The 72,089-nt window shown below is 38.7% G+C and overlaps 2 protein-coding genes across 2 annotated transcripts; both read left to right on the forward strand.

The window, feature by feature from the left end:
* The first annotated feature begins 3,947 nt into the window (after positions 1-3,947).
* On the forward strand, positions 3,948-50,232 carry ERCC6 (ERCC excision repair 6, chromatin remodeling factor). The gene is made up of 21 exons (XM_054382191.1): positions 3,948-3,980; positions 4,498-4,925; positions 7,915-8,035; positions 9,964-10,072; positions 11,908-12,631; positions 21,003-21,128; positions 24,814-24,972; positions 29,125-29,260; positions 37,129-37,299; positions 37,771-37,947; positions 39,269-39,385; positions 40,796-40,891; positions 42,616-42,834; positions 43,568-43,678; positions 44,132-44,251; positions 45,312-45,406; positions 47,183-47,328; positions 47,412-48,140; positions 48,755-48,956; positions 49,289-49,367; positions 49,804-50,232. The coding sequence occupies exons 2-21, from the start codon at positions 4,501-4,503 to the stop codon at positions 50,230-50,232; spliced, it is 4,491 nt and encodes a 1,496-aa protein (XP_054238166.1). The 5' UTR covers positions 3,948-3,980; positions 4,498-4,500.
* Positions 50,233-57,864: 7,632 nt separating this feature from the next.
* Positions 57,865-62,731, forward strand: LOC128968276 (bone morphogenetic protein 7-like). The gene is made up of 5 exons (XM_054382689.1): positions 57,865-58,153; positions 58,403-58,542; positions 59,235-59,351; positions 60,537-60,738; positions 62,298-62,731. The coding sequence occupies exons 1-5, from the start codon at positions 57,865-57,867 to the stop codon at positions 62,729-62,731; spliced, it is 1,182 nt and encodes a 393-aa protein (XP_054238664.1).
* Positions 62,732-72,089: the final 9,358 nt, after the last annotated feature.

A 72,089-nucleotide genomic window follows, 5' to 3' on the forward strand; every position in this document is an offset into this window, starting at 1 on the left:
AATATGTATGCATGCATGTTATGTGAAAAGATCAGAAGCCCAATGTGTGCATAGCTAACAGCAGAATGGAACTTTCAGTTAATTAGAGGTTAATTTTCTGTGTGAAAACATAACTTTCAAGTCATTCTGGTTTGTAATGCAGTTTCTGTACTTTTTACAGCCTTTGTAATGGACAGTTCCAGGCAGTAACTGAGGCTGAGAACTGATCAAAACCATAGATCTCACCTGCTTAGGCAAAACTATGTGTTGAGATAGAAGAAGTGAAGAAAGACTTAGTTTTGCAAATGCATCAGGAACAGACCACCACAGAATGAGCTTTAAAGACTTATAGAATCTATTCCTGATATGACTTTAATGGAGCCACACTGATTTTCAAATACTAGGAGACCTGGCTTCAGCATACTTGAGTCAAACAGTTTTCATTCACACCACCTTGGAGCCTGACCCAGTTTGCAACAGACTGCTCATACAATGTATTTATTATTTATATATCATTCTCAGTGTATATGGTGTTTCACAGATGTTGGTTGTCTCTGATTGAAGGGCTTGCCACATTTTCATGTCACAGGTTAAGAACAATTCTACAAAGATCATCTTCAGTCCCATATATCTCCTCATATAAAAAGCACAATAATGAACTTTATGAGCAAGCTCTATCAGGAATCTTTGGAGTCACAGTCAGGTTACCAGTGTAACTGCTTTGTTCTGTAAGTACTTGCCTTGAAGCAATATTATTTAACGTTGGAATATAGCCTCTTCTGGACTTAGTACTACTGATCATCTCCCATATTAGTAATCTCTTAACCCACAGAAGTCTGTTAACATATGGGAAAATCTTGACTCATTTTCCCCTTAAACTTGGGAAAGAAGCAGCCTTTGATTTGAAAACTTTTCTTCTAACAAATAATACAAAGCTTTTTTCTTTTTCCAGAACAACTTCCCTTTCCCCCCTCATTAATCAGCTTCTGGAAAACTGGGCCTATCCCTCCATACAGCAGTTTAGTTTTGACAACAGCTTGATGTTGTTCTGTCCTTAAACGCCCCCTTGTTGCTGCCTTTCTCATTCTGCTGATAGACTTTGCACTCCACATTTTCAATTGCTTCAGCAATTACAAAACATCATTCCTTGTGCTTAGAACATGGGAACCAAGGTTAAAAATAAGCCTCCTCATTCTAGTCATTAAATATTAAGTAAAAGGTATTTGTAATAATAGCATATTTCAGAGCAAAGGGAACAAACAAGAGCATATCAACTAAACACTGTTTTATTTGCCCACTGACCTTTCAGATGTTGGCCTTACAGACCTTAGAGAACCCATTCTGTATTTTCTTACGATTTCTAGACACTGGGGGAAGAAAGGAGTATGGGAATGAAAGAAAAGGAACAACTTCTGGCAAGCACCTGAAATTGTAATTCAGAATAAACCCGGAATAAAGGAATCAACAATTTTTAGAGTTATTCATTACTATTCACACCAGTAGGTATTAAAGGAAGTGGTACATTGAGAGCTGGCAACATGGTAGGATACAGTATTTTATGAAAATTCTCAGTGGTTATGATTTATGAGAAAAAGTAACAGAACTCCTACTCTCGGAGCAAACGTAGGGACTCTGTGAAGGTGTTAAGTACGACAAAAAACTGGCAAAAGAAAAATTTAACGATGTTTGAAATCCTGGAATCGCTGAGTACTTCATTTCCCAACAGGGCTTTACTACAGGAATCATCATTGATGGGCCCCATCAATGAACTGTAGGAATACAGTTGAGAAAATGTCAGACAATCGATATCTAAAGAGACTAGAACTTTCCTAGTACAAGAGAGATATGAGGCTACTAGAGAGAGTCCAGCAAAGGGTCACTAAGATGAGTCAGGACTGGAGCACCTCCCCTCTGAGGAAAGACTAAAGAGATGGGACTGTATAACCTAAAGAAGGGAAATCACATCAATGTGTACAAATATTTAAAGGCAGGCTGTAAAGACAAAGCCCCAAATCAGTTACAAGTTATCTTCTCTCCCCATACACACTAACCCATATCCTTAAACTTTCACAATTAAACACTACACCTAGTTACCTCTGCTATTCCTTTGTTAAAAAACGATGACATTCCTGCATAGCTACAATCACAGTCTTCTACATCCAGGGTGACTAATCAGTAGTATGTGGGATTTCTTCAAATCAAAGGTGCACTATAAATGTATTGCTGGTCAGTAGTGGTTGGTTGTTTGTTTGTTTTTTTTTTGAAATTAAGAGTGAGAAGCATGAGGTATCATGCCTTTGTTGCTTACCTAAATATGCTTTGGCTCCAACCCTACATTATTTACAAATGATTAATATGGGGTTTTTTTAGTCTGCATCTTGTTTCAAGACATTCACTAAAAATTACAGCAGTAAGAATACACAGAGTAGGACAACTGAAAGGCAATTGAAGAAAGCAGCTCTGTGGTCAAACTGAATCACAATTTATCCCCCAAAGCAAAGAGTTAAACCCCATTTGCCTCAGCATTTAATTAACATATTTTCAAATGTATTCTGCTATGCATTTAACCTTTTGCATTTGGCTCAAGGCTGTCAGCCAATAAATTCAGTTCTGCTGCTCAGATGTGTTCTGTGACTCTCCTGCCACTAGAAGGATAGGGAAGAAAAGGCAGAGAAAGCAAAAGGACAAAAAGCTAACACCTAGTTTTCTGGGTTTGGCACTATCACAGAATTAGGGACAAAACAGAAAGGAATGCAGAAAAATGTAAAGTGCTGCTATAGATCCCAGCAGGCAGAAGACCTGTAGTCCTTAACAGACTGCTTGTCCGAATTACTGCCTATAATGCAGCCCTGCTGCTAAATCTCAAGCTGCAGAGCACCTTTTTTCCCTTGAAGAAACCTTGGTGCAACCAAGTTTTTTGCCCGATGACACTTGCAACCACTACATCATGCTTTCTTTCCCCAGCCTTTCAAAGGACAGTCACTTGGTGTTGAAGTATGGCAGGACAGAAAACCGAACTTTTGAAGTGTCCCCTTGTAAGCAGTTCCTCTGATTTCCAGGCATTTGTCCCACAAGCATCGACTCTCTGCAAGGTGGCCACCCCGGGGTGACCAGCGTGCTACAGTAACCATCCACAGGTGACCTGTGCATCTTAGCAACCAGCCCCCAGAGGGTCCAAACGCCGGGTTTACGTCAGGTAAAAACGCATTCATGGGGCAGCCTGACAAACTGACGGCAAAAGCCAGCGGCTGCCGGCCGTCTCGGAACAACCGGGCGCAGCTCCTCTCTGCACAGGCGTGGGACGACGCACGAAAACGCTTCACGGAACGCCACCTCCCCGCCACGCTTGCGCAACGCTGATTGCCACCGACCCTAAGGAAGTGACGCTTTGCAGGGGGGCGGTGAGGTGCGCCGCGGCCTTCCGGGAGCCGGGCAGCGAGGTGAGTTCTGTGTCGGGGACCGCTCTGCGGCCTCTCCCACCCCCCCTCGATTCTAACCCGGGGGCGCCAGGCAGAGGCCGGGGGTAGACGGCGCCCCTCGGAGCCCTCGCGTTTCTGTCCCGGCCGGGCCGGGCCTTGCTGCCATCCTCGAGGGACAGCCTTTGGCTACGGTTCTGACTTGGCCGTGCAGGCTCCGGCTTGCTCGCAGAGAGAGGTGGTGAAGCACGGGAATTTGGGGGCTGGCGTAGGTGGGGGCTGAATGAGGTCCGAGTCCCTCAAGGTGAACTGTCCGGTGCGGGGTTGTCATAGTAAACGTTGCCTGAATACGGGGCCAAACCCATTGCGTGGGGTCGGAGCTGATGGAAGAAACGCTTGAGTTGGAATTGAGAACTACGGGCTGCCATAGCCGGAGAGGTTGCTGTTGAAGCCCACCTGCCTTCTTAATGTCTTCTTGCAATTTAATAACCCTTGTTTCTCCCTGAAACTGATAAAAAATACGTCCTTTCACAAGACAGTCCCGTCCTGAGAGCTCCAAGCAATACCAGCGCTAGGCTTGCCGTGGTAAGTCAGTCCAGTGTTTATTTCCTGGTTAAGAGGCTTTGTGCACCATGTCAAAGCTGAGCTAACGATCAGCCAACTATTCTCATCAGTGCATTCACCAGTAAAGCAATCCCTGTTTCAAACATGTCTATTTTTGATGTTTGGATATGTTATGCTGCATATAGTTTTGTTATGTTGTAGTCTTCTGTAGCATGACCACACAAGATTAAGTTTATGCTTTGGCAAAAAGAGGTTGTTTTATTTCTCTTGATATCACTATCTTCCACGAGTATTCCATATAGTTCCTTTTGGAAGTTTTGGCACTTTCTCCTTTTGATTGTGTGAAGAGTTAGTGTGGAGAAGCCTTTTGGGGGAGGACTCATAGAGAAGCAGACTACTAGGGGTTTGGAAACAAGACTTTCTTGTAAAGAAACATGTTTGTTGTTTTGATTACTTTTATTTGGGCACATTCTTTATGAGGAACTTTGTGTATGTGAATGTTCTTAGGATGATGTGGTTCTCTGTTGCCTTTGAGCAGAGGATGCCAACAGACAACAGCCACCTGCCAGACAATATCCAAGAACAAGATCCTCTTACTCCTTCAAGCAGTAATTGCCTGCATAATGCTGAGGAATTGGAAAATGGACAAGAAAATGATATTTGTAACAGTGACTTGGATAATAGAGTTCCCAGCTCTACCAGCCAGTCATCCGCTTTCATGGCTGTCCCTTCGGAGATGCCCAGAAGAGGACAACCCCTTTTACAGATCAACAGACAACAGATTCAGTCCATCTCACATAGTGCACAGGCTGCTGAACTGAAGGGTTTGGGAGTTGATGTCTATGACCAGGATGTATTAGAGCAAGGAGTTCTTCAGCAAGTAGATAATGCAATTAACGAAGCTCATAAGGCAGCAAAAACAGCAGATGCAGAGAAAGAATATCAGTCAGTGTTGGATGACTTAAGGTAAATTGTGTCCTTTTTTCCTGTGCCTTTCTGTTACTTGGCTATCTAAAGAGGGTCAGTGACTCCTGTTTTTAGAAGCTGGAAGATGAAAGGATGTTTTGAAAGCACTGGATGGTGTGTACTCTTCCGAGTCACTCACCTTTCTAAAACGGAAAAAAATATTTTTCACATCAGAGCATTGCTTCATTGCTCTTATTTGGTTAGTCCAGTCATGCATCAAGGCAGTAGAGAACAGTGCCTCTCCTTTTTCTGCTTTGTCTCCTACCTTGCCAAGATGCATGTCTGGTTTATGGGCAGTGGAGAACTGCATCATACTCTCTATTATTCAAAGTTACAGTCAGAAGTAGCGCTGCTTCAATTCTGTATGCTTCATGGGGTTATCTGCTTCTGGTTATGTGCATTCTGTAACTTGATGGCCCCATATCGTGAGTGTACTACAACCAAAACAACCTTGTTAGAAGCACTTTTATGAAGTACTTAATGACACCATAAAAAAATTAAATGCTTAATCAACATGGTATATTGACAGTAGAAGTCTTTGAGGAGCATGTCCAGAGAAGGGCAACGAGGCTGGTGAGAGGCCTTGAGCACAAGCCCTATGAGGAGAGGCTGAGGGAGCTGGGACTGTTTAGCCTGGAGAAGAGGAGGCTCAGGGGTGACCTCATTGCTGTCTACAACTACCTGAAGGGAGGTTGTAGCCAGGAGGGGGTTGGTCTCTTCTCCCAGGCAACCAGCACCAGAACAAGAGGACACAGTCTCAAGCTGCGCCAGGGGAGGTTTAGGCTGGAGGTGAGGAGAAAGTTCTTCACAGAGAGAGTGGTTGGCCATTGGAATGTGCTGCCCAGGGAGGTGGTGGAGTCACCATCCCTGGAGGTGTTCAAGAGGGGATTGGACGTGGCACTTGGTGCCATGGTTTAGATAGTCATGAAGTTTAGGGTGACAGGTTGGACTCGATGATCTTTGAGGTCTCTTCCAGCCTTCTTGATTCTATGATTAGTAGCCACTAGTCTTTTGAATTTTGGTCTTAGGTCTCCCTTTCTGTTTCTAGTCTCATTGTAGAGTTAAGGTGTGAACTACTGCAGATAAATGTTTCTACCTGTGCCTCTTTCACTGTATTGCAGTAATGCTGGTTTTTAGTACTCAAGTGCTGTGGGCCTCCATTACCCATGGGAACTCCTGCATAGCTTTCTCGTTATGCATATGCTGAAATTTATGCATTTTGTGATCTTTTCAGTTTGGGTGTGGAGAAGTGAAATTATCGAAGTTTCCACAACTATAAGTTAATTGCAGCTGTTACGCAGCAGAAGGACATGATGAGTAAGATGGTCATTGTGAGGAAGAATGGAGCAGTGTACCCATTGCAATTAGATTATGTGGCTACCAAAAGAGTGGTGCACAGCCCTGGCAATTAGTTGATATTTTCGTGGTTTTCTTTAAGAAGCATCCTATGATTTTTTTATTCCCTTGTATTTTCACCTTCCACTTAAAGTTGTAAAATGAGATTTGCCTGAGGGGATCCAAATGGCAATCTGTGTGAGATGTAATGTGCAAGTCTGAAAGCTGGCTTTTGGAAAAATTAGCAGAGATACAGCTGGGTTGTTGAGCAGAGGGACTAACAATAGTAAAGATATGAGTAGAGTTGGTATTAGAGTAACTTGAAGTTTTGTTACAGTGAATATATGACTAGAGGTAAAATCAGGCAAGAAGTGGGATTTTTTTTGACATGGAGTTCATAGTAGAAGCTGCATGATTCTGTAATAGGCACACAAACTTAAGCGGAAGGAGAATAAAAACCGTTTCAGATTAAATTGTGTTTTAAGTTACACTGTTGTGTTAAACAATGCATTGTAGAAAGAGGAAGTAGCAATTTGTGTCAAAAACCCCTAAGACCAAGGAAATAAGAGCTGAAAGGTAGGAGACATGCAAGAAGAAATGCTTCAAGGTAACAAAACAGAGGACTAAGAAAGTTGGAACAGATAGTTCAAAAGCATTGAAACAGAATGAATGTGGCAGTGATGACTGGAGAGCTGGTAGAATAAGTCTTGTAGAGGAACAGTGATAGAATCCAGATTAGAGCTGGAGGGAAACATATCCTGATTTCCTCCCTGACAACTGAGGATGCTTACATAGTGCATGTCTTTGCATAGGAGGGGAATAATGGCTGCTTTGCAGGTGTTATAAAAGAGTTTTCTTTGTCGTTTTTTGTAATGCTTTTGAGATACTTATTTGCATATCCTTGTGAAATCAGAATCAACAAATCTAGACCTGTTGCTTCTGGTGGTGGGGCAGCACCTTCATCCTTGCAAACAAATCCCACAGCAGAAACAGATTATATTATGTTACAGTATGTGTTTCAACCTGAATTTCATATTGTATATGGAAACAGGAAAAATGGTAGTACATGAGTAAGGAAAGTTTAATGTTGATGCTCCATCAATTCTTTCAGTTTATCTAGTCTGTCTTCCTGGAACTGTATTCATATCTTGTAGTCTGTTCTTTTTGTAAAAGACATTATAAAGCTAAAAGGAATAAGCCTCCTTATATAATGGCATCAAACAGCTTTAGAAAATGAAAACTTTTCATTTGTGTGTGTTTTGTCTGTCTTGAAAACTTTTTCATTTGTGTGTGTTTTGTCTGTCTTGAAAACTTTTTCATTTGTGTGTGTTTTGTCTGTCTTGAGTAATAACAGCAACCACTATCACTTGCTTATTACAACCATCAGACTTGTAAGTTCAGTGCTGAACATTGCAGTGGTTTGTTCAGTTTCCTTGCCTTTGGAAGTTTAGTATCAGCAACACTTTGTTTACAAATATTTTATGATGTACAACTTTTTAAAGTCTTTAGTATTTCAGTGTTGTTTAAATATAAGTTGCTTATTTAAAAACTTACTTTAGACCTTTTTTAATCTTAAATCTCTTGGAATTTCTAAATTGTCAAGAATGTGTTATTTTGCTTTCTAGAGTTGACTAGTATCTTCTTGTTTTTTCAGATCGTGTACAACTTCTCTGAAACAAATAAACAAAATTATTGAGCAACTTTCACCTCAAGCTGCCAACAACAAAGACATAAACAGAAAACTAGATTCTGTAAAACGGCAAAAATATAACAAGGTGATTATACTGATTTTCTGCTGACACTAGGTAGTTTGTACCTTGTCTTAAGGTTCGGATTCTTGTTTAATTACATAGTTCAGAGTCAGTCTACAATTGTTGTTTCTTCCCTTTTAAATGGTTTCATTTTCTGACAAAAAATTCTAAATAACTTATTTAAAGATATGGAAGTGAGATTTTTTTTTTCTATTCTAAGTTTCATAAGCTGTAAAACAGAAGTTCTAGAACCTACTCAGAAGATTGATTTGCATTAATTTAATTCAATCCCTCCCAGTAGTATTGGGAGAATTAGCAAGCATTGTTAGCATATGATTCAATAGCTGACCTAAATCTCAGCTCTCATGATCTTCATTCCCTATCTTCCTTTCCTTCATCTTCTTTCTTGTATCTTGTGCCAGTACATGTAATTTCTTCCTATGAGCCATTTTAACTCACTGATTTGTCAGAAACTGTTCTAGCTTTTTGGGTGTTTTTCTGCCTTAGTAGTAAGTTAAAGGTGCAGAGCACTCTGGCAGGCATCAGGGTAATGTGAGCGATAGGCCTATACAGCTGTGAATAGGACAGAGGAGACGGGAGAAAAGGAAAACTTCTGCTGGTCCAGATGGTAGTACATTGATCAGCTCACTGTCTGATAGGAGTTCACCTGAATACTTAATGATAAACCTGACTGAAAATTTACTGCACTTTCCCCTCAGACACTTCTTACCAGTCTCAGGCCATTTGCCTCTGACTCATTCAGTTGTTTTTTAACCATGAGGTGTAAGAATAAATCCCTGTATAAAAACCATAACCTGTAAAAGCGGTCCTAATAACCTCAAGAGTGTTTTGGAGGCTGTTTGGAGAAAGACAGTCTTAGACTTGAGCTGCTTTCTATGTGGAGAAGTGCCTTTAGGTATTCTTTGTTTTGTAGTATTTTTAAAAGTGGTCAAAGAGAGAATCATAGAATCAGTCAGGGTTGGAAGGGACCACAAGGATCATGTAGTTCTAACCCCCCTGCCATGGGCAGGGATGATAGAATTCTTCCATTATTGAGACAGATGGGCAATTAATGACTGGTACAAGACCAGTATTTTCTTAGAGCTGCAATACAGGGAGTGTTGTATGATGAACAATTCTCTGTGAGCAAGGATAATAGTGCATACCTGGGAAATAATGTATCACACCATACATGAATATGGTGCCTTTTGTGGTTTGAAAAGTGCTACATGAAGACATTGGCAGGCTAATGAAACCTTCTTCACCAAAAACATTTTTTAAAAAATTGCACATTTTGGCATAAACTTGATTTTTACCAAAGTGCTTGCCTTTCTAGGTAAGCAAGACTTTTCAAAGAACAGAGTTACAAATGTGGAAAGTTACATTGCCTATGTCTTTGTTTTACTGTTTGGAATTTTTCATTACATAAATGAAAGTTAGTGATACCAATGAATCACAACATCACCAATAAATACACAGTTGAGGATATACCAGTCAGATAAAAGATGTAACAGAAGATCCATAGCATAGCATTTTCATAGCAGTAATTTACTATACTTATTAGACCATCTGTAACATTGATTTTTTTTTTTTTTTTTTTTACTTTTAAGTCATTCCACTTTGTAGTTTTTGCTGTTAAACTAGCTGTGACCACTCTTGAATTAACAGTGTACTAGGATAAAGGACTGATTTGCAATTTCAGTTTCTTTCTAACAAAAAATATTCCAAAACTAGCATTGTGGTGACGTTTTTTGTACTTTTCTTACAACAGTTGTGGTTGGAAAAGACCTTTAAGATCATCAAGTCCACCAATTTCTTGTTTCAAGTGCAATGATGTGAACATTTGAATATAAGATACCTGGTAAAAGATACTGTAGTAATTTAAGTCTTTTTTTTAAGAGGATGGCAAGTTTACAAACCATATTAAATTATGTATCTATTTGTCATTCAAGGAGCAACAACTAAGGAAGATCAAAGCAAAACAAAAGCGTCTCCAGTCATTTCTTGGTGGAACAGAGATTCTTGACAAAGTAAATGAGATTGAATTTGAGGAAGATGAAGGTATGGGAGAAGGCTGAAAGTTCTATTATACTTTGATGTAATGCCCTTTTTGTTCAAAGCTAGTTTGCAAGATCTTTGCTAATAAGGAAATTATTTTCAGTGGTTTGTTTTAAAAAAGAGAGCTAAGAACATTTATTCTCTGCACCTGCAGAATTGCAGCTCTCGGCATATTCACGTGGGAAGTTTTAGAAAATGGATATTAATTCCATGTTCAGCTCAGCAGGGAATAGCTGAGGCATGTTAGAGTGTTGGGCTTAATAAATTGGAATCCTAACATTTTTTCACAGCTAATTTGATAAAGATTGCTAACATCTGATTGAATTACATTTTATATGCTGGATATTATCAATCAGCATTAACAAAATTGTTTTTCTTACTGTTGGGAAGTATCACTAGAAATGGAAGGGGGAACTGCTTCTCTTTTTCAGGCTGCAATGGAATTGAAAAAAAAATAGTAAGGCTTCTTCCAAAACAGGGTATTTGTTCTTTCAGTGTTTCACTAGATGTTCTTTCTCACTGCTGCCTGCAGACTGCGATTGGATTTTGTAGCTCCAGCTTGGCTGTCTCAGCTGCAGTCACTATTTGTGGTATTCTGCAGGGCAAATTTGGACCTCATTGACATCTACACATCACTTTTGGGTTATATTGTTTGCAGAGGTGTAAACTCCTTGTGCTATTTATCCACTGCAGGTGTGGCTGGAGTACATTCCAGATCTCACAGAGCTCATGCTTCTGTCCTAATTCAACAAAATTTACAGGAGTCAAAATCTCAGTAGACTTCTCTTAGTGGAAAAGTACCTTGCAACTCATGTACCCAGGGTGATGAAATCTAACTGAGGTGAATGGAGCCCAAGACAGAAGAACTAGTGTTGAATAGTTTCAGTAGTTTGAGAAACTGAGGGGGTGGAGAGGGAGGAGTTTTGTGCCTGATACATCATCAATACTCATTAAACATGTTTTGGTGATAAATACATTGTTTTAAATAGGACCATACACAATTGTGTGCCGTGCTGGCAATTCTAGTACAGCTACTGTGAAATTTTGGACCTTAATAATTAATTTCAGGTTGAAACTCACCTCTAGCTTCCTGAATTCAAGAGCTTTTATCCCCCCTCTTTGGTTTAAATACCAATTATAATTTGTATTAAGAGGCATAGTAACTGTGTGTACAGTTTAGCCAAAGTGTGCTTTTAGGAGAAGGTGCTGTGCAGCTAATCTGGCTTTTAAAGTAATAATCCTAATTAGAATTTTAGAGTAGGAAGATGGCTTTTGTTTGTTTTGTTGTTTGGGGGAGGGAAGGGGGGTGTGAAACATGGAAAGACAGTCTTTTATGTGTTCTATAATATTTGTCTGTCCTAGTACTGAAAATGTCAAATTTCATGCTTATGAGTAGGATTAAAAAAATCAGAAATGGACAATGTTGCTGCACATGGGAATGCAGTAGTTTCTTGCACTGAACATGCTGATATGGCTTGAATTGACAACATAGGGGGCACATTAGAGTTCATGTGCCATGGGGATATGTGTCGTTTCGTAGTTGTTATTGCTACTTTGTGTTGTTTCAAAAGTATTTGCATTTTAATAGTATGTGTAAAGTTTCGTGTATGAAGTCTGAGGAGTAGTTAGAAGACCAAAAAAGTCAGGCTGCAACTTTGACCTCAGTTTTGCCTTTTTTGAACTTCAAGTATCATGCATAATGCTTTTAAATTGTATGTACAGACTGAACTGAATGCATATAAATATTAGAAGGGGGACTCCAACACACCCTTGTTGCTGTGTTTTGAGTTACTCTGAAGGTTTTAAAGTCATGCTGGATGTTCTGATTTTTGTTGTAGAACCTGGTCCATCATGTCTTGGCAGCATGCTTATGCCTGTTCAGGAGACAGAGTGGGAAGAGCTTATTCGCACTGGCCAGATGACACCATTTGGAACTAAAATACCTCAGAAGCCAGAGAGGAAGGTGCGACAATTAATGCTAAATGAAGCATCTGATTTTGAGAAGTACTTAGCAGACCAAGCTAAGCTGTCATCTGAAAGAAAAAAGTTATCCCTTCGCAAAGGAGCAAAGAAGAAAGCACAAGCTAAAAATGCTAAGTGTGTAGCTCCTGCATCTACTGAAAAGGAAAAAGGAGGTAAAGTTTTGTCAAAAACAGATAAGCGCCTGAAAAAACACATGAGAAGACTTCAGAAGCATGCCCTTCAGATTAAAGCAAAGGCAGAGATTCCAAAAGAAAAGAAATACTTTGAGGTCAGGAAGTTCAAGTGTCGACAGGAGGATGATAGTGAAGAGTCTGAGTATGTACCTGATGAGGAGCTCTTTGATCCAGAAGCAGCAGAAGAGGAGGAACAAGCATCTTCTCATGCTGAGAATGATTCCGATTATGAACTTGGGAATTTGTCAAGAAAAAGAAAATACTCAACGAAGAGAGATTTTGAAGAGGCTGAAGATGATGCTGACTTCTTTCCAAGCTCTGAGGAGGAAGAGCATGCATTGGGGAAGCGCAAAGTAAAGAGATGGAGAGATGATGGAGACGAAAGCTATTATAAACAGAGACTAAGGTTAGTCCTAGACATTATTAGAAACATGAACAAATAATGTTGAAAATGCAAAGGGCAATGTCTGTAATACACTGCTAGGAACTGAAGTAAGGAAAAGGAGACAATCAGAAGGATCATAGCCTGGCATACCTGCTAATTACAAGGAATGTGCTGTTAGATTTTTCTGATTGTTGTAGGTCCTTCAGTAATAAGTTATGTGTGTATCAGTAGGTGTTGTTTTTAGAACTGTGAATATGCCCAAAATGTGTGTGTATAAAGCAACATATTACTTGGCAACATTATACTTAAGTTGTTGCCTTTGTCTGTAGATCATACATCTACCTTTCAAAAAATAAAAAGATGATGTGTTTTGTTTGATAGGCAAAACTACAATGCAGGCAGACAATGCCCTCTGTCTTCAGAGGAATGGCAATTTTCCACTGAGAGAGAAATCTTAGGTTTGGAATGGGGTGAGGTGCTGAGTTTTTTGCTTTAAGTAATTAACTGCTAGTCAAGAGGAAATAATTTGAGTAAACTATAGTTACATAGTGTTTTTGCATAATCTGTTAGTTTATTGAAATACAAGGTAATTACATATAATTTATATAGCTAACAGGTTTATTTGAAAATCATTATTAAAAAGATCTTTTGAATTTAAACTTGTTACTAGTTTATACGGGAAACGACGATATCTAGATTATTAGAATGTAGTCTCTCTTGCCTAACTTCTAACAGAAAACATAAATAATGAAGTTTGGCCACTTATATTGCTGTTATTCAGGTTTAAGAAGAACTGCTCTGTTTGACAGTGATTTTTCTCTCTGTTCATGATGAAAGTGAGGGATAAAAACATTGTTATCTATAGTGACAGTGGTGGTGGTAGTGGTATTTTCTGTTACGATGATTACCTAACGTCATAAACTGAGGTTTCTATGGAAAATCTGGTGTTAAGTGAGAAAATGAAGTTAAGAACACAGGTTGGTTGTTTGGTTGTTGTTTGTTTGGTTGTGTTTTTTTAATGGCAGCTGAAACACGTTATGCTAATCCGTTTATGAAATTTGTATAACCCGTGTGTGGATGATCTCTCTCTAGCTGCAGTGTGCTGTTGAGAGAGTTCAGCTTGGTTTTGGCTTGGGTTTATGGGCTTTTTCCTACTGGTAGTGTAGCTGTTGAACTCTCTAAACTGAGCAATGTCTCCATTTTCACACGTGCCTGGTAAAACATTTTGAAGCAGCAAAAGTGGCATGTAACTTGTGTAGTTAGCATTTTAACAGTTTAACATGCCAGTGAAGAAGAAACATTTCTGCACGTACTGGGAGGCAAAAGATCAAGATCACTGAAATGGTTGTTTAGTTTTAATCATTCTCTAACCACTGGCATGTTTTCTTTCGTCTAGTATAAGGACTGAGATTTGGATAATGAACTTCAGCTTGCTGATAGCATGCTTGCTTTTTAGCTACCTTCAAGTAGTTCTATAGTCCTCTAGAAAATCATGGATGCTAACTTGAAAACAGTGCTCTAGAATGGAAGGAAGAATGTATATGAGGGCAGTCAGTGAAGTATGATTGATGTAGTGATGAATCCTAGCACAGGAACTTGATTAATACACGGGAGAGTAAAATTTTACACTTCTATAGAAGTACAAAATCTTACGGATTTAAATGAATCTGTATCAGAGAAAGGCTCAGGTAGAGGCATAAACACGGTCTTACCCTGTGGTGAGAGTCTGAGTTGCTGTGAATGAAGAGATACCTCCTGATAGCAGAGATTCTCGCATTTGTAAGATTACTGGTAACAAAAGCTTAGGTAGGAAGAGTCCAGCTTCACTTTCACATCCCAGATTACAAAGGCAGATGAGCAACCAGTATGAGGCAATAGGTTTGCAGTCCCAGGATGATGCTTTTCAGAGTTAAAACATAGGTTTTTGTGCTTGAATAGAAGAGCTCAGCAAGAAGCTAATCTGAGTAATGTCCGAAGGGTCAAAAAGAAATATGTTTTTTATTGGTTGCATTAACAAAAATTAATTGTACTTAAAGGGTAAAATATTTACTGTTTTATTGAATAAAACTATTGCTTTTCACATTTAAATTAGATCAATATTAAATCATTTTTAATTCAGTGTTTTCATCAAGAGTAATTTATTTTGATTGAAAGTTTTAATATGACTCACAGTTTAAATTCATTCAAACACGTTTTTTAATAATGTTAAGATTGTGACAATTTATCCTTAGCAAAGTCATATCATAGACTACATTTCTTTTGGTTACTAAAGTTACAATAAAAGCCTAAATGAATTTTAGAAATATCAGTAACTGTAATTGCTACCAAAACACTACATCTCTTAAAAATTTCATAGCTACAGTTATTGTGACTCTTAAGCTGCAGCTGTCCACATTGACGTTTTTATACTGCTACCCCCAGGTAATCTTCATTATGGGAAATGCCATAAGAAAATAAAATGTGGTGAATTAAGAAACATATTAAGAATGCTATAGAAGTGCTATCATTTGCTTACATTTATATCTTGTTTCATGTCAGTTTTACTTGTGAATGCAAACAAATGGGTGAGATTATAGTATATTTTACCTCAGAGAAGCAGGGGAAAATCCTTTAGGATTACTTTAATCTTCTGAACATCTAGTCTTGTGCTTGGCACCAAGTGCAGTTCTATATTCTTAAAGACTGAAAATTAGTTTCCTTAACATTAAAACTTTTCAGAGATGGGACTTGGAGAGATTGGTCTGTGTCAAGGGGAACCTACAATGGTGCTGTTAAAGCATGATAATTTAGCTAACTGCAGGGCTGCAAAGCATCTTTGGAACAAGAAACTGTTTTTAGAACAGGAGTTGGTGTTATCTGCAGTAAACAAAGCAGGCAGGAGGGCACCTGACTCTGTCCTTCTGAGGACGATTTTCAGTGGTCAGCCGGTCACTCAAAGCAAGATATGATCAGCAGAACATGAAAAAAAGTAGCAGTTGGGTATATGGAATTCAGGTCATGCTCTCAGTATCTTCAGTTCTTTCTCCCTTGCATGGGTTTTTGCTTTCTTAGGTCATGGCTGAGCCAGTTTCTTTGAGGTCTGTGGAATGACTGAAAATGCACCCATTTTCAGCTTCTTTTATGTAAGAGTAAACACGCATGCAGATTAAATGCATAGGAAATAAACCTTTTTCTTTGTTCTCAACAAGAAAACTGCTGCATGGTTCTCTTGTATTATTCTCAAGACTTTGCAGATGTGGAAACTGCAGTTTATCAGGACTAATTTTGTTTTGCATGTTCATGAAAGTTTTTGGTTTCATGTGTTAAAATGCAATGCAAAGGTATATCGAAGTAATTTTTACTGCTTGTAATATACGTACTTAATGTGTTACATTATTATCATCACCAAAAAAAATAGCAGTCTTAAAAGGTCACTATTCCCATAGCAGTTGTCAGTATGCATCTGCTTGCTGCTTCAAGGAAGGAATTACATGTCATGCTGTAGAAGGTAAGTGCCGTATCTGTGTTCTCTTGTGTGTTCTGCATAGTTTGTGGAGTACGGTTGTTTGAGTTCTTCAATTGTTGTCAAGTGCTCAGAGGGGAGGCTAGGCAAGTTGCTTCTGTCCATGTCTCCCAAGTGACATCCAAGCAGCTGAGTGGCTGGAAATCATGGTTATCAGTGCACAAAGCAGTTGGTACAAAGAATCAAACAAAAATTTTGCTTACAAATAAGTTCGTTTGCTCAGATCAGATTTCATGCACTAGCTCTGTTTGAAGTATCTGTCACTGAATCTCTTGATGTTTCAGAGTTATAAATTAAAAAAGGATTAAATACTACCTTTCCTGAAAGATACTTTCTTAGAGCATCCTAACTGCTCTTTAAAATGACAAAGCCAAGACGCAAATGAAGATATATTTTGGCTCTCTCACTGAGTACACCTTTCATTCTAAACTCAAGTGTGTCATTATCTACATCACTCTTAATTTTCTTATGGAGACTTGCAGTACTAACTGCATGTATTTCATCTGTTAGGATGTACCAATTAAATTCACCCATATAGACCATAAAAAGTTAAATCAGAAAAGTAATGCTGAGTGCTTCAATTTAGCAAATTAGAATAATCTGTAAGGGATTCTTAGCTATATAAAACAGAAAACATATTGTGCTTCTCAAGTGCAAACTATATTAAACATTCAGCTTGGCTCATGACTGGTTTTGTTGGTTGGATTTTTTTTGTTTGTTTGTTTTAAATCAAATTGTGCTCATTACAGTTTTGGATGCAGAATTTCTTTCTAGGGTATGGCAGTAAGTGGGAAATGGGCTTAGTATCTGAATGCATCCTTATATTATGGAAGATTTAATTGTATGATATATGGCTTCCATACTGCAATTTCAGGATAAAATTGTATTCATGTCAGTGACCGTGAACGACATTAAAGAGAATTCTCAAAGGTCAGATGCTTTCAAGATGCTTTGCTGATATTATAAAACCTGTATCTTCTGATTGTTTGAGCACATAATGATGTTCAACTGAAATGGATAAGAAATATATTGACCAAAGGGTTAATATGTTACTGTGTGGTTTAGTCAAATATTAACATGCTACTGTTTCTCCTTCCAAAGTTTGACTTCTGGGGAAAGGTACAAGACCAAACTGACAACTGGCAGATCTGGTGTAGCAGATAGTGAATGTCCTCCTATTGCTTCAGCTATGTACATCTTTACACTTTTTAAAAGAAAAGAATGAAGTTTTAGTGTAGAATATCTTAATGCAATATCTCAGAGTCTTTCAGAAACTAAATACCTTCACACTCTGAAAGTTGGTAGTGGTAACCAAAAATTGCTACTTTTCCTTTAAACTTGTAAGTGAGGGGAAAAGAATGTCCAGATCTTTGAAAGAGATGTAGTTCCAGAGCTTTTTGTAATTATACACTTCAGTAAAGGAACAGATACTGTGTTTATAAAAATAAACTTTTCTTTAAGAAAATTAAGCATGAGATTTATTAGTTCGAATTCTAGATATATATCTAGGTATCTAATCACTTAATTTTCTTGCAGAAAATACAGTAGTTACATTAGGGTGAATGTCTAAATTCCTGGGCAGCTACAAGCTGGTTGTTTTTGGATCACTTTTTCTCATGTACACTAGAGGGCAATCTGTTTCTTCCCAGGGGAGCCTGAAGCTCCAGTGTTGGCTGCTGTCAATTGATGTTGGAATATCGAATTAGAAGCAGACTACTACGCAAATAGTTGCCCTGCTCAAATTTAATATGGACTTTTTACCAAGCTGCCGGTTCAGAGGCTTTGTAATGTACAATTGTTTTTATTTTAGTGTGGCAAGTAGGAGATTTCTTCCTTGGTTTGAGTCTTCTCATAATCCAGTCAGATAAAATAATGAAGTTCTGACATGTCACAGTTCCAGTAATGACAGTCTGAAGCAATGACTGTCAGCATTTGTCAGTTTGAATTGTTGATCTTTTTCTGGAACTCAGAAGAAAAATTTGCCATCTGTGGCAGATAGCTCAACACTGTAGTACTGAACAAAAATAAATGCATTTTTATGCTGTGCCTCTAGAATGTATCGTATCTGCCTGCTAGACTCCAGTCCATGAATGGTGTTTTCCAAAATCAAACATTTAACAAGACTATAGGCTAAAACAGAAATTTCCATTCCTCTGTTAGGAGAGAGATATAAAAATATCTGTGGAGAAAACTTTGGCACTTAATATATTTTTAGTAAGTTCTCTTTACTGCTTAAGGAGTACTATGTCCAGATCTGGTGCCCCCAATATAGGAAAGAACTGATGGATTGGGTCCAGAGAGGGCTATGAAAATTATCAGGGGCTTGGAGCACCTCTGCTATGAAGACAGGCTTGAGGGAGCTGGGATTGTTCAGCCTGGAGAAGAGGAGGCTCCGAGGAGAGACCTAATAGCAGCCTTCCAGTACCTGAAGGGGACCTACAAGAAGGATGGAGAGAGTCTGTTTACAAAAGCCTGTAGTGACAGGATGAGGGGCAGTGGCTTCAAACTAGAGAAGAGCAGATTTGGATTGGATATCAAGAACAGGCTCTTTGCTATGAGGTTAGTGGAACACTGGAACAGGTTGCCCAAGGAGCTGGGGCTCGACAGGGCTCTGGGCAGTCTGATCTAGTTGAGGATGTCCCTGCTTGCTGCAGAGGGGAGTTGGACTGGATGACCTTCGGAGGTCCCTTCCAACCCAGACCATTCTATGATAATTTCATATGATGGTGTAAGAACAGTCCAATAATAAACATTAGCAACACATCAGTTTTTAATCAGAAAACTATCTTTCTCCTTCTTGGGTTTTTTCCCCTGCATAATGCTGCTTTTTCTCTTCATCATCATTTTTGCTTCTGAAGACTTCCTGTTGTAACAGGTCAGAATATATCAGTGAATATATTCTAAACCTATCCAGCATTGTATTATCTTAGTCAGTTTTTCAGTTCCATCATTTTTGGAAGCTATTGTAACTTGTGTATATTAGAGATGGTGGTGTTCATTTTCACTTAATAAAACAGTACCAAATTTTAAGTTTGTGACTAGTTCCATAAAGGCAGACTGCATTTTCTCAAAAAAAATACTACTGAAAAGCTGATCTAGAAACCTGCCATAATTACCTTTGTCTTGTGAGAAAGGTTACATGGTTGGATGAATAGGTATGAACTATATAAAGTGTTGAATTTCTTCCCTGTAGTTCCTAACCAAACTTTTATTAAACCAGCTTTTCAGAGACCAAGAAACCGTCAAGTCTGAGTTCCTACAAGTTTCACTGAAATCAGTAGTCAGGAAGACCAGAGAAACTCTTATTAATGCTGCCACTAGAGAAAATTAGCTTGAGCTTGAGTCATGAGTTTGCAGATCCCATGGAAGATGATTTTTGAATGACCTAACAGCAAGAAGAGTCTCTTTTAAGTGTTCCCACTTTATTTCATGCCAGAGAATGCAAAATAGTGCCTTTAGGAAGGTAGGCATCATTGGTTTAATTGCCCCCAGAACTGCTTATGTAATTAAAACATACAAGGGGAACACAGGAACTTCATTGCCTGTTGTTTGTTTGTTGGGTTTTTTTTCATTCACTAGTGTGTTTGAGATAGAAAATTTGAATTACATTTGATTTTTCAATGGTTTCTGCCAAAAGCATTTTTCTCTGCTGGAGAAGTCTCTTCTTATATCAGGCTGGAAAGAGGTACGTTGTCAGCCATGTCTACCCTTAACATGATTAAGCTAGATGGCAGCATGGCTGAAGTCCTAAAGACCTTTGAGCAGCACTTCTGATGTTTTACAGTGTTCTCTGGTTTGCTTGCCAGGTTGGAAGTGCACAATGTCAGGGATAGTTGGGCAGTTGTTTGAGGAAAAATGTATTTCTAACTCACTCTATTTGGCTGATGTAAATCAAGATAATGAAACATTTTATGTTTCCGTAGCTGACGTTGTCAACTTTGGGCCAGATTTAAATAACATTTTTATGATTATGCTTCTTTTTCCTGATCTGGATAAAATTGGGCTAGTAGTTTTGAAAAAATAAGGCACTCGGCACATAAATTTAAACCACACCAGATTTGGCATAGCAAGGCTGGAAATATTAAAATGTGTATTTTCTCCCTTTTTAAATAGTTCAGTAATCTTTTTTTTCTCAGAATATGTGGTGTTAAGCCATTATCCTGCCCTTTGGTTTTGTTTTGGTGGTTTTTTTGGTTTTGTTTTGTGTGCTGCTACAAAGGCAACCTAAGAATGGGTAAATGACTATTAACTCACCTGTGATCTTTTTCGAAAATTCAGAAAATGAAAGCATACTGGAAAACTATTGTGTCCCGTTGATTTTTCCTCCATCCAGGACTGTTCTAGAGTTTCTTCAATGTAAAACTAAAAGACTGGACAGATGAGTTTTCCAGCATCTCATTCAAGAGATTCAAGTTTGTTACTTAATACAGTGGATTGCAGTGCTAGGGGTTTAACTTACTTTATATTGGCCTGAATATTCTGCTTTTCCTTCCATCATATATATTTATGATTACATTAATAAAATAGCTTTGGAATACCTAAATATTATTTATATTTTTGTTATTTTTAATGGAGATTTAGAAATTTAAGTTAACTTCTTTTTGTGCTGTTAACTGTTGATTCCATTATATTTTTTTCTACAGAAAATTGTAACTAGCTATGAATTCTGAAGGCTTGTAACTAGATAATTGTCAGGAGTGCATATACCCTTCAATATGTCAGGTATTTTGAGTATTTACCTGCATAAGTTTCTCCTCCAAACGATTACTATTTAAATCCTGATGTCAGAGAATGCATTGTTGTTGGGTTTTTACCGGATCACAAATTCAGTGTAGTTTGTGTTCTCTTTTCTATGCAGTAACTGAATGTTGACTCCTTTTGTTACTCTAGGAGGTGGCAAAAAGAACGTTTGAAGGACAAAGAACGTCAAACAGCTGAGGAACTTTCTGAAGAAAGTGACACTGAATTTGAAGAGGGTTTCAAAGTGCCAGGATTTCTCTTCAAAAAGCTTTTTAAGTACGTATTGTGTACTCAATTTTAACATTATGATGTTGTATGCTGTTAATATTAGTAGTAACAGTCATGGTGATTTCTGGATGCCCTTTGCTGTGACTCTTATTTCAGTGAATGTTGCCTCAGCTTCTACTTCAGTTGTTTCTGTAAGATTGTTTTCTCAAAAAGAAAAGCTCCAGGATCAAACTTTAAATAAACTAATTTATTACAAATACAAAAGGCAGTTACATGAAAATATAGATGACAACCGGCTGATGTGAATATTGTGAATGCCTGTTTACCTAACCTACAAATTAAAAAGTTCTGCTTATCTATTTTTATAAATGCTTTCTTTTATTAATCAGTGCTTGCTTATAATGCACATATGGAGTGGTTGAATAACTGTATTTTGAAGAAGTTGTATTGGAAAGTTGTGATAAATGAGCACAAGAAACGTGGGTGTTTCTGTGATTGGGTGAAGTGAGATTTTCTGACAATAAAAATAAGATGACTTTTTATTGAAATTACTACTCGGTCTGCTCAAAGTAACTACTTGTAATACATGTTATAAAATAATATTAAACATTTTGCACAGTAGAGTTTTAAAATACAGAGAGTTCTTCATTCCTTTAGTAGGTGAAAAACACTTTACAACTCATGGTTTAGCTATTTAGTGCTGCATTGCAGACTTGGACATGACTGCTTTCTATTTTTTTTTTTTTTTTTTTTTTTTTTAGACTATGGCTCCCAGTCACATTTTAAATTTCATCTCAAAAAGCTATTCACAAAAGACAGACAAAACAAGCTAGCAGCTAAGTTATCTTCACACCTAATCTCTCCCTTAAGTTCCATGCATAACAGGCCTGAGTTTTTGTCAGCAGCATTTCATGCAGCAGGAAAAATGTCTACTCTTTAAATGATAGCTCTACAAAATCTTATGATTAGTGTGTAGGAAGCCTTGGTAGGTAATGGACGTGCGTGGTATCCCTTCCAACTCAACCACTTAGTCTTAACCTCAAAGAAATTATTAGTGTTGTCCTGCAGTTCCTCAGAAGGAAAACACTAGCTCTAAAATGGAATTCAATTAATGACTTGGTTGCCAGGACAATACACAGCCAATATGTGGTCTCCAGTTGTTTATGCAAAGGTACTGCAGAAGTAATCATCCAGAGGACGGATGTGTGGTCTGAGCAACTTGAAGAGAATTGAAATAAAGCAGATGACTAAAAATTAATCTTAAGAGATACCTCACTAATGAAGGGTATCCCTGCAAGCATGAGTCAGTTGACAAAACTTAAGTGGTTAGAAAGATCAATTGACTTGAATGATTCATCTTGTAATTTAAATGCTGAAATCTCCAATGCAGGAAAGCCCATAGTCAATAGGCATTAAACTTTGAGCTCTGAGCAAGTTTAGTGCAAAACATGGAAGTGTATTGACCCAAGGTGTATACCAGTATGCTATAAGTGATCTTCCTGTGTGGTTGAATTGAATTCCAAGGAAGTCAGCTCATACTAGTAGACCCTTATGTAGTAGACCCTCAGTAAGCTTGCTTAAGTGTTTCTTCCCTATATACTTGTTTGCTTTGAGGAACATTAAGTAAGAACACCACTGGTGCTTCCATGGAACAAAACCAAACACAGTGAGAAAGACTGACTTTCAAACATTGCATTAAGCTGTATGCACTTAGCCTGAGAGAACACTGTCTGTATAAACAAGGAACCATGTTCCTTTCTTGTTTGTTTTCAGTCTGTGACTTCTCTGATACATCCAAATGTGATGTTTTCTCAGCAACAATGCAGGTGAACTTTGGTGAATTTTGAGGGGTAGGTCACAGAATGATTGTTCATGTGAAATACAATCCAAACATAACTATTCTGGAAGACCAAACAAAATGTAAAAATCAGTGCAATAAAAGGATAAGATAGATTATCTTTAATTATCTCTCCATATACCCATATAAAAATTATTGACGGGGGATTTTTTTTTTTTTCTTTAACCTTTTCATAATTGCAATCATTTCATGTTTGTATGATTATACAAAGAAAGCACCTGCATGTTTCCCATTTTTAGATAACCTTGGAGTAGAATATTTCACATTTTATTCTCTACCACAAAGCTTGCTCAGGAGAAGGGGGGAAATGGAGAAAAAGATGCTTATAAATGCCACTACCTTTTAAGCACTGGATGTAATCCCAAGAAGTAACAAAAAACAATACCATGAAGTTCTTGAATGGTTGTCTTCTGAAGAGACACACTGGACATTAGGCTGGGGGAGCCACTTCTGACTGGAACTAGGGTATCTCCAATTCTTTAATATTTCCATCAGAATGTTTTGTCGTCATAAAATGTAGTAATGGGAGCATCTTAATCCAATTATAACTAATCCTGCAAGCCATGTCATAGTTGGTTTTATATTGCTGCATTTTTAAGGTGAATTAATTTCTAATAAAAGGGGGTTTTAAGGGCTTCTTGATGTAATGTGTTTGAGACACCAGCAGATAATCTCTGAACCATTAGACATGTTCTTTAATCATCTTTTTCTAACTACTCAAGTGATTTGTTTGTCTCCATTTAGCATTTTCAGTAGCTTGTCATAGTACTAGTACCAGTGCCATTAGCTGTCAGTAGTCCTAAATATTATTTGTTCAAAGAATGTTTTTGGAATGCACACAAGATAACACCCTAAAATGCCCAATCCTTGTTCTACCAAAAAACAGTACTTCTGGTTTGCTCTTATCTGTGCTCTGCACTCCAGGAACATGTGCCATCCAGAAGATTATACTGGCTAAGTTACAAGGCACAAAAGTGCTGAAGCATGTGTTGTATGTTTTTGTAATAGTTGAAATACACTGTTTCATCATTTATTTCTGTACTGTTTTCAATTTAACCCACACAGATGGCATATTATTCCTAATGATCTCACTATTTGATATCGTTATAAAGTAACACATCCTAAAGCCATTCAAAAGTCCAGCATCTTATCTCCACCTTTTTAGCTTGTCATTGCAAATCTTGCTTTCTAGTCTACTCTTTTCAACTGGAATGTATTTTGCATTGTAGCTTTTAAAATTTCCTCTGAATGACTGGAGTAGAAACTGCCCTGATACAACCATGTAATAATGCTGTGCTGCATCCCATTCACTGGAATAGTTTCTATTGTTTTGCCTTCCAAAACGTTTTGCCTTGGTTGGCTTTTTTTCCTTGCTGGAAGAGACTGAATGTTATTAAACGAATTTATGTAAAAAGAAAGCATGCTCTGGCAGATGTGATCAGTTTTCACAGTGGAGTATAAAGGTTGTACCCCTTACAAGTCTAGCTTTTCCTTCAGTTCAAGGCATATATTCTAAATAATACGATTTACTACATGTAGTCTACTTTCAAAAGATGATGCCTCATTAGAGCAGCCTTCCAAGTTGCTTTTAACACTTAAAATATACATTAAATAAAATACTCGCTAATTACTATGACTGTCAATTTAATTAGAAATGTTTTAGTGTTTCATAAAGAACGAAAGTCACATGTAATGTGTGAGTGCATCAAAAATGTATGACATAGAAAATACAGCACTCATGTAAAACACACATCCAGCATGTTCTGTAACTAGTATAATGTCCTGGTTTGTCCTTGCCAAATGATTAATTCATGAGTACTTTCTGTTATGATCTGTATTATCAAACATTTGCCATCTTCTTTTTCCTTGTTTTAGGTACCAGCAGACAGGTGTTAGGTGGCTCTGGGAATTGCATTGCCAGCAGGCAGGAGGAATTCTGGGAGATGAGATGGGATTGGGCAAGACCATCCAGATAATTGCCTTCTTGGCAGGTCTGAGCTACAGCAAGATCAGGACTCGTGGTTCAAATTACAGGCAAGTGCTCCTCTGCAGACTGTCAGTCTGTGGAGCTCAATTAATATTTCATCAGATGTATTGCTGGTGGAGGAGGGTCCTGTGAATTATTAATGACATTTCAATTACAATATTCCTTTAATTCTTTTAGTGGGGGACATCAAAGGAAAAATTTTACGAGACAATGGAGCTGTAGGGCAGGAAAAATTAAACATGTAACACTTTTAATGAATTCCAGGCATTGATGCCTCATTTTGCAGATGAGCCACACTAGATATTTTGGGTCAATACAGTGTCTAAGGTTAGCTTCCACAAATGGATTGTTTACAAACTCAATTACGTTAATATCAATAGTTTACACAATATGGAATTTTAAATTGGATGCAATACCTTCAGTTCCATTTATTAAATTTTACATTAAAATATTTGTTCTGGCAAGCCACCAGGTAAATGCTTTACAGAAAGTAGCAAGCTGATTTGCAATGAAAGGTAGAGTTTCTGATCAGCAGGGGAATTACCCATGCCAAAAAAATAGTAGTAACTTACACAGAGGCATTCCCATCTGCCTTTTTTCATTGCTGTTGTTGCTTTTCAAAACTGTCCGAGTTACTGGCCTTTCTTACAAGATCTTTTGTGCTTTGTTGTTACTGAACAATGCTTTAAAATTCGTTTTTCATAGGTGAAATTCCTGGAAAGGGTATTTTTTTGGTGTCCTTGGATTTACAAATGAATGCGTGAATACTATCTGATTTTTCTATTTCTGTTGGCCTGTTTAACTGATGTAAAATTCTACATTCAATTAAGTAAATATCATAGTACTGTACTAAACAAAAATCATGACCTTTATATAGAGACATATTTAAATTCTGTTCAGCCTGTACATGAATAATGTTTAAAGGAGAGAATATGAATATCTCTTCTCCAGTTGCTTTCTACTGTAGCATTTATGTAAAAAACTTCAGGTCCTCCATCACTGAGAGCAGTTGATTGACTTTGGTATGGCTGCCTGATTTAAGGGTGCTACCGTACATCTATATTTAGTGTAGGTATATTCCCTGCCCCTGCTGGAGGGCCACTGAGTTGATGGAAATCCTCCGTGATCATCTCTTGACATTATTGCACAGTTACAGCTTAAGACCTAAGATACTGTGGTGAACCTACAATAAAACTTTGAAAAGGTCAAAATACAATTGCATGCCTAAGTCGCAGTGTTCTTTATGTATATAAAATTATTTGCTCAGTTTCTCTTTTTTTTGGCTGTCATTAAGTCCATCATTATAGTAATTCCATGGAAGGAAACAATTTCTATTCACCTTATTTTAAAGAATACTTTTGCAGAAAATTCCAGTGATAGAAAATAAAGCTAAATATTTTGAGTATCAACAAAATAGAAATTTCCTTCTGTTTCGCTTTTGATTCCAGTGTTCTGCTGTGTATAAAAGAGCCTGAAGACTAGCTAAAGAACTACTTGTTACATAGAGGGTAGCTAGTAAAAAAAACATTAAAATGCCTCATTTCTAACAGTGACTTAGCCATACAGCTGGGGAAAACCAAATGTCATGCTGAGATGTCAGAAATGTTGCATGTAAGGTTATAATGTTGATGTAGGGATATAAGAGAAACTAGATTTATGGAAAGGAGAAGTTAGACAAGCTGAAATAGTTGGAACAAACACCAGCTTTCAAACCAATGGTTCCTTCACAAGAAAAGAAACATAGCAACAGCAAACATCAAGTAACCCATTTGTAATCTAGACTGTATCTAGGTTGAAATCTGTTGACCTTTTCCTTTGAGAGTTGACAAGTTTTTCTTGTCTCCAGATGCATAATTTTGCATAACAAAGATGTTACCTTTTACTACAGGCTTTGTTCATCTGAGAGATCAGATGAGAAGCTGCGCCATAAAGTTTATACAGTGATTATTTACTCATCCATGCTCTTCAAGATGCTGAGATATGATCATACACATTAAACATGGAGGATCAGTCTCTACTGTGACTGACAGTGAGATTCATTTCCATGGTGTTTACATAGGTAAAAGTTCATTGCCCCAGAAAATCTGTGTTGCTCTTGCTACCGTATTCTTTTATTTTCACTAGGATTTAGTTTCATTTTGAAGGCATAATTTGTCAGGTCTTGGGAATAGAGTTGGTTTTAATCCAACACACTTTCCTCTGCTAATTTTTTGAGTACTTGAAGATTATAAATACAGTATGACTACAGCTTCCTTGGTAGTAAGTTGCAGGAATAGATCTTATTTGCAATTCTAATCACGTCGAATTAAATACGAACTAATAAAGGATACCTGCTGTGAATTTGGGTTTTATAAACCAGAAGCACAGAAGAAGAAAGAGATTTGGGCATATTGATCATGTATGATATTAGTAAGCTATAAGCTATTAGTATAATGCAACTGTGAAAAAGGGATAGAAGACACTATGACAATATACTTGGTGTAGGAAGTAGGGCAGTACTAATATCCTGGTACAAGGCACCAGTAAGTCTTTGGTTTGGAATACTATTTGTGTCACCTTTTTTCAAGGAAAACAAATATAGATTGGATGGGCAGCAGAGCAAATCTATTGCAGTGATCTGGAGAATGAAGGATGCCTCATAAGTGCAGAAACCAGAAGCGTGTGATTTGTCTAGTTTTGTGAAACACCACAACACAGACTGGAAGAAGTTAGATTACTCTTTTATATAAATAAATAAAAACTCTCAAGAGAAGAATAAAATGTTGGCTAGTGGACAGTGGATAGACACAGAAGAGACTTCACACAACTGAGTTTTGGGGGAGTGGATTTTCTGGCAACTGATGAAAGGAAGTGTGAACTCTCTGTGCAAACTCAGAGGGGGGAAAAACCAAACAGGATAAACCTCATATGTTATCTTGTTTGATACAGACTAGGAGAATAAACAGGTAATTTATCACTACCCATGAAGAATGAGAAACGTGTTCTGGGAAAGTTGACATTCTTTCTATAGATATTTTTAAGAGCAGTAGCAATGGTTATTTTGCTTTCTAGCATAGTTGAAGCTATTTTTTTTCATCTCCGACTTATTGCTTCCCTTTGGGTTGCTGGGAGCTTTTTAAATGGCTTATGCAAGGTTGTTACATAATACATTTTCACAATGAAAGAGACAAGCACCATCCAGGTTGTTATTCTATGTGTATGTAAGTTTTTAATAAAGAATATTAATTCTTAATGTCAGAAAGAAGGGTATTGCTCGTGTCTGGGAAATCCTTTATTGCTATATGCATATGTGATCTTGAAAGTCTACTGTGATCTTTTGAATTGTTTTATTTACTACCACTTGAATAGTGCACAATCAACCAGACACAGGTGACTGTGTGAAAACTATAGTTACTGCTTTTCTTTGCAAAGTCATTTTGCTCTGTTTTTTTAGAGAGGAAATATATTAGAAAAATACCTACTAGTAACTGCTACTTAGTGTATTTCCCATATGATTGTGTGTGTTTTTGATGGTAATATTTCTTGTTTGACTGTTGTGCCAGAGATTTTTTTTTCCCCCCTGTTCTTAACCTTAAGAGGTTAAGAGATACAGAAGACATCCTCAGTAATTCTCAGAAATAATCATATGATTAAGAAACTTATGAGACAGTTTAAGACCAGCTCAGACCTTAACTTGCATGGCTGATATATTCTGCTGCTTTAGAGCCCTTGTTTTATCTGTAAATTATGGTGGTAATTGTGCAGTATATTACCAACAAGAAGCAGAACACCTGTGTGCAAATCCATTTGTGAGACTCTAGCTACACATTCTTTTTAATAGAAGTAATAAAATAGTTGTTGGTTAATGATTTCTGTTCTCTTATAGAAGTAGCAGTCACCCAAACCTGATTTGTATTACTACAGGAGGAAGTTCCCTTATGCCTTATTGTTTGCAGCTTTTCTATTTTTGTGTTTGTCTTGATAGATGCATCCATTAACAGTTCAGTTGATAGGTTCTCATAGCAGTACCTTTTTCCTCTTCCTTTATAAAACAGATTTCCAGAAAAACAAAGTTCCAATTAATTTGCATAGCTCTCATAATCCACTTGAACTATAAAGTGTTTCATTTAAGTATGTGTAATTTAATGAGCCACTTTATAGAGAGTACTTATTTCATGTTAAAGGTTGTTGGGGTTTTTTTCTGGAATTTTTCATTTTAGGTACCAGGGATTGGGTCCAACAGTGATTGTTTGTCCAACTACTGTGATGCATCAGTGGGTAAAAGAGTTCCATACTTGGTGGCCTCCGTTTAGAGTCGCCATTCTCCACGAAACTGGTTCTTATACCAACAAGAAGGTAATGGTTGATATCCATTTTGTAATTCTAGAAGCTTCTCTTTTTTCTTTTTTATTTCCCCCCTTTTTTTTTTCTTCTCTTTTTTGGTGTCCTAGCTAAAAATAATAATCCTCTGTTACTGAATGTTTCTGTGCAAGATTGTGCTCTTTTTGTGATTGTTTTAAAAGAACAAAAAGTTCAGTGTCTTCTGTAGATGTGTAAGAAAACTAGACATAAAAAGGGGATGACAAGGATTAAATTTGTATTATGATGATATAGTCTAAAACTGCCTGAACACATTAAACATAGTAACATGCCTCTTGCTTGAGCTTTGCTTGTATTGTAGCCCATGCTAGAAGTTCATGACTAGATTGCTTGTACATCTGATAATATGCTTCTAGTACATTGCATTCTTTCCTTACACTTCCATGCATCAGTGTCATTGGTGTCATGTTAAATATGTTTTGTTTGCACGGGCAATTTCTCTTCAGTTGGTCAGTGTGTCAGTTCATACCACCTTCAATGACAGTGTTACTTTGTTAATTTTCTTTTTTTCCAAGCAGTGCCTTTTCTGACTTAATGTTCTTGGCCATTCTCTTAATATGTGTGTTCTTATTCCGTTTCTTAAGTTGACAAGTCTGACATCTGAAGTTTCCATCCTTGGTACCTTGCAGGAAGAAAGCAAGGAAAACTTCAGGTTTTGTTTTCCCTTAGTTTAAATGGATTTTCAGGATTCAGCCAAGCATTTTTAAACTTCTCTTTAAATATTTGTTGAATTTCTTGTAATAACATTACAATAATACGGTGCTTAATTGCACTTGATTAAATGTATTCAGAGGTAATTGACGCAGTCGCCGTATATGGCAAAAAACACATGGCAGGCTCTAATGTGCTAATAGCTTCCTGTTGTTCAATTAACTCGGTATGTTTTCAACCCCTAAAAGTCTATTGCCCTCAATAACATGTTCTCATGTCTTCCTAAATTAAATCGCGTGTGCTTATTTTGGGGTATTTGTTAATTAATGCACTTGACAGACTGGCTGAAATTTTTCCATCTGCAGGAATAGTCAGGCTTTCAGGACATCACCTTTCTATTGTCCTCCCACAAATGCCTACCCAACAACTTAAAATTAAGCAATTTGGATACCATATGATCACTTTAGGTAGGTTCAGTACTCTAATTCTGCCATAATGCCTCATTGTTGTGAGAGGTGTAACAGGATTCTTTAAACATGTCGCTGCTGATGTAGTCTTCACCTCATGCACATTTTTCCCCAGATACCTCTTAATTAGAGAATAGCATGCTTATGATTGAAGAAAAAACAACAATAACAAAACAAATGCAAAAACTTTCCATTCTTCTTGTTCTTACACCTGCAAGAAAAGTTTACTACTACTTATTCAGAAAGTTCCCTGGGTAACAGCCCTTAAGAACAAAGGGGTCCAGGATGGTTGGACCTACTTCAAACAGGAGCTCTTAAAGGCACAGGAACTGGCAGTTCCCACATGCCGTAAGACGAGCCGGCGGGGAAGACGACCGGCCTGGATGAGCAAGCAGCTCCTGAAGGATTTAAGGGAAAAAAAGAGGGTTTATCACCTTTGGAAAGGGGGGGAGGCAACTAGTGATATGTTTAAGGATGTTGTTAGATCATGTAGAAGAAAAATTAGAGAGGCAAAAGCACAGTTAGAAATTAAACTGGCTGCTTCTGTGAAAGACAACAAAAAGCATTTTTATAAATATATTAATGCTAAAAAGAGGGGCAAGAGGAGCCTCCACTCTTTACTGGACGTGGAGGGTAACATTGTAACTAAGGATGAGGAGAAGGCTGAGATTCTAAATACCTTCTTTGCCTCCATTTTCAACAGTAAGGCAGGAGGACTTCAGGATAACTGGCCTCCTGAGCTGGTTGATGGGGTCAAGGAGCAGTGTTGTACTCCTGAAATCCATGTGGAATTAGTTCGAGACTTGTTGAGTCACTTGGATATTCACAAGTCCATGGGACCTGATGGGATTCATCCTAGGGTGCTGAAAGAGCTGGCAGATGAGCTGGCCAAGCCTCTGTCCATCATTTTCCACCAGTCCTGGCTCACTGGAGAGGTCCCAGAAGACTGGAAACTGGCTAATGTGACACCCATCCACAAGAAGGGACAAACAGAAGAACCTGGGAACTACAGGCCTGTCAGCCTGACCTCAGTGCCAGGGAAAATCATGGAGCAGATTGTCTTGGGGGCAATCACTGCATACCTGAAGGATAGCCAAGGAATCAGGCCCAGCCAACATGGATTTAGGAAGGGCAGGTCCTGCCTGACCAACCTGATCTCCTTCTATGATCAGGTGACCAGCCTGGTGGATGTGGGGCAGGCTGTTGATGTAGTCTACCTGGACTTCAGCAAGGCCTTTGACACTGTCCCCCACAGCACACTCTTGGCCAAACTGGCAGCTTGTGGCTTGGACAGCAGCACTCTGAGCTGGGTTAGGAACTGGCTGGAGGGCTGGGCCCAGAGAGTGGTGGTGAATGGTGCCACTTCCAGTTGGAGACCTGTCACTAGTGGTGTCCCCCAGGGATCAGTGCTGGGCCCCATCCTGTTCAATATCTTTATTGATGATCTGGATGAGGGAATTGAGTCCATCATCAGTAAATTTGCAGATGACACCAAGCTGGGAGCAGGTGTTGATCTGTTAGAAGGTAGAAGGGCTCTGCAGAGGGACCTTGACAGGCTGGACAGATGGGCAGAGTCCAACATGATGGCATTCAACAAGTCCAAGTGCTGGGTGCTGCACTTCGGCCACAACAACCCCATGCAGAGCTACAGGCTGGGGTCAGAGTGGCTGGAGAGCAGCCAGGTGGAAAGGGACCTGGGGGTACTGGTCGACAGCCACCTGAACATGAGCCAGCAGTGTGCCCAGGTGGCCAAGAGAGCCAATGGCATCCTGGCCTGCATCAGGAATAGTGTGGCCAGCAGGAGCAGGGAGGTCATTGTACCCCTGTACACAGCACTGGTTAGGCCACACCTTGAGTACTGTGTCCAGTTCTGGGCCCCTCAGTTTAGGAAAGATGTTGAATTGCTGGAGCATGTCCAGAGAAGGGCAACGAGGCTGGGGAGAGGCCTTGAGCACAAGCCCTATAAGGAGAGGCTGAGGGAGCTGGGACTGTTTAGCCTGGAAAGGAGAAGGCTCAGGGGAGACCTCATTGCTGTCTACAACTACCTGAAGGGAGGTTGTAGCCAGGATGGGGTTGGTCTCTTCTCCCAGGCAACCAGCACCAGAACAAGAGGACACAGTCTCAAGGTGCGCCAGGGGAGGTTTAGGCTGGAGGTGAGGAGAAAGTTCTTCACAGAGAGAGTGGTTGGCCATTGGAATGTGCTGCCCAGGGAGGTGGTGGAGTCACCATCCCTGGAGGTGTTCAAGAGGGGATTGGACGTGGCACTTGGTGCCATGGTTTAGCTAGTCATGAGGTTTAGGGTGACAGGTTGGACTCGATGATCTTTGAGGTCTCTTCCAACCTTCTTGATTCTATTCTAATTTATTAGCTTAAATAACATTTGTATGCCAAATATATCATATTAAGTATAGGCCAGGTGGTTTACTTCTGCCGAGAATTTCTTTTCATTATACCTTCTTTCTGTGAACATTTTAGTGCTGATCTCATGACAATTCCATCTCCTGATAACCTATGGCATTACAGAAGACTGTTTTTGCACATATTAACTTTATATTACTCATTGAGGGACCATGCTACCCATATGCTCCAGCACAAGGTTTAAGAAATAAATAAGAAAATTGACGTTAGACTGCATAAGAACTTACATTTGTTAATTTGAGATTAATGTTATATGGCAAAAAGCCAAGTTGCTCTGCACCTGTGATCTCAATATTGCACAGAACTGAGAGTTCCAGAATTTGCCTGTTGTTCTGTTAGCATATGACAGTTGATCATAAAGTAAATGAGAATAATTTGGACGATAAGTAAAACATGGGGGGAGGGGAATGTGTACTACTATTATTTCCTGCTTCTGTGGCGATAAATGTGCTTAAAGTGGAAGCAGTAGGAAAAAGTTTTGAGTGGTAGTCTTCACCTGTGAAGTCAGCTTTCAGTTTGTACAAGGTACAGCATTTGTGGTTAAATGTGTCCTGTGGTGCTGTCTTATGCTATTAACATAAAATCAAAGTATGATAGAATTGTTTTGGTTGGAAAAGACTTTTAAGATCAAGTCCAACCGTTATCTAAATCTACCAAGCATGGTGCTAAACCATGTCTCTTGACACCACATCTTATGAGTCTTTTAAACACCTCCAGGGATGGTGATTCAGTCACCTCTCTGGGGATATCCTGTTCCAGTGTTTGATAACCCATACTATAGTTTACACTAATCTCATGTAGCTTAAAGTGACTTGGAAGGATGAAGTGCTTTGAGACCTCCAAGCATGAGAGAAAATAAATAAGAAATCTAATGTAGTTTATCAAATACCAGTTTACTTATGGCATAGAACAGAAGATAAGGGACAAAAGAGACCTCTGTAAGCATAAGAAAAAAGCCTGCTGTAGAAAGAGTTTATTCTGTTCTTTGAAAAGATGGCACATGAGTATTTGTAAATCACACAATGTGAGAGGCAACATGAGCTTTGATTATTCTGCTTGAAAATACTGCCTATGGAAGATGGCTGTTATTTTTTAAGATGAAGGCAGAAACTTTAATTTCTTGATCTTTAGAGCAGGTATCATTATGCTTAACAATCTTTTCTGGTAGTAATAATATGCCATTTTTAACTACCTTCCCTTTTCTGGTCAAATGCTGGACAAAGCCCTCAGAAGTAACACTCAGTTCATGATACTTGCACCTGTAGAGCCACCTATTTGGAGATGACTTTGGACACTGAAGCTCTTAGACCTTTTACCTTTACAGAAGACTATTCAAGCTACGTGTGTAAAGCAAATAAGCAGCAGAGGTTGCAGTTACTGGCATGAGTGCATATGGAACCTCTGTTTTAGCCTAAAGCATTATTTCTGACTTAAGGACCAAACTCAGTATCACGCTACAAAAGTAGCATTCTTGTTAAATATGTAGTAAGTACTTTAGCTCTTCTTATTGCAACTTTTACATTATTAAACATTGTAATGTGTTCTTTTGAAGCCTCTTCATGGTGCCATTTATATTGTTTTGTTGGGGGCGGGGAAATAATAAAGAGGTTTTATAGGTTGGATTTATGGATCTCTGGGCTTAATGGATAGTTATGAGAAGTGATAAGCCTGCTGAAGAATGCATTTTCAATACACAAGTGATATGTGGTTGTGTGACTAGATATTATCTCTCAAGTTCACACTTGCCTTAAAGGCGTTTAGAGAGTTTTGTAGCTATCACTAGTCTAGTTCTTCAGATAAGCATCATTTCTGTAAGCATCAGTCAAAAAAATTGTCCTTCAAAAAAATTTTTCCTTTAGGAAAAAAAATATTGTAGCTACAGCAAGGTACTAATGGGAAATAAACTTTCACTTAGAGGTGCGTTAGAATAAATCATAAATATTTTATCCATAAAATAGAGTACTTACCAAAAATCTTCCAGTCTTTGTATGTTGCAGTATCCCAGTGAAGACAAGGCAACACAATAAACTTACCACCCTAAGTGAGGAGAAAATGCTGTCCTTGAATTGTAAAGACCTGAAATACTATGCTGAACAGAACTGCAAGATCAGAATTATTCAGTCTACTCCCATATTCATCTATTCATTAGCATATTTTAAAGGCCTAAGTTTTAAATTTCAAAGCCAGGTAACTGCTGTATAATCTTTTGGCATTTGTAGGATTTGTGTGTCTTAACCAGTTTGAGGTTTGGTTTGGTTTGTTTTTTTCAGTTTAATAGTGCATGCCCTGAAATACTTCATTAGAGTGTATTTCCTGAGGGGAAAAAGGGGGGGAAAAAACAACCAAAGGAAAAAAACACCAAAGAAAAAAACCTATGCCTGAATCACACTAAACAGGAATTGTGACTTAAAGAATATATTATAAAATAACATAAATTCAGAAATGCCACAGCCAATAGTGTGCACCCAATATTAAATCTGTTATCACATTTTAAAATATTTTAAATTATTCCAAGAGCTGCAACTAAAGCGAAGGCAGTGACTGAGAAAGTACCCAATGCAGTAAAATGAGCATTAATATCTGTTGTGTGAGTTGATAAAATTGTGGTGTTGTATTTCTTCATTGTCAGCACAAATCCTTTTTATTAAAAATTTAGCTTGAAGGAAACTTTAATTAATTACAGGTTCGGTAAATCCTGACTAGGATTCTGCTATGGTGTGTTTACAGTGAATGGCCTTCATGTGCCTGTGTTTCACTTCTGTTCTCTCTGCTACCTGACAACGTGATTTATGGCTGTTGTTTTCTACTAGTCCACTGTTTGCCCTCTAGGAGGGATTGGTCTCTTGAGCCTCCATAATAACAGCAGCACTTTCACAAAACATCTTTTAATGACAACAGTGTAGCATTCTGTAAGTCAGGCTAATTGCAGACATACCCTATTAATTGCAAAAACTAGGAGAGGTTACATATTTTACAAGCTTTTAATTTGAAATCGCCCGAGATGATTTGTCTTAAGTGTTTGGGTAGTGATGTCTACAATATTCTATGATAGGCCATTGCTGAGACTCTAAGACAGGGTTGTGGACTATGGATAATGTACCAGGTAAAATTAAGGTTTGCATGTCCATGCCTGCCTAGAAATCCTACTTTGCCTGTAATACAAATTGTTCTAAAGATTACATATTCTCTTGAGAATCATGATGTCCACATTAAATAATGTGTTGGGTGATAATAATCAGAAAGTAGAAATTCTTGAGTGCAGGAGAGCTTTTTGAATCTTGGATGGTGTGTAAGAAATTTTGTAGTAAGAGATTGTAGATTTTTAACACTATCCAAGTCTTTGAGATGGGTTTTTCCATTTTCTTTTTGCTAAGTTGTTTTGCTTTGTTCTGTGTTGTTGGGGGTTTTTTGTTATTACATTCTTAAGGGCACTTCTAGTAGCAAGAGTTTTGTCTTTAACAAATTCAGTGGTGGTCCTGCATTTTTTCTTTTACATTGGGTATGTTTGTTTCATCCAGAATTGCTACCCCAGCCCATCATCTTCTGTTTAAATCTTCCACATTTATGTGTATGATAAATGCAAGAAAGATGAACCTTATATACTGTGATGCTGTGGAATGTGTGATGTAGACTGTGCCTGCTCTATATAATTTACAGCTATAAAGGCTAGTAAAAACTTGGGAAAGTATACAGCTTACAAGAGAAGCACAAAATTGGAAGATTAATAAGAAATGTATTAATCCTATTAAGGAGAAAGGTTGGCCAGAATTTAGGATAAATCAAATAGATTTTTGTGATTTTTTTTTTTCCCCTCCCGGTTTTTGTTTCATTTTCATCTAATGTTCTAGATCTTGCATATAGTACACAAAGCTGAGTTTCTGTGATGAATATAGGAAAACTTGAAGAAACTGGTTACTGTAATGAAATTTTGTTTCATTGTTTCTTTAAAAAACAGCCACATAAACAAAAAAAAACAAACAAAGCAACAACAAAAAACACCAGGGAGCAGGGGGGGATGGTGAGGAGAGAAAGAACACCAAAACAAAAAAAAGACAACACCAAAACTCAGTTACTGTTTCCTTCTGACCATGCTTCTGTTATAACACAGTATTCAAGTGCTTTATTCTTTTACAGACAAGCTAAGAATCATAATCAAAATCTTGCCCGTACTTAAAATTTACTTTGCGAAGAAAACATATCTGCTTTTTCAAAACTTTTTATATGTGTCTTGGAGAGCAAGCCTGTAGTTCAGCAGGTCTCAGTTTTCTGTCTCATGGTTACTGACAGCATGCATTTCTTCCTTTTTAGGCAAAACTAATTCATGAAATTGCTTCCTGCCACGGAATTTTAATTACATCTTATTCATACATTCGACTGATGCAGGATAACATCCACAGCTACGACTGGCATTATGTGATTCTGGACGAGGGTCACAAAATCCGAAATCCAAATGCTGCAGTCACACTTGCATGCAAGCAGGTACTGCGTTTAAAAAATAAGAATAAAAGTTTCAACCACTCTAGGCAGAGGTACCAAAATCTAATAGACTATATATTACTTTATCATAAAAATATGTTTGACTATTAATAAAGAATAAAAGCATAAATCACAATGGTCTGTATTTGACTATTTCATTTATTTATTTAACATTTTTTAAATGAGTTTACAGCAGTAAATTTAAAGAGAGATGGTACAGAAACAAAATCAGAGCTTTTAAATAGTGTAGTAATTAACCATTAGGGACAAGTGTTAGTTTGCTGGTGTTCATTTTCTGTTAACAGTTTATGGACAATGTATTGCAGAAAGCTGTCTATTTCAGTAGTATGTGGCCACATATTTTAAAATGAGAATTCATTGGTGGTGAAATTGAATATCCCCTGAGGCAGTAGGCAAGTTACACCATGAACCATGAAAATAACTTTCTTTTGGTTTTGTGTTTTCTATTAATAGTTCCGTACACCCCATCGAATCATCTTGTCTGGCTCCCCTATGCAAAATAACCTAAAGGAGCTCTGGTCCCTCTTTGACTTTGTGTTCCCAGGCAAATTGGGAACACTACCTGTGTTCATGGAGCAATTTTCTGTTCCAATAACCATGGGAGGATATGCGAATGCTTCTCCTGTCCAGGTAAATGCATCAAAAATATCACTTTGCTTGAAGAAAACTGTTACATTGTTTCTAAACTGACTTTTAATATACTTCATTCTGTATGTTCTAGAGAATAACCCCAAAGAGAGTTGTCTATGTGCTTTATTGCTGCATGTAAAAAGAAGCGTTTGACTAAATTAGACTGTTTCATTTATACAAGGGTATAGCTTAAATGCAAAGGTTTTTTTCTCAGAAACCCTGAAGATTAAATCATTAGAAGTATTGCTTGATATAAACATAAATAAATTGTGGTAGGAGGTGACTGATCTTGTATTTTTCTGTTTGGTATCAAGCAGTAGATAAATCCTTAAAATGAAACTGAAAACTGTTGTACTTTTAAAAAGCTAAAGTAAATATTGGAAGTCTAAAAGTAGATAAACCATTTAATTTTGAAAGCAAAAAATTATTTGCATATTACTTTCAATAAGTATTTCTATTAGTCTTTAGTTGTAGTTCTCAGTATTTATGACTTCTTAAATAGCTTTTAAATTAGCTGATAAACTATCTGCATAGTCTGCAGACTAAATTTCATATAAATGCTACCAAACTTGTATCTTTATAAATATTCTTTCTAATGTTTTACCTACATATATTTCTAAAGTTTAATTTTCTTTTAGAGTTTTAAGTTCTTCTATTGTCTAAAGCTTAGTAAGTTACTAAATTGGACAGGCAATCTGTTTTTTACATATCAATAATTTATTATATGCTTTGCTTTAAGAGAAATTAAGGTATTTTTAGCCATTATGTGCAGTTAATACCCATCTCACACATCCATTACCCATTATAGAACCATATGCTCCACTTAAGGCCAGAGTGACCTTTAGTTTCTGTGATCATGAGGATTTTCTTGTACTGATTTTTTTTTTTTATAATAGTCTCAAGTGGGCACTAATCTTCATTTATTGTCTGGCAACTACCATTGCTGCAGGCTCCTTTTTTGATCTTCACTGTGTGTATTAGCAGTTTTTCCATGAGGATTTTGGTTCTGTGCAAATTTATACTTGCTTCCTGGATTGGTTTCTAAAAGAAGTGTCTCATTTCTGGTCTCTTTTTAAGTCCACTAAATTGGGAAAGATAAATAATGGTATCTGAGGAAGATTTACTTATTCAATATTACTGTTGCTAACATGAATTTTACTGTATTTCATGTTATGTTGAATATGTAACTGTAGATCCATATAAATCATAAACCATCTGATTTTAGTAGGATTTTCCTATTACTAATTAAAGAATTTTGCTTGTTGCTGAAATGAACATCAAGAACTGAAACACGACTTAATGCTTTCTCTTCCTTTTTCAGGTAAAAACTGCATACAAATGTGCCTGTGTGTTACGGGACACTATAAACCCCTATTTGCTGAGACGAATGAAGGCTGATGTGAAAATGAGCGTTTCACTTCCAGATAAAAATGAACAGGTTTGTTTATCTTTACTACTAAATCTGAACCCTCTCTCTCCCCAAAATCCAGTCTTCATGGAGATTTGGAAATAATTTGTGCTAATAGCAGATGAAATGCTATTTTAACTGAAGAGAAGATGTAGAACTTTCAAGTTGCATGTTCTTTTCCCCTGGGTTCTGAGTATTAAATAGCCATATTCTTTCAGGGTCTCTACAATTGCACTCTCACGTAAAAAACAAAGGATCTATGAAATGTAGTCAGGTCTGCTTAGTACTGTCCTCCTACATCTCAGGTGCATACAAATAAATTGTCCATGGAGTGTCTCCGGTGGTGTGCATCTCCTGAACATTTTTACATAACTTCCTGCTTTCAAAAGGTTAATTTGGGCAGCAAACAGTAGAGAAATACTTGATGGCAGTTGTTAATACTGCAAGCCACCTGGGCCTGTACATTCTTATGAACTCCCAAAATACTACCATTTGATTTAAAACCCTTTTGCTCTACAAAGAGGTGGAAATTTTAGGAAATACTTTGATTCAAAGTAGAGGAGGTTGAAAAGATTATGAAAACCACTGACATTCCTTGTAGTAATTATTAGATTCCTTTGCCACTCAGCTTTCGGTATTTCAGTAGTTGTCTTTTCCTTCCTGTCTCCTCCCTCTGAATGTGAAGTGGACATGCTAGCCTTTTTAAGACAGTGCTGCAAGGTATTGAGTAAATGAGTGGGCCTCACTCAGTTTCTGCTCTGCACTCTATTGTCTTTTTTTAATCAAATCTTTAATTTCTATATACTTTAAAGAATCTGGGCTACTTACTGTAAAGAACACAATCATAAACAGATTAAACAAACTTGATTTTCGTTCTTGTCAGTCACAGGGCACTACATAAGTTTGACTTATGGCATAATGTTTGCTGCCTTGCAGAGTGCAAGGAAGTGTGTTTATTCTATTCAAGCCTGTAAGACCATCTGAAAAACCATTATATGCCCACATTCAGAGGCTAATGAGAGAACAAATTACATGTGCTAACCTTCCCATGAAGTAATAAGAATTTGGAAGCTTTAAGGGACATAACAGATACACAATGGAAAGCATTTGCTATAAACATAGCTTTAAGAGAATGCTAATGTTGCAGTTACCTCATTAAAAACTAGAAAATGGCAGCATTTCCAAAACCAAAGCAATTTGAGGGGGGTGAAATAAGAACTGGGAAGGAACACAGAAAAACTCATGAAAACCCATCTTAATGATTAGGTTCATTCTATAAAAATTCAGGGCTTTTTTGTTTCCTAATAATTTCTATGCAGTGTCTTTTAACTTAGTATTTCAGTTTGTCAGACATCTCTGAAGATTCTTTGTAGCACATTGTAAAACTTCCTTGGAGTTTACAGCTTGGCCTTGAGCAATTTGTTTTGTTTGTTTTGGTAGGTCCTCTTTTGCCGTTTGACAGATGAGCAGCGTCAAGTCTATCAAAATTTCATCAACTCTAAAGAAGTTTACCAGATTCTCAATGGAGAAATGCAGGTTGGCATTATTTAAGGTTAATGACAAGCAGAATTTGATGGATAAATCATGGACTGATCTTTGCATTCTTCTGTCTGGATTCTGAGCAGAAAGGGAAGCAAATAAGCTGATCTTAGTTCTGCTTTTATGGATGTTTGCTCTTTTTTTTTTTTTCCCTCAGAAAAGTTCCATGGAGTATGTAAAGTTAGTGTTCCATTCATAGTGGCAAGGCCAGATAAAAGTAGCAATGGAATGGGCTTTGCAGTGTGTTTCTGTTCTTAGCAACAAATTACGGCTTGTTGTATGACCTGCTGTAGATAACTATGCATGCTGTTAGCCTGTTGCAGAAGTGAACCAAAGGAAAAGACTAATTTGTCCTACAAGTACATTTCAGGTGTGAGAACAGTTGATGATTTCACACAGTCTTAAGATAGAGCACAACAAGTAGCAAGCATCGTTCTTGTTGTCTTGGTAGTCACTTCAACGTCTTTTGCCTCTGTCCTCACAATATGTGAGGAGGTCTATTCCCTGTGACTCCTACAGTGCATTAATCTGCTCCACTGCATACATACAAAAGTCAAATGGATGTTTGTCACTCATATATTAGCTGCAGGATATAGATCTATTGTATGTAAGAGGGAAAACAATATATCTTGGTTATAATGTGTAATTTTACCACATTTCCTTGTCTTGGGTACTGTGAAATCCCTTCTCCCCTTACCCCCAGTAGCTCCAGTTAGTTACATAGTCAGCAGAGCCACATGTGTTGCAGTACCATTGAAGGCAGATATTGACCTTATCACTGTTTCGACTTTTTAATTTATCCAGATCTTACGAAGGTATAGTGGGCAAGATTTTTTCAAGTGCCTAGCCATTTTAGATACCCTGATAAAAATTATTCTAAGGAGGTTGATCTTGAAGAGATGGCTTGTACAAGACCATCTGCACAAATTTATGTTACAGAATGGGCTATCGTATTTGCTAGAATTCTGAAAATTCTGACCAATAAATGTCAATAAATGCTTTTATTAGACGTTTTGTGGTTGCAGCAATGAATCCCAGCTGAAAAACAACAAACCCATTGTACAAACAAACCATAAATTATGAGCATGCTCATCCAACTTGTAGCGATAGAAGATTTGCTGTTTCAAGCTAGTTCATTTGTATGAGTGTCCATTGTATCAGAAGAGTAAGTAACAGTTGTAGGGTTTTTTTTTAATTAATAACTGAACAACCCCCTTCTAACATAGCATCCAAAATGGTAATTTTCAGCTTCCTGTGTTTGTTCAAATATGTTTGCTTATCTGTTCTTTGTTACCACACATTCTGCTGGGTATACTTGCTGTCCTCGAGGTCCATCTTAAGTTAATACAAACAGGCAGGACCTGGAAGGATGAACACAATAATTTCCTTTTAAATAGGAAAAAATTGACTGTGAGTTACATCTAGGAACTGGTTTTGATAATGTGGGAATTGGATTGCTGCAGAACTCTCTTAACACTGTCACCAGAACAGGCTCACATGTAAAATTTCATTGATCTTCTCTTGTACCAGTTTTCCCTAAAACTTTCCATGAAATGAGTATTAGCATCAATTGGCTTCCCTAAAGAGCAAAACACTATTACAAATTAACTTCTTAATGATGACTGGATTCATCCATTGCGGGTTATTTTTCTCAACCACAACCTACATAGATACAATTATTTGCCAACAAAATAAAAATATTTTTCTTCCGTATTCTTTAGATTTTCTCAGGACTTGTGGCTTTGAGAAAGATTTGCAACCACCCTGACCTCTTCTCTGGTGGTCCCAAGATTTTGAAAGGTGTACCAGATGCTGAGGTGGAGGAAACAGATCAGTTTGGATATTGGAAACGTTCTGGAAAAATGATAGTGGTAGAATCCTTGCTGAAAATATGGCACAAGCAAGGTCACAGAGTGTTGTTTTTTACTCAGTCAAGACAGGTAAGATGAGCTAATTGCTTTTAAGTTTAGTTATCATTAAAACTAAAAATGTGTGTCTGTGTCCCAACAAGACTTGTAATTAGAACCACTTTTTCTATAGTCCTTTTCAGAAAATTAACATCATCTTGAAAACAAGCAAACAAAAAAAAAATCTTTAAAAAAATGACTGTTTTGGGAATAATTGGAGACCCGTTCTCAGGTTCAGTAAGCTGTACCGGGATGACATGGCGTTGTGACAGTGTTGCCCAAATTCACTGTACTGGGTGAAAGGTTGTACCAGTTATACCTATGTAATGCCAGGCTGAAGTAGTGGTGATACATATATTGTCCCCACTATGTAGTTTCAGGATAGAATTGGTAGTCAGTTGCTTGCTCTGTTTGGTGCACATCCATATCTAATCCTCAGAATTGTGTGCTTTGGGCCTGTATCACAGACAGTGACCTTCATTTGTTTTCCTTAAGTATTCACAATTTTGTCTTGCTTTTGTGGATTCCCTTGGAATGATGCACCATTTATCTGGTTAATTGTCTTGAGACCATGACTCTGGATTTTCAAAACAAGCACAAACATTCCACTCGTACATTCAGCAGTAAAATAATGAGTTTTTACTCATTTAATCTTAACCAGTTTTCAGTTGTCATCTTGTTTGTTTGATTGGCACTGCAGTTAGTCTCAAATTCTGATGACTTGATCAGAGAGTTGCCCAATCTTCATGTCTGGATTTCACAACAGATGCTGCAAATACTTGAAGTATTTGTGAGAGACAGAAACTATTCCTACCTCAGGATGGACGGTACCACAACAATAGCTTCCAGACAGCCCCTTATAACAAGATACAATGAGGTGAGATGTTGCACCCTACATGCCAATGCTTATTAGTGAGTATGGTTGAGTTCTTGCATTCCTTTTTGGTCTGTTATTAAGGATAGTTGTTCAGATTTGAGACACAAAACTGGGGAGTACAGTCAAATGAAGCTACTTTGTAAAACAGGGGAAAAAGGTGATCATTTTTTTCACGCTTGAGTTTTCTGCCAAGAGAGGAAAAACACATTTGAAAAGGGGGAAAAGACATTTTGTGGGACAACAGTAAATGAAATTTAGATCAAAACTACTTTTATTTGTCGAAAGACGTATTGGGCAAATGAGGAAATGTATTCCTTTACTTGATTCCCTTTGCAAAAGATGCCAATAAAAGAATCTGGGAAGTTAAAAAAATAATAATAAAAAAAGCTATCTTGTACTGTGGCAATTCTTGTTTTTTATTTTTTTTTTGCTTTTTAAATTCTCATGCTGTAGGACAAATCCATATTTATTTTTCTTCTAACAACTCGTGTTGGTGGTATTGGAGTTAACTTGACTGGTGCTGACCGGGTAATTATTTATGATCCTGACTGGAATCCCAGTACTGACACACAGGTGAGTCTGGTTCATTACATTCTATTTACCAGCTAGGTTGAAATAGAGATGAAGACAGAGTGACATTTATCTCCTCAAATAGTGTTAAACCACTGTGTCACTCCTTCCTAAGTCACTGTTCCCAGCAATAGGTGCTTAGGGTGTGGTTCCACATTATGATTACTCTTGTGGTGAAGCTGATCTAAGAGGCTCCCACCACATCCCCTTTATGCTGTAATACCCTGCCACTCTGCAGTGTTGTTGATTCATATAGCCTGTTTAGAGTGTAGGCCAAGCAAACAGATGAAATGGCCTGGGCTATGTGTGGTTTGTTTGTTTTGGTTTTTTCTAATAAATTAACTAGACATTTCTGAAGAGAGAGTAGAGTTGTGCAAGCTCTTGAACAGATGTGACCATTCATGACAGCAATGCAGGGTAAGAAAAGGAGGACAAGCACTGTTTAAATTGGTTTTGTCACTAAATGGTATGTGTAGCTAGAAAAAGCTTAGAAACTGTTAAGCCATTTAAGTACCTTTATGAAGTTGTGCTTTATCTGATGGTGCAGTGAGAGTCTGGTTTATCAGATCCCTTAGCAGTATATGGGGCTTACATCTTTGAGAGCAAAAAATTATTATGGAAGTATGTAGTCTGATGTAGAGTGGTCTGTTTTTCAACAGTTGGTTCAAGGTGTTTGTAGGAAAGCTTTCGGTTAAGAAAAAGAAGAAAAGATCAAAAGAGAGTTGCATATTAAAGATCTTTTGTGAAATAGATCCCTTTTGGAGTACGTCTATATGAAGTACATATCCTAGATATGAGTTTCAATTTTAACAATTCTTTCGTTTTGAGATAATTTTTTTTTTGGCGTAGATTTCTTAGTACAATTGGAGACTTGGCTTTCTCTACATGCAAACTTTCTAAATTGTCTCCCTCTCCAGCTAACTTGTCCAAATGCTGTACCACAGCTGTGGAACTTCTTGAACTGTCTGTTCAATGTCCAAACTAGGTTTGAAACAGCACTATTGATAGCTCTGTCAAACACATGCCTAAGGCTAATGTCTGGTAACCACCTTCTGTGTTCCAGGCTCGAGAACGTGCTTGGAGAATAGGCCAAAAGAAACAGGTGACTGTGTATAGACTTCTCACCGCAGGTACTATTGAAGAGAAGATCTACCACAGGTCAGTCAGAATGATTGCTTGAATGCAACCAAGAAAATGTTTGTAGCCAATCTCCAGTGATGTAACAGTGACAATGCCTGTGCCTGCATGACCTGTAACCTTCAACCTTGGGGACATGTCATGGAAAACTTTTTAAAATTTCTGCTGAGAAACAAGCCTTCTAGTATTAGTTTTCCAGCTGCAGGGAATCTAGCTAGAGCTGCAGCTCTAGCTCAAAGACCCAGAAGCTAAATATCTGTTCCATCCAGAATTCACTGTAAATGAGAGAGTATGAGCCATATAGATAGGAAAAAATGAGCACCTTACTCAGAAGATAAGACTCAACAAGTCTGAAATGAAAATTGAAATCAGCAAGTTCTTTACACTGTCTTTAGGATATATAAAGATGTATGTGGTACCCAATTCAACTTTATTCCCAAGTCATTCCAAAGTGAGAGAATTAAATCCCAAAAACTACCAGTCATATTCATGTTATTTATTCCAAAATGTAGCTGAAGTCTTAAAGTGCTCATATCTTGAAATCCATTAAATGTTTTTAGTTTGCTTTCTCTTGTCAGTTTTCTCAGTAGTTAGCTCCACTCACATGAATTCCAAATGAATGTACATGGGAATCCTTTCTCTAGGCATTACTTTTTAGAACTGGAATATCCTCTTTGAAAACACAGATGAATGAAAAGCTCTAAATAATGAAAGGCACTAACTGAGTGCCTTTGTTTAATCTGTTTTACCACATGGACGCAAAGCATCCGCTGCTGGTTGGCTTGTGTCCCTCTGGCATACTTGAGCGTTTAAATAACACTGACCACATCAGGGGAAGTGGGCTCTAAGGGTCAGGACAGCCATCAGAAATTCAGTTATTTCTAGAACAGTGCCCCTACACTTTGAACTTTAAGCAAGTTGACTTTTCTCTTTGCCTGTATTTTCTTCCCTACCAATTGTGATCATCCTTGCAGAAAGCTATGAAGCTCAGTTAATTCTTAAAAACTTTTAAAGTCTTCTTATGGGTATACTACAGTAGCTGGGACCTATGTTTAAACATGTTTTTTGTCAATTGGATTTAAAAGTAGTTTCCCTTTTCAATGCCAGCAGAGCCAAAACCATGGTAAAAGCACTTCTTGAGAACTGATTTCCAGCATAATTTAGGAATGTGGGTTTTGTATAGGAAAACAGTGCCTAGAACTTACAATCAAAAGATATGTAATACAAACATGGCATAGAAGTAAATGTACAGATACTAGAAGACTTCTTTCAGTTTAGCTCTCCCCTAGATCTGTTCCTTTTAGTCCTCTGCAAAGGAGCTTTTCTTACCCTTCCTCTCAGTCACGAGTGTCATTTTCTTTTTTCAGTGGTTGTCATCCAGTTATCGCCATAAGACTGAGCTACTGCAATGGTTTTGATTCCTCCAACTAAACAAACTGTCAAAATGTTAGCAGTTTGACATGAATTGTACTTTTCTTTCAGGAGCTTTCTGGTCATTTCATTGTAATATATTCTATCTTTTCCATTTTAATGGAAAAGAAAAACTTCTAGCTGTGAAGTTATTTATTATTTAGTTAAGAGATGCTGCAGGATGGTAGCTGCTTGTTGTGTTATGGAGTTGATTGCAAGTTACTAACTCAAGATTTCTTTTGGAAAATAACATGATCTTCCCACTACTTAACTGTTTGACAGGGTAACATTTGTACTTAGGCGTTTTTCTGTTGAAGTACTGCATTCTGTACTTTAACACAGGTAACATTTGTTGCATGCACTAAGTACTTTTTTTTTCTCTTTTAGACAAATTTTCAAACAGTTTTTAACAAACAGAGTGCTGAAAGACCCTAAGCAGAGGCGTTTTTTCAAGTCCAATGATCTTTATGAGCTTTTTACTCTGAGCAGCCCAGATGTGTCTCAAGGGACAGAAACAAGTGCAATTTTTGCAGGTACACATTTTTCTGTTTGTTTAAAGGAAGAATAAAAGCTTGAAGTGTTTGATAAACGGATACTAATTTCATTCATCCCTCAGGTACTGGTTCAGATGTTCAAGTCCCAAAGCGCCAATTGAAACGAAAGCTTGAAAAGCCACCTGATAATGACACTTCTGAAGGTGATACCCATCTTACAGAAAGCAGCGCAAATAAGTACAGCAAGTCATCCAGTCCCTACACAACCACCCACATGACAAATTCTTCTACTGAAGAGATAGAGGCAAGTGAAGAAACCAAAGGAAATTTGGAAGCCTTTGACCAAAATAGCTATACAAAAGATAATACACAAGCTGCTACTAATATAAACTTATTGAATAAAAACAAGGAGGAAAGCTTGGAAGGAGCTGGGAAATCTGTGGCCCAGTCATTGCCAGGTGATGCAGGGTCTTCAGAGAATGCCGAATGTGTGAATGCCATGGTGGCTGATGAAGTACATGAAGCTGCTAATGCAAATGTCAAGGGAGATTTTAGTCTTACATGTGGTGCAGCTGGCTCTGGGGAAAAGCAGGCTGCTAAACCTGAAGATGGGCAATTAGATAATCATTCCAAATGTACCTCAAAAACAAAGCACAGGGTGGATATGCTGCAACATGAGAGCCACAAAGATAAGTCTAGGAAGAAACATCACAAGGATGCCAAATTTGAAGGAGAGCGCATTCCTCATCTAGTGAAACAAAAGCAATACCAAAGGGAGAACAGTGAAGAGAAGGAGGAGGACTCAAAGCAAAATGATGATTATGTCTTGGAGAAGCTTTTCAAAAAATCAGGTAACCACTGATACTTGGCTGCTCAGAAGTGTCAGACATCGAAACAAAGCGGTATCAAACATGCAAGTGCAGGAAGGAGCAGCTCTGTTGTTCTGGTGCTACAGTACAAAATGTGTTTTATCTGTTCTGTTACTGTAGTGAAACATTAAAATGAAACATCATTGAAATGCTTCAGTTATGAATGTTCTAATTACCTTGACACAAACATTTCAGAGAAATCTGCAGCCTTCCAGAAACACTTCTGGATATAGAAGCAGTGCAGTGTTTCTTCTATAAATAAGGCTGTAACAAACTTTAATTTACACAAGGGTTTCACTTCTGTCTACCCTGCCCCTACCAATAGAAGTGATCAATTTCCATACATAATTGCCAAGTCTGTTGTGAATAATGACCCAGTCAGTGCACCAGAAGTGGTTTGCTGTCAAATTGATTGCTTGCTAGAAGGGGATTCTCTTATTAGAAATTACGATACTGAAGTACTGAATGTTATCAACCTGAAAAAGGAAAAATGTGATTTTGGCATTCACTGAAAGAGTGAAAATTTAATTTTACAGATAACCATGTAAATTAACAAATGTCCTCTTTCACCTTCTCATGTAACTTCTGTTTTTTAGGGGTGCACAGTGTTATGAAGCATGATGTCATTATGGAAGCTTCCAGTTCAGATCATGTGCTGGTGGAAGCAGAAGCAAGCAGAGTGGCCCAGGACGCCTTAAGAGCCTTAAAAGTCTCTCGACAGCGGTGTTTAGGAGCTGCTTCTGGTGTGCCGACCTGGACAGGTGTGAGTGGTCTTTCAGGTGCACCATCAGGGATAAAGTAAGTTCAGTCCTCACACCGCGTTTCCAAAAACAAGAGTTCCTTAAAATGCTACGGATTTATCCTTTCTTGGCACTTGATATTCACAGTAACATATATCAAAGTGGAATTTTCACAGTTTATATTTAATCAAGATGCAAAGGCATATTACAAGCCTACAAAGTCCATTCCAAAATACAAAGAAAGCATTATTGTTGCACAGTAGAGAAGAGAGTCTGGCAGAGGGCTCTTGAGAACCCTAAAATGCAAACCCAGTCAGTGTTTTTGGCAAAACTATCCTAATCATTTTGAGGAGGGTGTTATATGGTGTTAATTCTTTTGTGGTTTTCTAGGAGTCGATTTGGTCAAAGAAGAAACTCCAGGCTGCTTTCTTCACCTTCTACTTGTGCATCACCTGCAAAGAAGTGCAAGGTAAGAGACACAAACTAACATTTCTCTTGTAATAGCTGATATATATGAAATGCTCTGATTTATGCAACAAATCTGATTTATACTGTAGATGTCTCATGCCCATTTGTTATACAATTATGCAGAATTACAGAATTTTTAGTTAGCCACTAATTTGACTTTTTATGTTTTGATAGAGCAGTCGCTGAAGTCTTATTAGATAAAACAGTCGCAAATTACAGCATGTTTTGATTATCTGTCTCAAAATCAGCAAAGTTTTACTTTTGCTTCTGATGTTCTAAAGTTGAGACCAGAAGTTCTCTTTATTTTGTATTGCAGATGATTAACTTCTGAGTGTTCAGGTTTGTTGTTTAAGTCTAAACAGCAGGCATATTTTGTTTAAGAGATTCTGTGGACCTCAAAATCCAACTTTCTCCATAGTCTGTGTGTTTATTTGCAGGATGCAGATACAATAAAGAAAGAAAATGTAAAGAAGGGTAGTTCCAATGGGCACTTTGATGGGAAATCTGGAGAATCATCATCCAGCGCACTAGACTCTTCATCTTTATTAGCTAAGATGAAAGCAAGAAACCACCTTCTTTCGCCACAGCAGACAGGGAATGAGGGAGATGAGAATCATCAGCAAGCACCCACCGTAGCCCCGTGCTCAACAGAATACGATGAGCTGCTCGTGAGCGTGCGTAACTTCATCGCGTTCCAGGCCCGTGGGAACGGCGAGGCGAGCACTCAGGAACTGCTGCACGAATTTGAGTCCAAACTGCCTGCAGCGCACTCCTGCGTCTTCAGAGAACTGCTCCGTAATCTCTGCACCTTCCACAGGAGCCCAAATGGTGAAGGTGTCTGGAGGCTAAAGCCAGAATTCCGCTGACTTTCGTCAAGGGAAGGCACCTGTCTGTGCACTCAGCCACTACTCTCCTTTCAAAGACTTGCTGTTTCTCTTTTAAAATGAGGAATTATTTCATATTCATAACTTAATAATTGACTTTAGCAGTCAGTGGTACAGTGCTTGTTGCAAGCTCAGAGCCAACTTAATTTCTGACTTACACTATTTATATGAAAGTGCCATCTACCTCATAAAGGAAACAACCCAAAATATCTGCACCTTTTCTTTTAAAAGAAATTTTAATATAAATGGGATGAAGAGTACATTCTGACTTTATATTGCAATAAGAACCATGGATGTTGCCGTGGGTTGTAAGATTTTTATTTGATTTCTATGAAATTACAAGAACTACTCCCTCAGTTTTTTGTATGTTACTTGAATAGTCATGGGGCACACACAGTGTACCGTTTAAAAAAAAAATGGTTAGTGGTCAGTATTCACTTGTACCAAAAAGTACAGCAAAATCATTGTGTGACACTTCCCTCAGTAGTGAGAATTTTGTTTTAATGTTGGTGCTTTCATTGTTGCCAGTATCTAGCATATATACTGTAACTTAGATCACTAATTAACTTGGAAAATAATTCTACTGCCACAGAGGTTTAATTAACAAAAATGGGGAAGTCTGGCAGGATATTGAGATGACTGACAGTTGATTATTATGGAAAACTTATTATATTACTGAAAAAAACATTTACACTTTAATCATCAATTCAGTTACAGTCCCATACACCACTGGCAGTTGCGTGGTAAAATATTTCTTACTACTGAGGTGGTAGTAACTTATGTTTGTCACGGAGTGGAGGCTTGTAATTAAAATCCCCTGAAACGTTCATGGGTCTCACTGTAATTTATGTCAAAAACTTTCCAGTTCCCTGTTAGCACTTAAATACCTTGGCAGAGACTGAGGTGTTTATTGGTCAGAGTGGGGATGGTTTCACTGTATTTTACTAAACATAATCACCTTTGGCCAGAGACATAATTGTAGCATATTCAGAAGTTACAAGTCATACCTATTCCATAGATAGGGGAAACCTTGGTCTTCCTGACACTCAGACAAGTTCTAATACCTATTTTCTTCTAAGGAAGGAAGGACTGGACTATTTGTAGGAAACCCAAGTAATACATTGGATTTCTCTTCAAGGTGTACTTAAGGGAGTAAAAACTGATAGATCTTGTAGCATCACTAAATTACTGTATGGCTTAAACTAGGAACAGCTAAATCGTAATACCTAATGTCTTTCCTATCTCTAAGCAATAGAGAAAAGGGAAAGCTGAGCTACTTTTAGTTTTTCAGTGGAAAGTATCTTGTTTATTTCAAGTGAAAGTACAAATATGGGCACATGTATGGTGGAGCAAGAATGCACACTGTTAATTTATTCTCATAAAGTTTCTAAGATCTTTCCAGCATTCTTTCCTCTTGGTTTTGCTCAGTGCTAAAGAATCTGCAGAGATTTTCAAAAAGTGGTGCCTCACCGTTTTAATAACTGGTCAGCTGGCTTTTCACAAACTGGAGTTGGAGAGGGCATACAGTCCAAGAACCTGTTTTTTTTTTCCCCTCGTGGCATTTTTAAGGTGGGACGATTGCCCCTCTTCCTGACATTTCTTTTTCTGATCCCACTTGTGTTAACTTGCATTCTTTCTTTCAGGAGAAAGATGAAACCAAGAATATGGCCTACAATTACAAAACACTTCAAAAATTGTGGATAAGTTGATATGACTTAAAATGGATCAGAAAAGAATAAAAACAAACCAGTTTTGCTGTTCTCCCCAAGGCTACGAGGAATTCTAATTGGTGTTGGATGTCATGCTCCCATGCATCCCTATGGCTCAGGAACATACCAGGAACTCAGCTGTCAGCAAAGCTGCTGTTGCCACTTCAGCTGTCAGTTCTCGTGTCCTGTTTTATTTACTGCTTCCAATCTTAATGACAAAGGTCCTGTACTAAGGAAAGTTTGCAGCTTCTCACTGATTTATTTATGTAAATGGACTTGCATGTGCTTTTGATAAATCCTTGACTTTTGTGGACTTATTAAAAAAAGCAAAATCAAAAGTCTGTTGTAGAAGTCGTCTTTGAGGGTGGGAAGGAAAATGTGTTGGGGAGGGCCATCTTTTCCTGTATAGTATGGCTTTTACTAAATGATTCATATTATTGTTTAAGTACATTTCCGTTTTCCATGCAACTTCAAATTCTGCATCCTAGTGACTAGATGTTTTCCAGTGCTGGCTTTTGTTTACAGTGTTTAAAAGACTGAATATATATTAGCATAATATTCAAAAGAATATTTTTTTAAGCATTTGATCTCCAAAGCGATTAAAGGTCTACAGGCTGATTTATAGATAAGAGTTGTTCTGTAATATAATACAGCTGCTATACATTTTAAAGTAGAAGAGTTATTTCAGAATAATCCTATTTTTATTCCATAAAGCATTATTTGATTTTCTTTAGTTCATTTTTTGGCCTTACTTGTGTAAAATGAATTCCTTTCACATCTTCAAAGAATATCTAAAACAATTCCTTACTTTGCATAGTCAAACATGTTTACCATTTATTTAATGGTAAACTATATGTAATAGTTTTTAAAGCTCATATTGTAGCCTTCTCAGTTTCCAGGTATGCAGTGCTCCAGTTTGTAGTAGCCACTTTATTTGTGTGTCAAGACTTTCAAAAGGACTTAGGATTTTATTCTTCATAAAATCTTGCAGCAGTTCCCTTCTTTGAGCTATTAGGACTAAGAAGGTTCCAGTTCCTCAGCTGTTATAAATGCCCACTGACATGGATGGGGTGATACTGTTCCTCAAGGAGCTAGCCTTCTGATATAAGACTTCATCAGAGCCCAAAAGTTTGTTATCTGGGCTGCTGCACAGATGTGATTGAAACAGCCACAGAACATTTCCCTTTCTCCAGTTCGTGTGTGCTTATCAATACTGCTGCATGGGAAGGACAGTTTAGAGGTGAGTTGTTTTCCTAAAAACTGATAGTCCATTGCATGGGGTTGATTTTGGTTGATTTTCCACAAAGAATGATCTTGTAGGCTCCATTTTTGGCTGAACTTCAGATACAGCTTGATACATGCTTTTCAAAAATTATGGAGATAGATGATGGCAATGATTGTTGTAGCCATTAAAAAATACCTTTGTGTCTTGTTTCCTCAGTCACAGTTATGTATGAAGTGCACTTGGTTAATTGTGCAACTGAATCAGGACTTTTTTCCCCATTTACCAGTCAGATCTGGTAGTGAATGAATACTGCCAGGACCCAAAACGCCACAGGTATGTAATGAAAAAGCTCCTTGAAGAGGGACAATGTTTTGCCTATGTAAAGACTGAGGAGATGTACAAAATCTGTTTGGCAAACTGTGTAACAGTGTGAAAATCAGGAATTCTCTGGGGAGGGAATTTTCTGGGGAGGGAATTTTCCAGTAGCTTTTAAAATGTTGCACATAGAAATCTACCAAAAAAAACCAAACACCAAAAGCCTACCTATAATGATACACCATACTTTCTCAGTGACAAAGCTATCCAAGCAGGCATCACAGAACTAGAAAAAACAGTTTTAAAGTAGTTACAGGATGTATCCTCCAGGGAAGGCTGTCACAGGAAACAGTAACTGAAGCAATTAATTTGACAAAACAGTCTTAGAGAAAGCAGTAGCTGATATTCTTTGGAAATGTTTTTCTCCAACAAAATACTGATTTTTACAAGAAACTGGATAGATTACTAATAAAATTGGTGGGATAATACCTAACTTGCATTCTGTTTGCATACTGCTGTGATTCCTATGTCAAATCTAATAATAACAGTTTAAGCTGTTGAGAGGAAAAGTTGAGAAACAGACATATCTCAGTGGTTCCACAAGAAAGGACACTGTCTCTTGGGCTGGCAGTGGCTGTGCTTTCTCTAATTACACACAAAGATGATGAAAAGATTAGATGTGAAGAGATCCCATTGCAACTTTATCTAAACTTGGCTTACTCCCAGTCTATGGGCCAAGAAATTACTTAAACCATGAGGAAACATTAAGAAGGAATTAAGTTAGGTAGCATAGTTACTGCGATGGTTTAGAGTGATCTGCCTGTTTGGTCTTTTTAGGAGCAGGGAGACTTGGATTCTCCTATAAATCTCTGCATGACTTTGAATGCAGTACTATACTTCTTGCTGCATTGGTTTCCCCATCTGATAGTGTTTCAGGGAAGGCATGAAATCTTTCAAGCCCTTCAGGAAACAATAGCACCATACAAAGAAGTCCTAGTTGGTAAAATAGAAATAATCTGGCATTTTATTGTCTAGATCATTAATTCAGCAGTGGTAGTTTGTACAAAACTATCATTAAAAAATGCTGAGAGCCCAGATTTTGAAGGGCTTGACTAGGGCACAAGTTGGGACGTGCTGCAAGTCTGCACTTGGGAGACTATCTCCTCTGGGAGACATATTTATATATAAAGATACATGGTAAAAACACTCTCTGCTACTTAGGACCATTTATAGTTGCCCTGCTCCAACATTCAAGCTAAATGCTGAATATATGTTTATGAAGTTGCTGCCTCTCTCCATCTACCCAGTCCTCAAGGGATTGTTATTCTAGGCTCTAGGGTGATGTCAGCACTACTATTTCACATGGTATCACTGATGTGATGCAGCCCTTTCCTTTCAGCTGGGATTTTAGAAGATTAAGCTTTCCTTAGTAACAATTAAGTTTTGTTGGTAACTGGTTTTGTTGCCTCTACTATCGTTAGAAGTAAAGAAAAGTCTGACATCTTTCATGCAAGGGTCATGTCTCTTTTTTTCAATGGGCTTAAGTCAGCTTCTATGAAATGAGTGCTCCCGGCCTGCAAAAGCCACAGTGAAGACTGCAGTGCATCATTGTTGGGTTCAGGGAGCACAGAACCTCTTTTTTTTTTCCTTCTTTTTTTTTTTTTTCCCAGAAAGAAGAGCTCTCTTGTGGGGTTTTTTTTCCACAGAAAGAAGAGCTCTGTTATGAGTCACTAAGCTAGGAACTAACCTACACAGAGAATGTATGAAGAAGTGTCAGGCAGCTGTGTTAAGAAGCAGGTCCCAGCCTGCTCTATTCACTAGTTTCTTATTGTTTGTGCTAGCATGAAATTAATAGAAGAGGGATAATATGTTCTGAGCTGAGCTCTTCATTTCTGAATGGCAGAACTGGACTTGCATTTAAGTCCAAACTTCCTAAGATTCTTAAATGTGCAATGAAAGCTCACAAGCAAATTTTGATTTGTATTCTCTAATGATACCATGTGGTAATCATGCTTTTTCAGTATCTCTGTCCCTTATTATTTATAATGGTATCAAAGATGATGTAGCAGGCCACATAATAAATCTTACTGTTATCACCCATAAGATATACCTGAAAGCCACCTGATTCCGAACACTTAAAATGCTCCAAGCTGTATATTCTGTCATTTAAGAGAGGGAAAAAGAAAAGCAATGCTAATGCTGAACTCTTTAGAGAATCCACCTACAATTTTAAGTTGTTAACCGTCTGTCATAGTTCCCTACAGATTCCCTGTTTTTCCTGGGCTCCCAGAGCCACATTTCTCACACCATGTAAGTTGAGAGAACTTATTTTTATTGTATAGAACAGGGAGGTTGAAGCCTTGCACTAATTGCAAACCAGTACATTGTATCATCAGTGGAGCTATGACCAACTTCTGCATAAGGCTTACATAAGTGATGAGTCACAGAGTCTTACAAAAGAATAGGGAGCGAGGTTTTCATTATGTTGTTTGCCTAATCAGAAATATGAAAATAAAAGAACACAGCACTCAGTGGGTTACATTTGGCTAACTGTAGGCTAGAATTTCTGTAGTTGTGTTACTATGATTGAGGCATTTCGTTGTTTGTGGTCCCAGCTTATATTAAACAGAGAGGATTTTTCATAAGTCTTTGCCTCTAGGGCAGAGTTAAGATTGTTTGGGAACCCTAGCTATGTGTTTCCAGACATTAATGTCTGAAAGCAGCACCAAGAGAGTAAAAATTGAGGTAAATGCTTAGGGAGGATACCAGGAGAAAATGAAGAGGCCCAAGGGCAGGGTGGGGTTTGTGAGGACAAACATGTGAAGAAGCATTGGCATGGAAGCAAAGCTTTTAGGATGACTGAGAAAGTCTCTTTCAATGCTCTCAGGCAGAGATAGTTGAATGAACAGCACTGCTGTTAGCCATAAACTGAGATACCTACAGCATTTACAGGACAACTGGAGAGTTTTGAGAAGATTGCTGTAGCTTTATGTGAAGCAATAGTACTCTTTATAGTGGTCAGATTAATCACTGCTGCTCATTTTCATCCTCTGCATCTCATGTGGCAAGCTGAATCATCAGGCTCCTGTGTGTCTCTTTTGTCACGTTTGTCTCCCAGTGAAAAAAATAGTAACTAAAATAATAATAATGATCCAAAGTTTGGGGTTTTGGTGGGGTTTGTTTGTTTGCTTGTGGGGTTTGTGGTTTTGGTTGTTGTTGGGTTTGGGTTTTGTTTTTGTTCTTTCAAAAGTGAGTACAATAGCTGAAGCAGGAGGGGCTCTGGAGCTGAAGAGCCACACGGCCAAGTGCCTAGGAACTTAAGCAAAAGGTCAGTGCTTCCACAATAAGAGCTGTTTCAACAATTCACATTAAACCTTGTTTCTTCTCTCTTTAAACGGCTAATTTGAGATTGTATGGAGTTGTAGTCTGTCACCACTCTGCCCCACAAACCACCTCCCATTGCCTTCCCACTTGGAAAGGGCACATGGCACTGTGTGGCACATGCACAACAGGCACTGCTGCCTGAACCATCAGGAACGTATAATCGCTTTTCATGAAGTTGCCAGACAGCCTTAAAAAGGACAAAAATGCAGGATGCTTAGGTTCTGCAATAGGTTTAGGTTTTCGGTTTTCTTTTGTTTCAGAGGGGAGGCGGAACTCTATCAATCAAAGGCGATAAAAGAGGCACACTATTGAAAGCTGGTTCCGTTTGAGAATCATTTAAGCTTTAAAATAGCTTTTTCAGAATGTGTGTGCCTCCCACCATCTCTAAATTCTTTGAAGCTCGACTGCTCTTCCAGCACTGCAGTAGCAGACGCCTGGACTCTGTCCTAAAACTCTCACTCTGGGCAGCTGCAGGGCTGGAGTTAGAGGCTTGTGAAACCGCATAACCGCATGCTCTGTTCTACAGCATTCTGGTACCTGGGTCCACACCGGGGGAAATTCCTGTAGTGACAGGAAACACCACCTGGGATCAGCAAGGTTGGATTATTTATTTATTCATTTAAATAGTAAATTTAACAAATAACATTTTCACAGGTGCGGTTTTCTTTCAATACACTTGGCTTCCCATGAAACCAAAGGCCGTTCCCCCGGGCCCCGGCCGGCGGCCCTCTGATGTCAACTAGCGAGCGGGGATGCTGCATTGAAACTTTTAAGGGGCCTTAATGGCCCGGGCGAGGCGCGGCCGCCTACACCCGGGGGCAGCGGCCGTCCGCGCTGAGCACCCTGCAGTCGCTTCTCCACCTGCAGCACTGGCGGGCCGGGGCCCGCGGAAGGGCCGCTGTCCCCTCACCCCGCTACTGTCACGGCCGCGAAGCGGCGCGGGGCACTCGAGGTGATCTTCCTAAGCCAGCATCGTCGCCCATGGAAGCCCGCCGGCTCTGGTTCTGGCTGGGTCTGGCCAGGCTACTGAGCCTGCCGGCGGCGAGCAGCCTGCCCCTACTCTCTGGCCCTCGAGACGAGGTCCTGGCGGCAGCCTTGCAACGATTGCGGGAGGTCTTCGACGTCGAGGAGCTGCCGCCCGACTTCCTGCCCCACAAGAAGCCGCCCCAGTTCATGGTGGATCTCTTCAACAAGGTCGCCTATGCCAACGGCATCACCCGCGCCCCAGGGCTGCTGGAGGGGGACGTAGTGCGCAGCTTCGAGGACCGAGGTGGGCTAGGGCCAGGGGCGGTAGCCTTGCTGGGGCTACGGGGCGGTGGAAGCCGAGTCGAGAGGTGAATTCGCAGCAGCAGCGCAGCGGCGGCATTTCCCGAGCCGCAGAGCAGCTGCGGCAGCCCTTTCACCTCCGGCACCGCGTTCCCACCGGCAAATTTGAGCAAACCCGACCGCTATGGAAACCCCGGGTGTACAGCTCATTTTTCGAGTTGTTGTCTTGTTCCTAAAGACGCCTCTTTTCCAGTTCACGTGGACCAGTACCACTTCTACTTCGATATCAGTGCGATGGAGAAGGGTGAACAGATGCTGAAAGCTGAGTTCAGGGTCTTCAAGCTGAAGAGGTCACATGTGTCTAGCAGCTCTGATGTGAAACACTTTTGCAGAGTAAGTGGGGAAATAGTCTATCAGTTAAACACTACTTGTGCTTTCGTTATTAATAGTGAAAATGAGGAGTAGAACCACTTACACATAAACCTGGTTTATTTGGGGGTTTATTTGATTGTTCTCGCGTTTTCTTTGCCTCCAGTATGCGAAGAAGTAGACGCAAGGCATTGGCTGTATGCTGGCCGTTGTGCATTATGGCAGTGAGGTCTCCCTAAAGATACCTCTGTCAGGCCTATCTCATACCATGATTTTCCGGGGTTTGAAATGCTTTGAAATACGAATCGAAATTCATCTGCTTGACCCACCCCAAAAAAAAAAAATAGTAACGGCAGTTGTGGAAACGTGAGGATTCTGACGTTGAGTGTATCAGTTCTTTTGGCACAAGGAAGGATTGAACTTTCTGTAAACATGAAGACAAAGATGTGGAACAACAGAAGACTTTCATGGCATTATGTTACAACTAGATGTTTTTCTATAGTATCCTGCCTTTGAAGGCATGTAGATGTATGTAGTGGTACTTTTTTTTCTGTGAAGCTGTCCAAAAATTAATGTTTGCCTGGATTAGAATGATAATACAGTTTTACGCTACGATGTGGCAGAAATGTACATAGTCTTCATATGGCTTTTTTTTTTTTTTCTGGAAGAAAATTTTATTTAATTTCTTACTGTTTTGTTGTGTTGCTCTCATCAAGGTGGAAGTGTATGAGGTCTTGGAGCGTGGAAGTAAGCCACAAAGGAAGCATCTCATTGCATCAAGATTATTGTCCTTGTACACAGAAGGCTGGGAAGTATTCAATGTCACACAGACAGTAAGCAGAGAATTCTGATGTTAGTTGTGAATCTCGTAAGATGACAGCTCATAACTTCAGCAGTGACCTTATGCTGGGTTTTGTGGTCAGTTCAAACTTGAAGGACAGCAGAGGTAAAAGCTTTCTCTCTGCACTTAAAGGTACACCTGGTGCTGCCTGAATTAAAGGAAAGCATCTCTATGCTGCTAGCAGCACAGGCATGATGAGAATCGAGTAATCCAAACCTAGTGGTCAGAGGGGACATCAGGCCAAGTATGTCACTGTCATTAAAACGTGTTAGTCCGTTAGGCTGCTAAGGGAGATGATATTGATTGTCTGCTAGGTTTTCATTTCTCCTTTTTATTCTAGTGATATTACTATAGAGCAGGTGTGCAGTGTGCTTTGACATTGTGTTTCTGGAATTTGTCATGGTCAGATTGTTTTTTAACTTCCTTTATAAGCTTTTTTCTTTGTTAGTTTCTAGATTTGTTTTGAAGATGTCCTTAAACTAGTAACAGTATATGAATGCTTTTCCATAGCAAAAAAGACAAATGTGGTTTAAAACAGTTTCTTGGGTTTAAATCTGTACTCTCAGACAGTGTTTGTCTTTGCCTAAGATTTATGATCCGTCTGAGCAGCTTGGTTGGTTGGTTGAGCCACCTCTTAAGTCAGGATATCTCTACTTGAGAATGGCCTAGCCTTATCTATTGGTCTGCAACTGTAAAAAGTAGATAAAGTAAATTTGCTTGATTGTGAGTTAATCTCTTGAAATGCTATGTTTGGTAGATTTTAATGAGTTCTAATGGTATGGAAAGTCTGGGGAGTTCATATTATTGTAGGATGGCTATGAAAAATAAATTACTGGCTCAAGTCAGGGTTTATTTGAATGTTAATTTTAACTTTTAGAATCATCTATTCCTAGTAAATTCTCTGAAATTAATTATCTTCCTGTAAATGTATCTTTGGGGCATGCATATGGTATTTTTAAAATGTTGATTTACTGTTTTAAATATTAAACTCAATTGAGCCTCAGCTATCAGAGCATAAGAACATATATTAACACAGCTACCTCTTCTGTGTTGATATATGTTCTTATGCTCTCGCAGCTTCCTGCCTGCTCTCTTTTCCAAATAGAAACATTGCTTAATCGTAATGCTGTGATAAGAATATCAAGACAGCAGTTTTTCATTTCCCTGTCATTACCAGGTTTCCAAGTGGGTTGGAAACAGCAGCTCCAATTATGGCTTTTTGATCACTACAACACATGTATTCGACAACAGAATTGAGCACAACCTGATTAAGTTTGCTAAGAGCCAGGGTGCTTTGCAGGAGAGTAGAAATGCTCTCCTTGTCCTCTTCACCAACAGTAACAAACGGAGGTCTTCCAGCTTTGAAATCTCTTCCACAAGTAAGTTCACATGAGAGCAGTAACTGTGCTTTAGAATATGAACTCCCTGTTCGTCTTCTGTTACCTTCCTCTGCTTTGTGTGTATCTAATGTAAAGTATTTACTCGCATTGTTGAACAGGTTTGAAATTCAGCTTTGTCACTGATCAGAGCTTGGTTTGATAGTTCTTCCTAGGAGGTGACACAGCACCTTAAGTTGCCTCTTTCTTCAGAAAAATTATGTTTACAGGAAATATATTCATGGAGCCTAGGGGCAATCTGGTTTGTTTTTTTTTTTTTTGTAAAGGGTTGAGAGTTCTTTATTTCAATTCACTATTTATATTATTTTTGTGGTGGTGAAGTTTTCATGAAAATTGTAGATAAGGTTTAGGCTAAAAAAAACTTCAGTCACATGGAAAAACTTGTGAAAGTGCTTGCAAAACACAGTAAGTAGAGTTACTAAGTGTAGTTTTCAAGAATGGAAGAGGTTGTTAAATGAGAAGATTAAACCTCTCTGTCCTTGGATTGGTTTTTAAGCACCTATTTAACTTCAGTGACTAATTAGCATTGTGACTAAAGGCTGCTTTCATCACAGACAACGCCCAGACCCCTTAAATTGCAAAACACACTGTTTTCACCTCTCTTACTGGTTTTAGAGTAAAAGCAACTGAGGCTGGATTTTAGAACCTGATAAATATAAACAGCAAAAGCTGGCATGAGGGGCAAAAATTATTTTGGATTTGCATGTTAGAAAGAAATATTAAATCAATATTAAGAACTGGGTGATGGAAATTATTAAAAAAAGGCTTGCCTGTTTATTTTTGGTTTTGAAATAAAAATTTATATAATGAAATACTAAATACCAATTTAATGAGCATCAAGCTCTGTGTGACAAGACTGAGAAACTGATACCCATTCTCAATGAAGAAAGTCCCTAGACCTGCCTGCTGTTTGTGTTCAGTGATTGTTCTTCCACCAGCCTATGTATCAGCGGTTTTCAGCCTCTGTTCAAGGATCCTGTGGTCTCAGTGGATGTTTATCAAGGCTTCTCAGAAGATACTTTATAAAAGCAGGCCTATCGTCAGTAAGCCTTGCTCTGGCAGGGTTCCATAAATCTGGTAGAATTTTTTCATATCCAAAAGTTTTAAAATATTTTTACAAATATTACTTTACAGGAGCACACTCTGCTTTGTAAGTGTATTTCTGAGAGGAAAATACTGGAGAGAGAAAGAGACTCTGATCTCCACTCTATGTTAGCGCTGCTCAGTGTGACCTGTGTTGTAAGAGTGGCCATATAAATCATTCTGGTCAGATTCAGCCTTGAAAAGGGCCTGTGAACAGAATGTGTTCAGTATCAGTGAACTATTTCAGGCCATAAAGTAAAACACAGGATTTAGCATGTTTTAAAACGTGGCTGAAATGGCAAGTGAATACACACCCTTTCTGGCACTTTAACAGTTTCAGTGGCATTTTAAAATCTACTCTGAAGACATGGGTTGTAGATTTATGGAATAGTCTTTCAGACAGAATACTCAAGACATTAATTTCTTTTGAGAAATACTAACATGCAACTTTCTTTCAGAACTAGAGATGAACCCTGCCAAAAATGGTGCCGAAACTCAGATCATCAGAAGCAGCAATGCAAGCATGAGCAGGAGACCTCGAGCTGCTGCAGTCCCTTCTGCCAAAAGCCAGGTAACAGCATGCCATCGAAGGGAACTCTATGTTGACTTCCGTGCTATTGGCTGGTCAGGATGGATTATTCACCCCAGTGGATACAATGCATTTTATTGCAGAGGATCCTGTCTTTTCCCCTTGGGAGAAAATCTCAATGCAACAAACCATGCTACAGTACAATCTATAGTCCATACGCTTAAACTGTCCCAAGACGTCAGCACTCCCTGCTGTGTGCCAGATGAACTGAAGTCTCTCAATCTTCTCTACTTTGATGACAAAGAGAATGTGGTCCTTAAAAATTATAAAGACATGGTGGCAACAAGATGTGGTTGTCATTAGCAAGACCTGCTTTTGTCTATATTTGGCATGCACTTGGATTCAATTCCCCATTCACCACTGAAGGTAAAAAGGGAGATGGCCTTTCAGTTTACAGGGCAGAGGAGACAGAAAAATCAGCTGTGCTTCACATCCTTCTGTCCTCACCATGGCTATGTGGAACAGTGTTCAAGGCTGGCTTTCAGAGAATTGTGAACTTCTTGAGGATATGCTGCCTGCATGGAGAGCTGTTTGACTACCTGTACAGCAGAAGAAACCATTAAAAACAGGAACACTGAGTGTTCACATTAAGGTATAATTTTGTATATTGAGGCTCAGAATTTCCAATATTTAACATGCATAGTAATCCTGCCTCAATCCAGGACTTGGTACAGGTCTCTTAGTAACACAACCTTACTTAGTTTTGACTGCATGATCCAATGGGGATGTACACTCCTACCTTTCAGGATACGAGTTTGCCTAGAGCTAATTGCAGAGGCTTCTGCCACCTGCAGCTCATATATTACCCAGGAGTACTCTTCCCCCATTTTTTTTATGCAGCTCTACCAAATGCAGAGACCTCTTTTTAAGTCTCCCTCAGACTTGCTAACCAATCCGAGGGAATGCATAGGTCAGTATTTGGGAATTAACAAACTCGACTTCCAGCTCAGGGCCTCACCTCTGTATGACGAGGAGTCATCTACTCCCCCTTGTTAAAAAAAAAAATCAGTCTCTTCCACCATGGTGTGCTGTGGCTGTTAGGCTGTGTGGCAGCAGATACTGCCTTTGTGTATCTATACAGTAGCGGTACAATGGGATCCTAAGCTTAGGTCAGAATCCCCAAAATTTAGCAAGAAGAGCTTTGGAGGTCCATCAGAACATACTGTATGCTGGCCTGGTCCTGTGTCTGAGGCAGATTTCATGGAAGGTACTCACTGATTCCCTTCCATTCTTCCTTGAAGAATAGGGTATGGAGTTGGAAAGGGCACCCTGAGGTCTTGCAGTCTTGTTACAATCTAATGCAAGTAACCAGCCTGTTGCATTTCCTCATTGAGTTATAACTTGAGCCCGGTAAGGTTTTTCTCCTATAATCCTCGAGAGAGGCTGACTTCTCACAGAACATGACATCTCCTGTGGGTAGAAACTTCATGGAGAATTTTTTTACTCCAATGAGATTAAACCTAAAAAAAAAGAAAATTACTTATGTAAATACTTTTCTTTCTATAAATACTGCTGTCTGTAATAAATTTATTTTATTTAAAACACAAACTGCTGGAGTATATTAAATTAATCTGTAATATAAAAAGTTAATTTTCAAACAAATGTAGTATTAGCCTGTGGGTTTTGTATTTGAACCTATTTTCCCTAGGGAAATACTTTTCGAGAAGAGAATGTGCCTAGTGACTTCAGTGGATACTGTATCGAGTTCCCTGACTCCATAGGAATAGGGTGGATAAGTAAAACAGATGTGTTCCCTTCAGGGAGGATCCAGTGATTATTTGTGAAGTGAAGCATGCATTGATTCATTCTTCTGACTCTCACTTGAGTTGAGAGCCCTTCAAGTTGTTTATGTGGTGCTTGTAGCAAAGCCTACCTTCTGGAGGTCTTGTTCTTAACATACCTGAGAGTTTTCATTTTCTTGGTGTGTAAGGCCTTGTTTTCATGTATGTTGTACTATCGTGGGATGCCTTTATTAAACTTACATTGAGTTAGGAAGCCAGACAAAGGAAATGCTGTTACTCCTCCATAGGTAGACTGTGTGGATGAGGAAACAGTACCTATGGCTGTAAGCCAGGCACATACTTTGTGCTCTGATAGTGTGGCAGTTTAGCTGCAGCATGGGATGGGTGGAGCAGAGAAGCCTGAGCACAAGAAGGATTTGGAAGGATGGCATGCATGGGTCTGTGTGCAGGGAAGGGGTTGCTCCTGCCTAGTTGTTTCTCTTGAAGGTTGCAGTGGTTGCTTTAGATATCAGCAGAGCTGTTACAATCCAATGTCAGAAAAGCTTCAAGGTCAGGTCTTGCTTTTGGAAGTAGTAGTTAAAGGGCTTGGTGCTTAGTCCAGGCTGGAACCAGCAGTGGAGTATTCAGGAAGCTCCTTTCTGTTAGGGACAAAAAGCTTGGTTCCCCCCATGATAGGAAACAGGCTGTGGTAGGGCTCCTGTATTTCTGTTCAGCAGACCATGTGGTGAACAGGTGGAGTGAGCTATATGGTACTGGCACAGGGACTCCAGTATGAATATATGTGTTAAACCTGTATATGCCCAGCATGGCAGAACAAAAGTGTTTGTCCATTCTTCAGAACAGTTCCTCATTGCCATACTGACCACAATGCTTCACGTTCAGGATTCCCAGACAAATGGCCAAAATCATTTGCTTGCATAAAACTGAGGTCTGGGGGGTGGGAGAGTGGTGATGGGTGCTTTGATCTTGGTATATGGTCATCCTGTTGAATATAAATCTGGTGGCAAGATGGTGCTAGTTGCTGCCTCAGCCACACCCAGTTATTGGATTCAATGGCAATGGCAAAGGAACTTTGTAAAGCATCAGGGACCATAATCTCACTTTACTGATTTATTTCCTAGGCTGCTAGTTGCATCTTTACCTTTTCACTGCCCAGTATCTGTGGTATTTTAAACTTGTAGGAACCACGCCTTTGGAGTGGGAATGTGTATCTACAGTGAGAGTACAGGCAAAGTCATTTCCAAGTGGTGACTTCAGTTATGTTATCTCTGCTTATTTAGGTAGGGGCCCTAAAAGCTGGAGACAGAAATCTTCACGGGGAGAAGGACTGCTTCTGGGATGGACTGGGATTTTGTGTTGAACACACTCCAGTCTTATGTCCATGACATGACAAATGCTTCTGGCACCATCAGCTGCTTATCAGCTGCATCCTTCACTGCTCAGCTTGAAGAACTGTCCATTTTTCCAGGGTATCTTAATGACTTTCTTCTTGTTTCAGATGCCAGGGGAAAAAAAGGGGAAATTTTCTGTTGAAAAGCAAGTATGATTAATAAAAAAATGACAGGCACACTGAATATTAGCTAACATAGTGCTGCCCTACAATAGGTGAAATGCACAGTCAAGCTAGGAACACTCAGTAGTTTTGTACACATTAAATTATTTTTTTCTGCACCACTCAACGTAGTCCCATTATGCCCCATTAAACCCTGATAATTAAAAGAAAATATATTGGAATTGTTTATCCTGGACTTTGTAAAGAAGTAAGGTTCATAATAATGCCAAGGGAAAGAATTTACACTACACCAGAACTTGTAACTAGAGTAACAATTAAGCAGAAGTAGCCTTTTTTCTTTTTTGTTTCCCCTCTTTTGAATGAAGGTGTACTTTCCTTTTATTCATGAGCTGAAATAAGAATTCCAAAATAAAAAATGTGACACTTTGGAATCTTGGTTTAGAACATCAGATGTTTAGGTGGCATAGCAAAAAGCAACAGGAAGGAACGGGGTAGTCTTCACCATGCACAGTCTGGAAAAGCATTGGTGACTTCGTTTGTGCGTTGTTGTGCTACGTTGCATCACAACAGGGGCAACACAAAGCAAGGCTGGTAGCAAACCCCGTTGTGATAAATGCTGAGGAGCACACCTGACCTTGAAGAGCTCTCCTTTTGAAGAGCTAAAACAAAAAAAGGAACGACTGCAGATTTTATGTGCAGTATGCTATCAAGACACGTCAACAACCCCGGTGAGTGAAGTTTGCTGGTATGCAGATGAAAACCCACATGTTAAAGGGCTGAGAGCTTTGCAGTATCTCTCACCTGCATCCAGCTCCAAGCCTTACTGAGAGGGTACAGCTATAGCAGGCATGGAGCCAGTCTGAGCCTCCCCTCAGCTGGTGTCTGAAAGCAGAGTGCCCTGCTAATCATTCTTGGTGGTGCATCTGTACCTTGTTCATCTTTGCCGATTTATGGTCTGCTAGATCTCTGACAGGTCCCAGGTCTCTACATCTTCCCCATAGTGGAGCATCAGCATGATTCTCCTCTGGTAAATAACACACCTTGCATTTTGTATCTACAGATGTGTAGAAAGCAGGATTTCAGAGTCAGAACTATTCAGACAATGCCTAGGAAGAGAATCTACCACCACAGTAAAGCTGTAAGATTATGCTCAACCCTATGATAAAGAGTTTGGACTGGAGTTTTCAGATACTGTAAACAGAAACATTTTATTGATGGGCTTTGTCTTGAAGGTGCGATTTATTCTGACAGTGATAGATAAATGGCAATAACCCCTGTGAACTTTTTCACTAAAAACTGTAAATTTAATCCATAACAATTGTTAACTTGACTGGTTTGTCACAAATCCTTCTAGATATGTGAGATGTGCAACCACACTCATTACTGTATGAAGTGGAGAGAGCCCTAAATGTGGCCCTGATAACACTGTGGAGGGATGGTAGTGGGATCTGAGTATGTTGTGGGGAAGAGCTAATGATAAAGAGCACAAATCCACTGGAGATCAGATTCCATAGTGTCCTGTTTGTAGAAATATTTTAGGGTTTTCTGTGGTTCTTCTGCTGCAAGGTACAGGTGATGGTAAGATGCTTCTTGGCACAGAATCAGGGAGAGGAATATGCTGGGGAAATCTTGGGCGGGTAAGGTAAGGGATGGGCTTGTGGAAATTGGTCTGGGATGGTTCTCTTTGTGAAGGGAGGAGATAACTTCTGTGTGCCTACACTGAGGACAGCACTGCTGTAAGCAGCTGAAAAAACTCTCTATTCTGTCTGCTCTGCAGGCTTGAAATGACGTTTAGTGTGAGGCATCCAGTTAGGAATGTTGATTCCAGACTGCCTTAGGTAGTTACTGTAGTTCCTGTTCAGTGTAGGAAATGTGGCATTTATTTGCTTTACTTCAAAGACCCGTGGAGGATAGCCCTGGAGCTTTTCTCCTGAAAAGGAGAGGTGAGAAGCTGAGTACCTATTCTAAGTTTCAGGGCTTTCTTGCAGATGCCGAATCCTCCGGATTGTCTCGGTCCCTTTAAGCTCCCACATGCAAATACATACGTGCAGATGTGTCTATACATGCGGGTTCTTTCTTATGTACATCCATGGGCACACACATTCATGTTCAGAGGCAGTGTCCCACACGGTTCATCCCAAATTGTTTCCCAAAGGATGATGTTACTTACCTGTAACTGAGGTGGAGTGCTCGGAGCTCATTTGAGAACATTGCCACATCCCACATCGAGAGGATGGTTTTCAATGGCTTTGTGCGAAAGTATGTCACACCTAGGCCATTTTTGCCCTCCTGGCATTGAATGTAGCTCACCTGCACAGTGAGAAAGGAGAGTAGTTAGCAGGTGTGAACTGCCCTTGGTGAATGAGACAATTGCACCTTAAAGCAGCTAATGACATGGGGTTTAGTTCTTCCTGGTGGGTTTGTTGCTAGAAGCTGTTCACAGAGTAAGAGGGACTGCTAATTTTCTGTTGTCACAAGGATATGTGCAACTAGAGATGCATGCCAGTACTAACTGCCCTGTAAAACAAAAGCTCTGAGTTTTGCCTGTAAGTGGGAAAATGACCTGTTACTGGAAAGTGATTGTCCTTTAACTGAAACCGTGGTTTGGTGATGCTGTGACGCAAAGCAGCATTATGGCATAAATCCCAGTACATTGGTTCAAAGTCTTGCTTAACTATCAGGTTAAATGGAGTTGTCAGGTAGCATAAAAACAGTGTGTGTTCTTAAAAATCACTGTAGGCTATATACTAGATCCATGCAGGAATTAACTGTTTGTTTATGTCAAATCTTCTGCTGAATGTGCTGAGCCGGAATGGTGGCCAGGGACCTGTGTCCTCAAAAGCTGCAGACAAAAAAAAAAAAAAAGAGGACAAGTTTAATTTCCTCAAAGCATGTTTAAAATTCCCTGGGGTTAAAGCAAGCTAAGTATTGGACCTTCTTTCCTTACAGTGAAAACCCTATGGATCCAAATGCAGCTTGGAATAAATGATCACAGCTTCTAGAAAAAGCAGTGAATTCTGGATCTCCACTGCTGCTCTCGATTTCCCTCTTCTGGAATCCAAGTTATAAGTGGAAGATATCAGTGTTGTAGTGATTCAAAATCAGAATTAGAACAGATTTTGTTGCAAGGAGAAGAATTGAACAAATTGAGTTAAAATTCTGATTTCTTGACATTTGCTGTTGGAGCTAGGACATAATCACTATATGCCAACCAAACATAAGCATGTTAGATAATCCACTTGATATCTAACCTAAGTAGGTCAGCCAATACCTTCTGAGAGTTGTTTCAGATTATTTAGTAAGATGTATGCTTTCTGTACCACAAAAAGAGGACCCTGTTAGAAAAATGGTAGAAGTGGTTTAGTTTGTCATTTGTAAAATACTCCTCTGCTTGATTTATAAAACTTCTCAAGAATAGAATAGCAGAACAAAATAGGATGGAAAGGGCCTCTGGATATCATCTTTGTCCAACTTTCTGGTCAAAGTAGGGTTAACTTCAAAGTCAGAGGGGGGTGCCCAGGACCCTGTCTAGGTAGTTATCTCAAAAGAGGGAGGTCTGATTTCATCTCTTGACCCCTGTAGCAGTGCACACCCATTCTCAGCATATTTCAATTGACCCCATGACTATGCTCTTGCTAATGCAACCCAAAAAGGGGTTGGGGTTAGCCTTCAGCACTGCATAGGTGGACCAAGGGTATATGATCAAATCCTCATCCACAAGGATCTCTGGATAACCTAAGCAGTCAGCCCCCGGCTTGAGCCAAAGCATGAAGTTGTTCCCTCCCAGATGCAAGGCCCATGTGATTCTTGTTGCTTCCTATCCTGAATAACTTTCCATTTCTTAAACATGGTATTTTCTTTTTTAGCACTGGATTTTAGTGGGTTTTCTGCTTATTTTGTTATTAAGATTTTGTCTATTAAAAAAAAAAATCAAAATTTCACATTTGTTTTAAGATTATAACAATACAAAAGTATGTCCAATGTGTGTCTGGAAATTCACAGTTCCTGAGTGAAGCTGTTTACATTTGCATGTTACCCTGGAAAGTCCAGGAAAGGTTGGCTCAATAACTGCATAGATTACAAAATGGAAAATAGCTGATTTGTTTTCATGGTATTGTAAAACTACACCAAACTTTGCTTTCTAGTTTTCTAGAGGAAAATGGGTCAGCAGCTAGCTGACACATACTTACTATTTCTGAGATGGCTTGAGAACTCTGAGGATTATTTCTCCTAGATTATAATGAAATCCTATTTCCAACGATAATTTATAATTTTTATTGCAGTAAGAGCCTTTCTGATTCACAGGGGTACATTGTTGCAGGTGCTGCATTTTTTGGGTGGTTATACAGGCTCAAGTCCTATTACTAACTGTAGCAAGTGGCTTCTACCAAGATGAGATTTTGACGTGAACATTGGACTGCTTCTCAAGTGCATGGACTGGCCAGTGGCTGAGACCTAGAGAAAACGTGGCTGAAATTCACTTCACTCAGCTTCAGGTACCAGTAACATGGGATCACATTAATCCCACCCTGAATGGCTTGCTTGGAGTCCTACAAGAGCCTGATGGTCTTAGAACTGGACCAGAGGTGTAACTTCTGCTGGCAGAACAGTAATGATAGTCACCAAGTGACATTTTCAAAGAGGCCTGAGAGCTTTGAGAGACAATATCGCTGTGCAGTTGGGTGGGAGTCAGAGTCTGCCACATGCTTGCCGTTCCCAGCTGCCCCCCAGCTCCCTCCGCTGGAGGCTTCTGCTACTGCTTGAGGTGGGGCCATGGCCACCGTATGGCTCCCCGTACTGGTTTATAAAGGCAGAGGCAGCAGATAGACAGGAGAAACCGTGGTCACACACCAGGACACCAACTCCCTCTGTGGCTCAGCACCTTTCAGCTTCACTGCTTCCCTGCAGCAGGTACTGCACAGGAATGGGCAGAAATACTTTCCCCCACTGCATGAGGATTTTCAGGATCAAGCAGTCAAATCGGCTTTCAAATTTTTGCATGCCAAAAGTGAAGAGATTTTTTTTTTTTCAGAGTTCAATAACATTTTATTCTAATTTTAACCACATAATTTTACATTTCTATTTTGAAATTATTATAGAGTTTTCTTCTTTTTGGACATTTTGAAATTTTTTATTATTAAAAAAAAAATGCCAAAAGGATTGGTTTTGGTTTTTTGTTTTGGGGTTTTGTTTGTTTACTTGCTTGGGATTTTATTGATATTTTTCTTCCCTCCTGCAAACAGTTTCAGTGTTCAAAGCTAAATGTTTAACCACTTAAAAGAAAACAAATGAAAATGATCTGAACAGGTTCATTCTCATTCTAGGCAGTGTTCTGTGGCTTGTGACTGCAAACTCAAATGCACATACAAAATGTGAACATAAACTTTGAAAGTGTAACTTGCCTAAGGATGAGCTAAGAAAATAATCCTCTTCTTAAAAAAAATTTAAATGAAAGTTTGAGCCTCTCAAATTTGAAACGAACTCCAGCAACATCCAGCCCATCTAGACAGGCAGCATAAGAAGCATGACCACAGCTGTTTTCCTGTTGTTTATTGGATGATTATATCACTTGGATGAATATAACATGAATATATCACTTGTTTCTCAAGCAAGGACAGCCTTACATACAAATCCATCACCTGACCAGATCTCTGTGCTCCTCAAGACCACACCATGTTTCCTTCTTCACCACATGCTGTTGTGAGATCAGCACATTATTATGACCCATGTGCACTGTATCTAAATTACAGGTAGAGGCAGATTACCCCTTACTTGATAGGTAAGTGGCTTGCATGTTTCATGATGTGTTCCTGTGCCAAGTCTTGTCTTGAGACTTCCACATATTTCATCAAATGCTCCATCCTACCTTAGACAGGTCAAAAAAAGGGGACAGAGAACACAGGAAAGGGTGAAGGAAGGACTTTGTGGTCCTGGTTTAAGAAAATATGTTGGGAAAAATAAGGTTCATGAAGCTGGAGGAGAAAGGCTGAAAGACTATATGGATAATCTCTAAAGTGGAATTCTTTTTAGAAAGCTTTAGGACTCTTGTCTCTAAATTTTGCATGACCTTGCAGCACCTTGTTCTTAAGACCAAGGAATGAATTGCGATTTCCTCCTTCATTCATGTAATATTCAGTTTGTTAAAATGGTTCCATCTCACTCTCTGAATCAACATACCTCTGAACATCAGTGAACACCATTATCAGCATTTCAGTAATGCCTTTAATTAGCACAGAGCATCCAGATCCTTGGAAATAACTCTAGAGGGATTTGGATGGAGAAAAGCTTAGTTGTAGTTTCCTGCTGAATCACATATTAAGAGGTGGAGGAGGAATCAGCTTGAACTTAGGCATGGTTAGAAGGATGAGCTGAAGGACTGAGGAGGTGTTACACACAAACTGTGTCC

Source organism: Indicator indicator, chromosome 7, assembly GCF_027791375.1.
Source record: "Indicator indicator isolate 239-I01 chromosome 7, UM_Iind_1.1, whole genome shotgun sequence".
Taxonomy (NCBI): Eukaryota; Metazoa; Chordata; class Aves; order Piciformes; family Indicatoridae; genus Indicator; species Indicator indicator.

Coding starts and splice junctions, on each gene's coding strand:
- ERCC6 (XM_054382191.1), top strand. CDS start 4,501: ATGCCAACAGACAACAGCCACCTGCCAGACAATATCCAAGAACAAGAT. Junction 8,036..9,963: donor AACGGCAAAAATATAACAAG/GTGATTATACTG, acceptor TTGTCATTCAAG/GAGCAACAACTAAGGAAGAT. Junction 48,141..48,754: donor GAAGCTTTTCAAAAAATCAG/GTAACCACTGAT, acceptor TCTGTTTTTTAG/GGGTGCACAGTGTTATGAAG.
- LOC128968276 (XM_054382689.1), top strand. CDS start 57,865: ATGGAAGCCCGCCGGCTCTGGTTCTGGCTGGGTCTGGCCAGGCTACTG. Junction 58,154..58,402: donor GCGCAGCTTCGAGGACCGAG/GTGGGCTAGGGC, acceptor CCTCTTTTCCAG/TTCACGTGGACCAGTACCAC. Junction 59,352..60,536: donor TATTCAATGTCACACAGACA/GTAAGCAGAGAA, acceptor TGTCATTACCAG/GTTTCCAAGTGGGTTGGAAA.